This window comes from Enoplosus armatus, chromosome 17 (assembly GCF_043641665.1).
Source record: "Enoplosus armatus isolate fEnoArm2 chromosome 17, fEnoArm2.hap1, whole genome shotgun sequence".
Taxonomy (NCBI): domain Eukaryota; kingdom Metazoa; phylum Chordata; class Actinopteri; order Centrarchiformes; family Enoplosidae; genus Enoplosus; species Enoplosus armatus.
In genome coordinates, this window is record NC_092196.1 from 15,496,524 (window position 1) to 15,568,302 (window position 71,779).

A 71,779-nucleotide genomic window follows, 5' to 3' on the forward strand; every position below is an offset into this window, starting at 1 on the left:
ACTGTTTCAAGCCATCGTACATTATTGTTACACTGAATGTTTGTGTTTGCGGTCGTGTTACCTAAATATGACACACAAATTAGAACAATGAAAACGTCACTGCAATATGTGTATATTGGAAACCAGACATGAAATTCACTGTTTGCTTATTGTTGGAAGCCTGGAAATGTCGTTATTTACTTTGTCATTACGCATGCTGTGATAGAGAAGTTACATTTCTGGCCAGTTGCCCATTATGTGTTGAAGTAAAATAGCTCATAACTCCTAAACTCTACTATCATGGAGTTTCCCTGAGTTTACCACTGGTATTTATGTCTTTGTCAGCTGTTATAGTGAAACTTCCTGGTGGTAAAATTCATGACAAATGCCGCCTGAATGCACGACCTCACAGGAAAGGTAAAACGTGATAAGCTGATTTAACTGATCAAAGCACCTTCGGCCCTTGTAACCCACATAACATAATCAGTGAAGTCTTTGGTTGGAATGAAAACATGCAGACTGTCTGCCTCCCAAAGCGCATTGTTGTCCAACCTGCTCTATAAACACTATTTTCATTTGCAACACTCCAATGGCAAATATGCACCTTTTTATATGTCTCCGCAAACGAGGGGTAGAGCTATTGTTAACAATGTAAAGCCGCGATAGATAGGACCTTTTTTAAAGGGGCATTCAACTGATTTTACAAATGAAGTTCAGTTTACCCGTCGCAAGGAGTACTACTCAGTTAAACAGTTATACAATGAGCCAATCTCCTGTGGCTCTACAAGGAGCTTTCTAATGTCTGAAAAAATAACAGATATAATAACTGATATCATGGCCATCATCTCAGTTTGGGCATGGAGACTACAGATTTATAATGGAAAGCCTGGATTACACACTGAGGAATGGAAGGCACTATTGAGTTGCATTATGGGAAATGTAAGACCCAGCATTTTTGGAGTTTGACCTATACTAGGGATTAAAAATCAGGCCAACTCTGCCTCTGCCACATCAATGTTGTCCTCCAAGTCCATCGAGTATATAGAAATGCAATACTATCGCTGAATAACACCTTTATTGGTTTGTGGGCTGTAGATCTGACATGATCAGTAATATAATAAACATCTTTTATACACAGCATATAAATAATATACACACAATAATGCCTATACTTACTTACTAATGATTGATATGTTGATTGATTTCTTCCCCCATAGAGGTTATTGGTTTGAATTCAATATTGAAAGCCAATATGCCATATAATATGCCATTTTGTTTTGTGTTTGTAAAATATTTTTTGAATGTTGAGCCTTCTTTCAGTGGATTGTAAACCAAAAAGCAAGAGAGGGAATGCTACAACCTAATTTTCAAGATATGTCTTTTAATTCTTGAGAGAGAGGGAGACAGAAAAAAAAAATCAGTGTACCACATGTACCAAACTAAACACTAGTAATGTGTGTAGTGAACGGGCGAGGCGCTGTGCATCATCTGCTGTGTAGCCTCAGCTCCGCACAGACAGTGAGAGACAGCCATGGAGAGGTGGAGAGCGGACTGTTTTCTTTGTTATTTTTAAAGTCTTGCAATTCGCAACTATGACACTGTTGGCGGTGACTTGTGCAGGTCCAAACGCCCGATGCACTCGAAAGCAGCAAGAAGATTTCCACCGGTTAAGTATATGTCACTTTTTTCCTCTCCCAGCTCAGGGATTGGGATTGCGGTAGTCGGGAGATATGTGCCATCGCTTTGCTGGTTGTAAATCTATTCGGAAATTGATGTGGGGTTCCCTCTGTGTCCTCTGACGGCTGGGGAAATGTTTGCGGTCGTCATGTTGTTCGTTTAGTTTAGCAGCTGTTAGCGGGGACGGTGCAGATATTAATAGGTGAATAGTGTGACAAAGTTGTGCACTTGTCGGTCGGCTGCTGAAAGGCCTGGCTGTGTGTGTGTGTGTGTGTGTACGGAGTTTGTTTCTGGCTCCCCTCCCCCACTCGCCGCTGCTGTTCTGCTCATTCTGGAGAGGCCAAGACATGAATGTGATGAGAGGCTCACTTCAGAGGAACAAACGGATACAGTTTCAGAGAGAAACAGGGACATTTCCTGAACTCGGCTCCGGCCGGCTGAAATCACGCCCAAACCTTTGTAAAAATGCCCGTCAGGCCGCACACCTGTGACCGCAGAACCGTTCATTTAAATATCAATGCGCTAACCGAACACGTCTCGTGCCGATGCATCGTTGCACACAGGTAGCGAGATGCTAGTTTGACCCGGAGATTCATTCCTGAGCATTTTAACTTCAGCTCTGACAAACTAAGCGTGAAATGTGCTCGTATATCAACTGCCTATATTTTGTGGTTATCATTGTCACCCCAGCACAGCTGGCCTGGTGCACAGTGCACGTGCTGCTCACACTTAAGGATTGTACAGAGGAAATTCACTGTTGCCAATTGTGTCTTTACTGTCTTTGTTCAATGAGGAAGATGATTTGTATCTGCTTTGGACAGGACAGAGAGTGGGTGTGCCCTGAAGGGAATGTGATGGCAAACATGAAAAGATATTTCTTATGAAATCAAAGCTAGAGTAAACCCAGATGTCAGCCTTTTTCCAGATTTATTTCAACCATTAGAGTTAACAACTGCACAGAGTAAAAGTAATTTAGATAAAACTATTTGTGTTAAAATCTTTTAACCAACCATTTACTCCTTGTTTTGGTTTGGTCAGAGTCCTTACTGGCCACCATGATTTTGTCCTGGCCGCAGCTGTCCAGAAATACAGGCTGCTGCATGGATGTGTGAATCTAAACTGTCAGAGAAAACAGGCTCTTTTTTTATAAGCCGTGGGTACATTAGGAAATCAGAACGGAAAGGGTTACTGACACTGTATCTGGGAAGCTTAAACATAAACTGTATGTACAGTCCGTAGAGGTGGAGATATAGGCGCTGCTGTGTCAGGGACAATACATGAGGACCAGGATGTGTCCTTGAACAAGACATTCAATCCCTAAAATCATTAGGTATGCTATTCAGCAGCCGACCCTGCGCTCTGATAGCAGGGAAATGAAATAAGAAGAGAATATGACACGAGGATCAATAAAGTATCATTTGCTGTACTGTTCATATCAGCTAATAGTAGAGAGGCTGCTTCACTATTGAGTTCATACTGTAACCCTCCAGTGAATTCATCATTGTGATGATACGCTAATTCTAATTTGGATGAAACTGGAGTAGCTGTGTAAAGTAATGATATGCTTATGCATACACATCAGAGGATATTACTGCAAACTACGTTAACACTACGTCATATTCATACTGCTGCCTAGCAGGAAGCTGCCTTCAAGGCCAGACAGCACTGAAGCCACAACTCTTGGCCTGGATTGCCACAACACTGGCACATACCTCTGAATGTGACTCAGTATGACACAGTCATAGACTATCAAACCACATCACAGACTACCAAACCACATTATAAGCCTGATGACTCTTTCTGCTTAGGTTTGCAGATGTTATGCAGAATATGCAGTCACAGATCAAGTGCTTGAGTCTTTCAGTGTGTTCTTGAATTATCGCTTATTTCCACAATTATTCTATTGTAGTGATTCCCTAATTCCAATATAAATTAACAGCACTGTAGTTGCCAAAGACTGTAATAACATGTTCCTCATATCGGAGTGTAAACAGCCGACATCACCAGCCTACAGAACGGGCAGCATTTAAAGGTGAACAGAAGCTACTTTCTGGTTTCAGAGCTTTACAGTAGCTTGTCTCACATTTTACAATCCTCTGGATTTCTGCAGAATTTGAATTGATTTTAATGTTCAGCAGGAAACTGGCATCATGATGAATTTTTCATGAAAACAGTGCGTATGGCGTTTATGGCACATAATCGATCAACTTTTTGTCAACACTAGATCTGTTGATATGAATTCACTTGAACTTTGTATCAATAAATTGCTGCATAGAATTTTGTTTTGCTATTGATGTGAGAATTAGTATTAGAATATCTTCTTATAGTATTGCCCTGTCAAGGCGAGCACTACTCTACCTTTCAATGATGTGATGAAGCTGCGTCTCATTATATATTTTTCCTCCTTGCAGGAGTTTTTTTGCAGTGGCATAAGTAGAGGTCTGGAGCTAATAGTTGTGCAGTGCGGGCTCTACGAGGACGTGGTTTATGGATGCTGGGACTATGAGCATAAGCGACAAAAGGGGCTACTTAGCAGACCTGGGAGGCAGCTTCACTGAGGATGCTCCCAGACCTCCAGTCCCAGGGGAAGAAGGTGAGCTGGTGTGCAGCGATGGACGCCAGTACAGCAACCTCGGATTCTCCTCAAAGAATGAGAGCCTCAAAAGTGAGGCGTCTGTGGCTACACCCAGGCGACCTGACTTGGACCTGGGTTATGAGCCGGAGGGAAGTGCCTCCCCTACACCACCCTACTTAAAGTGGGCAGAATCTCTTCACTCTCTCCTGGATGACCAAGACGGCATCCACCTGTTTAGGACGTTCCTCAAGCAGGAGGAGTGTGCAGATATGTTGGACTTCTGGTTTGCATGCAGTGGCTTCCGCAAACTTGAAGCTAATGAGGGTAACGAGGAGAAGAAGGTAAAACTGGCAAAAGCTATCTATAAGAAATACATCCTGGACAACAATGGGATTGTTTCCAGACAGATAAAACCAGCTACCAAGTCCTTCATCAGAGACTGCGTCATGAAGCTTCATATAGATCCCGCAATGTTCGACCAGGCTCAGACTGAGATACAGACTATGATGGAGGAAAACACCTACCCTTTATTTCTTAAGTCTGACATATATTTGGAATATACACGGACAGGAGGAGAAAGCCCTAAGCTGTACAGCGATCAGAGCTGTGTTCCTGGGAATGGAAACGGGCTGTCAGGTTATTTACCCACTTTAAATGAAGATGAGGAATGGAAATGTGACCACGAGCCAGAGGAGCAGCCCGAGTGTGACCCCACACCGAGCAACCGGCTTACTCAGACGCTGCTAATGGAGACGGCACCACAGCGTGTTGTCAACAGCGCCAGATTCCAGGACAGTCTCGAGTACAGGTAAATCCTCCCAGCAATCTAGAAAGCTTCACTTCAGCTCTAACTTCACAGTTTTTCTCTGCAAACTGCTGAATTAGAAATAAACCTGAAACCCCACAATACCATGAACGCTGCTTGAAGTTTGAAATGAAAACAGAGTCTCGTTGTAGCACAAGAGACAGCTGAGATAAGAGGAAGATGGTGTATTTCCACCTATGGGGGCGAGGAAATGTCGGAGGCTGCAGAAGTTAACTTTTTGTAAGAAGGCTGAAGTAGTGTTCTTTGTTTTTCTTGTGCAGATACTGTGGGAATCATGTTTTCCCATTGGACAGGGTTTTGTAGTGAAGGAGTTCAACGTGCTTTTGGTTAAGGATGAGCTTTCTGAAATCTCTTATTCTAAAACTGTAGTCTTTGCCTCTTCCTCTTCTTCTTAATATTAAGTCTGCATTTAGAGATTTATAATCGACTAGTCACAGCCATGGATATTGATTTATCTGATTGCTGTTCCTCTGATACTGGATTCAAAGATGACAATCTGACATTTAAAACAATCTATTTACATTAATATGCACATCTGCTGTGAACTTCCTATCGTACTATTTAAAATCAAGACATTGTGCTCCTTAAAGGTGGAAACATGTTATATTTCATGCTCTTGTTTTGGAATCAATACAGATTTTTATTCTTCCTAAATTGAAGTTGAACACTCAACTCAATACCCAGGGTCAGTCGAGCAACAAGCTCAATCTATTAATACAAGTGGGTGAAGTTTGTGATTTCTTTGGACTTTTTTGCTGCAGTGAGACAGGTGACTGTTGGCCAGCTTTGTGTGCGTGCAACAGCAGCATTAAAATAATTGCCTCTCATGTTTGAAATGCTTTTCATTCTCAATGTAAGAGGTAAAAGTATATTCACCCAGATGCCAAATCTATCTTTATATATTTGTCTGAGTCGCAAACAAATTTCCCTAGATAAGTATATCTTATCTATCTTAAATCTGCTGATGGCCTGCTGATTGATGCTGAACAACATCAGCTTTTAGTCAGTTTGAAGCATGTAGACACTTAATGAGAGGGCGGGAGATTAAAATTCAATGTTCAGTTCAGTTTTTTTGATTCAGTGCCAAAGTGCCGAGGTTAACTTTGTTAATTACAGCTGCTCAATTACCAGTGTCTGTTTGACGCCGTCTGTTTGTTTCTTCTCCGTTGATGACTGACGTTTCTCCATTTTGTGGCTATTGGTGATTCTTGCAGATCCAGTTCGTCTTTTTTTTTTAACACAGTGTTGGTGCTTTGCATAATTTACACCTGTGCTGACTTTTGACAGACTATTTAAAGTGATAAATTGTTTGGTCTGAACATGCCCTTCTTTTTACTCTCAGGTATGCAGTGCATCATGCTGATTTGAATGTCTCCTAATTATATTCAAGCTAGCAGAAGCAAAAGACAGCATTGATGTTCTTGCTTTTTTTATTTGAAGTAAAATTTATGTAAACAGCAGCATTTGGTCATGTTGACCTTTTCATTTAATTCACCCTCTTGTGTTTTAGTTATTTTATGTCATACATTTTATGAAGTGGTGTTCGACAACACTTTGATACTGAGCAGTGATCTCTGTTCATCAGGGACAGGGTGTAGGGCTACACAATTATGCTTTTACATTTTTCAATACGTTTTTATATTTACACAAATAATTGTAATTTAATATTATTGACTACATTTGAATAATCACCTTTGAATGTGCAGCTTGCAACATACTGAGAAGCAAAGTGGAAAAGAAGGAAGGCTATTCATTGGCCTTTTTCGTTCCAAATATATTATTGTGAAAATGATCTATAGCTTGAGTTTTGTAAATAAGGTCCACAGTAAGAGTGAGATTGTACGTACATGTAGAATACTTGTTTAAGGGATAGTACTGGTGAGCTGTTTGGACTGTTAGGGGCGTTTGAGTTGTGATTTGTGCTTTGAATCTGTCTAAAGCTGGGTAGACACTCTGCATTTTCATTGATATTTTATGTTTTGTTAACTCATGGTCTACATTTTAATCAGCCTCTCTGCATGGCCAGAATCTGACTCTTATGCTCACGTTGTGCGGATCGATTGACCGGCCATGATGTGGCTCTTAACACTGAACGTAAACACAGAGCCCTCAGTTGCTTTTGTCCAGTGACAATTTCAATAAAGTTTATTCAAATAAGCGTATATATGGAGCCGCAGATGTCTGGGAGATGCGGTCTGTCTGTTCTGAAGTTCAGTTTTATATCACAGCAGCCATGTTGGAAATCAGACCATGGAACTGCTCAAAGCCGACCAAAATTTCTGACATGCCAGAAATCCATCTTATCGGGGAAATGAATGTTGTGACCCTCCTCAAACTGCACCTCCAATGACAACCGATCTGGCGGAAATGTGGCCCGATTCTAAAATTAGTTGGGGGCGACCAATTCAGGGCTAACATTGGGCTTAATCTGTACAGTGTCTGCCCGGCTTAATACACAGCAGCCAGTAGAATGACAGAGAAGAGATACTCAGTAATCAGGCTGCAGATGCTTGTTTACTCTACATGTTTGTGATTCTCCAGCATAACAAATTGTAATCATGTTAAACAAATGAAAAGTGGCTTAGCATTAGTTACGTGCTCATGATTTAAGTGTCCTTTCTCAAATGAAAGTGTAACAATGAAAGATGATGATTTCAACTTGTAAAGCTTATTATGTAATAAGATTACATCTTCAACAGAGGATTAAGGCCATTTGCAGTAAAAAACGTTCAATAACATGTTAGGTGTCATCATTGAATGGTCACAAGGGACAAAATGTACTGTCATCGTTGCAAACTAAACCCAACGGGGGGATTTTAGATACTAATACGATTGCAGCCGTTGTTTAGTTTGCAGTAATGTTGGTCCTCGACAGAATAATTGAAAATCACGTTGCTGTCACACTACAGAAACGTTCCCATATTTGACCTCTACTGCTGCAGCACCAGCGTTATGAAGAGGGACAGGAATTCATGTCAGCTGACAGATAGACAATACCTTCCAGATAAGACCCTCTGCGACTGAAACACTGGACACGGTGCAGCACAGGCAGTGGAGACGGAACAGATCCTGATGACAGTTTGACCAGTTAAAGTATCACAACTGAACTGAAGTCAGACCTGCCATAGACTGGACAGACTAGACTTCTGCTACCTTTTCTCTTCTTTCTATGTTCTGGTCTTATGCATGCAGCTATTCTTGGTTGATATCTGCAGAACACAAGATGAATCGAATGCTTTTTTGTGTTTGATTTTTATTTGGAAAACAAAACCGAACTCCAATTTCATTGGAGATCAATGTTTTGCCTGAAATCTCTTCTTGCTTGAGTTTTAATAAGTAAGTGAAACACAGTTTTGAGTTTATTTTCACATCATTATTTCAGCAATCAAGCATTTGGCTGGAATTGCAGAAAGACATGCTTCATTTTTAAATAGCCTTTTAGCAGCACCCGTTGGGTTTTTATGAAACTAAATTTTACATCAGTTGTGTCTGATCTCTTCAGAGACAGGCAACAAAAGACATTAAATAGTCTTTCAGATCAACTTTAAATAATCAAATTACTTGAAAGAGAATGACCTATACATTCATTAATGTTTGGTGAGATTTTTGAAATGAATAGCTGTGAACAGCTCAGTTTTGTTCTCATTCAGCTACTTCAAAGGCAAGTTTTCATCTCCTTTGTAATTTTAATGAAAGTTGTTGTTTCCTTTGAGTGATCTTTTGAGGGTCCTAACAATCTGCATTCTGGAATAAAGTTGAGAGGAAAATAATACCTTTTCTTTTTATGAGATTGTTTTGCTCTTTGTATGTATCTGACAGTCGACATGAGAGGGAGACGGGCAGGACAGAGGGAGAGACAAAGGAATGGCATGTGGAAGTTTTGATTACACATGGAGGGCGACTGAGGACACTATCTTTAACAAACTGCATGTGTAAAACACAGCTATTTCTTAAACACTTAAAATTATTTTCATCACAAGTTAATTAAATGAAATCCACATAGATGTGGTCAACAAATATAAAACGCAGTAAATAGAGAGTTTTTAAATGAGTAGCACTGTATGGCCTTCCAGCCTGTTCATGCTCAGGTGATGATAGGAATCCTGGTGTTTTATTGTGTATTTTATTGCTCTATTGTTTTTTTGTTTGTTTTTTTTCACTTGGAATCAAAAAATGTAAGCACTACATTTATTTTTTAAATGAATCACAAATAAGGATTAATAAAACAAGAAACAACCTGATACAGAGTCAGTTCAGAAGAAACTGCACTGAACCATTTTTCATCTGGATGTCCAGTGACTTTATATGTACTGCACTGGTGTGTTTCTAAAATGTCTCGGCAACTGTGAGCAGTGTTACAGAACAGTTTTGCTCAAGGAATCAACTCGTCTGTCTTTAATCAAATGCCAGATTTAATTAGATTAATGTTTTCTTCTAGTCATTTCCTTTCATTTCTCATCATTAGCAATGCGGCCACATATAATCACAACTTGAAACTCATTGTCTGTAGACCGCACGTTTTATTTGTCCCAACTCTTCACCAACCCAGCACTGTAATTATTCCCTGTGGTTGAATGTGGATGCTAATGAAAATCAGTCGGTCACAAAGGTTTCATTTTGAACTCTTGGGTGCTTCTGCATTCCGAACAGGGAGAAAGCTCGGGAAAAAGGCTTCAGGGAATTCCAATTTGAATAAAAAGAGGTGATGCCTAACATCTTTAATTCATGTTTACAAAGCCCTGTAAGAAGTGTGCTCAGCAAAGTCAATGACTGAGAATGTAAATGGTGTCAAATGAAGCTTCCCTGTATATCTGTAGACGCTCTTGAAGAATTTGCATCATAATAAGACCTGCAGTTATACTTCACTCTTCAATACTCTGATATCGAAGTGATCTCTAACCTAGTTTGGCATTTCTTGTTACTTATCCACCAATATATACACCGATACAATACATCCGCAGTAAGCTGATATCGGCCTAGCTGTACTGCCGACACACACTATGGTGACAGAAGCTAAATGCTAAGCTAAGCTAATTTTCGCCTGTTTCAATGTTCCAAGTTCAGCTTTGTTTGGAGTATACTGCCAGCCTAATTCTTAACATTGCCCCAGAGTGGTTTACAAGACAAGATATCATGTTTACTAAGCATACATAGTTACATACTTGGTACTGTAGTTTTCATGGCTTGAAAGTGTGTTTTGTAGAATTCATCTCTTCTGGAGCATCAACTCTCTCGTAGCCGTCTCATCAAACCAGAAGTGGAGGACATTTGGCTCTTCTTAAATCACAAAGTGAATAATATTATGGATTAGTGCTGTTAAATAATAACACAACACTCTATGTTCTTTATTACGAATTACACCAAAGAGCTGTGTTTGTTTTATAAATGCATTTTTATGAGCGTGTCTATCACATTATGGTCTATTTCAGTACATTTTTCTCAGCATTTCCTGTATTTCTTCGTTTTTCCAGGCATGCACCATGTCGGGAGCCCATCAACCCGTACTATGTCAACATTGGTTATGCTATGGCTCCTGCCACCAGCGCCAACGATAGTGAGCTGCAGAGTATGTCCAGCGACGCAGACACAATTTCCCTTACCGACAGCAGTGTGTATGTATTCTCTCATCTCTCACACATATAAACACACACATTTCATGCATGAAGTTGTTATACCAGGTCATGAAGTCTATGCCAGGCTACATTTTCGGCTGGAACACAAGAGTTTTATCATCAAAATTAAGGACAGAACCCAAAACTATACTAAGTATTCCCAGTTATTGTTTAAAAGGAAGGGATGTCATATAAGTTAGCATTGCTCAAAGGCAGAAATAAGTTTAATTGGCTTCAAAATCTTGCCTGTTTTTTACCTGTGCTCGACCTTAACAACAGGAACAGCAACTGAAGTCCCATCTGTTCATTAGCCAAACCAGCTAAAGCGGTTAGAATTGATCTCTAATGCTAATTAGGAATCCTGAAAAACTCACTCTCAGCAGACATAAAACAAAGTCTGGTAACCTACTGACCTCTTTTGCCAATGTGACGGAAAAAAACAGTTTGAAATGTTTCCAAAGTGATTCTTCGTAGTCACTGTTCTTAATTTGAGGTGAACAGAGCAGAATTTGTCTTCTGTCATACGTAACTTTGTTTGAGCTCAAGCATGACAATAAAAAGACAATGTTTTTTAATGTATATACTCGCATTTGAGTTGAGTGTGCAGACCAGGTACGTGCTGGTGAAAGAAAATTTGAAAAATAATGCTTCGTAGGTGCAGAGATGGAACTGGGGAATTATGCCGAAGAAACTTCAAAGCTTGCACAACTGGACAAAAATGTGTTTGAAGCTGAATGGATTAGAGGCTGTTATCAGCTAATTGGTCCAGAGCTTCCAGCACAGGAGAGTGTGAAACCCAGCATGACCAGTACCTCATGGAGTTACAGACTCATGGATGTGTTAACTTGTAACTGTAATCTGCCAGACCACTTGTGGTGCAGGAGGGACACAATAAGCCCGTGAGAATGCCTGTCCTGCCGTCCTGATTAATCAAGACTTACAAGGTGTTCGTTTTAGGCAAAAATGCAGCAGAAAGCTTTCAACTTCAAAGCTGCCTGTGTTGTTTATTCATGAGGATGTTTTATGAAAATGTCTTTGTTGTTAATTCCAGAGATGGGGTTCCACCCTACAGATACCGCAAACAGCATCGCCGGGAGATGCACGAAAGTGCCAAAGCAAATGGGCGAGTGCCACTACCTCATATTCCAGTGAGTTATTCATGGGTTCTTTCTCTTCCCTCTCACTTTCTGCCTCAACACCTCTCTTTAACTGTCTGTCTCTGCCTTATTTTTCTCCGCTCCACCATTGGAGATGTGCATATTTAAGCTCTGCTGTGTCGCAGGGCCTGTGATGGAGTATAAGAATAGCTGATGGTGAAAGAGAAGGCTGTCTAAATGCAGCTTGATGCTTTCCTAAGCTGTGTGCGCTGAAGCCTAGCAGACATGAATCCTCCCCTGTGACAGCCTGATGCCTCCCTCTGCAGCTTATGCTGTCTCTTGGTAGGAAAACCCCGGCCCTAATTAGGCCTCGGAGTAAAGAGTCAAATTAAAACTCCACACGTAGCATCTTATTAGGATGCATGAATTGACTGTATAGTAGAGCTCAAATCCCCAAAGCGTAACTCTCACGTTTCCCTGCCCCAACAAATTAATGATGACTTCACTTCATGGGCAATAAGAAGACTGACAGGGCTTGTAGGTCATTGCATTAATGTCACTTTGTTTATATACACTGCTTCCAAATCAGGCGTTAACAGCTTTGAATTGTCATAACTGCAGTGCAGTAACTTGTGCTGGCAGGAGAGGAAATAAATGTCACTCAGGTCCTCATTAAGGCAACTTTATTTGTGTCGTGCATTTCATACACAAAGGCAATTCAAAGTGCTTTACATAATGAAATATAAACATAAACAAATAAAGAGCATGAAAAAGAGATTATGTGCGTCATTTTAAATTACAGTACTCCCAGTTATCCTCCTAGTTTGAAATGTAAACTAAAACAAAAAGGTTAGTGTCAAATCTAGTATGAATTTATTCGAGTGTGAAAATGATGTATTTTTGATGGGAAGTTTAGCTCCAACCTCTATTTCAAAATCACACAGAAGGCATGGGAATGTCACTGAGGCGTGATAGGATTTACAACAATGGTTAAGCATACGTTCTCCATCATTACTATGTCAGAAAGGATCAGTTTCAGTAGTATTCAGTCTTGTTGCAGGTTATTCCAAATTTGAATGTATTTTCCCTTTGGACATTTAACACTTGACACTGTCTGCTTTAATGTTTCCTGCATGTGTTTTAGTCCCTTCATATGGCCACTGACAGGATGTAAGGGGTCAGGGTGGTAAAATTGCCCACATGGTGTTGACAGTAATGCAGCAGTGACAGAAATACAGTGCTTACAGTTTGACATTTCTTCCTGCAGCGCACGAACCGGATTCCAAAGGATATCCATGTGGAGCCGGGAAGGTTTGCTGCAGAGCTGATCAGCAGACTGGAGGGTGTGCTAAAGGAGAGAGAGGCTCAAGAGAAACTAGAGGAGCGACTGAAGAGAGTACGATTGGTATGTTCACTTTATTTTCTGAAACAGTGTCTACTGTTTAAAGCACAAGCAGAGTCACTGTTTAGTTAATTTGGTTTAACACGTGTGAATAAGCTGCAGAGCTTCACACTGGAGAGCACTGTCTGTAGACTTAATTACCTCTAACGTAATACAATTGAGGCAGGAAAGGAAAAGGAACACACATGTTTTGACTTTCAGTTTTTCTCAGCATGATTCTGAGCTGCTTTTATTCCGTAAAGTTACGCCTTCAAGTCATATGAGGCACTGTGAGTATCTGATTATTACTGCCACCACTTTAGCTTCTGGTGACACCAACTGAATAATATTAATGGCCAGGGGAAAAAAGAAAATTGAAGTATGGATCCCTAAAGTAGAGGCAGTTTAGGGCTGCTACTAAAGATAATTTGCGTCTGCCAATTAATTTTTAGATTAAATGATCATATAGTTATTAAGATGTCAGAACGTTGTGAACAATTCCTATTATACTTTCCCAGAGTTCATGGTAACATCTTCAAATTCCTTATATTATATGACCAAGAATTCAAAATCCTAAAGATATTCAGTTTACAATCATATATGACAAAGAATCAGAGAATGTTTGGTGTTTTACTTCAAAGCATTCATTGATTATCAAAATAGTTGCATTTGAGTAATAAACTTTGTATTATAGCAGTTTGCATTATATTGGAAATGTTTTTATTGAATATCAAATTTAAATACTGTTATATTTTTTGCATTCTCAGACTTTCAAAAGGCAAAATATGAGAAAAGCTTCTGGTTTAAGCTGTTCTCAGTGAACATGCTCTGGTTATGAGCATCTCATTTTTTGTACAAATCTTCATTTGAAATTACTCTTATTCTCACCTGAATAACTTTGATTTACTTTAATAAAAGAATGATTAAATAAAGGATGATCCTAGATAGCATATTGAAAAGCAGAGTGAATATTGAGCAGTATCAGTGATGTGTGCGAGCTACCACCAAAGCCCATTTCTGTGCCAGAAAGCGAGATGTGTGTCTGGCCGTTGGGCTTTAAGTTTTCAGTAACAAAGGAGACTTAAATCCGCCTGGCCTTAATGAAATTAATGAGGCTAGCAATTTGAATGGGGAATAAAAAAACATTATGAATCATTTGGAGAATTCCAGCCTTGGCCTGTCAGCGATCTGGCTTTGTCGATGAATCAGATGGAGCACCTGCACGCTCGGCCACTTGTAAGCCTGGAACAGTGTGCCGCCTGTTTGATGTCACTTGAACGGTGATGAAATGTTTGCTGCTACCACAAATGAAATCTCTCTCAGTACACAGAGCCAAGTATTAAGTCTCAAGGCAGACAATTTATGTGGTTTGGCCCTGAAAGGAGAGAAGCTGCCATCACACACCTCAAGGTTTGCTTTATTAAACCTGGAGGCAAGCATGAAATGACTGCCTTCATCAAGTGATACTCTGTGCATCTAAAAAAGGAAATGTGAACTTAGCTTTTAGCTTTTTGAACATAATATCAGAGGTATTAAAAACGATGTGGTTATAATGCATGAAGAACTTCTGTAGCATAAAATCAGATTCAAAAATCCACCATGTGGTTAAAAATTGATGTTCTAATTATATTGCTGTGAGGAAAAGGTCCACATGATGTCATGAGGATGTGAGCAACTTAACTTATTGCCACAGCTGTCACACAGTCTGCTAAGAATGAAATTATGCCTTCACTTAAAGTAATTGTTTGGAACAATGGACCTTGTGGCCCAGCTATGCACTGGATAATTCACGTAAACAAGAGCAGCAGCATGCTGTTCACAACAGTAAATCAATAGCAGAAAGACTCATGTGAGCAGGATGGTCAGAGCTTGTCTGAATTGGATTTTTATTTGGCCTTAACAAGATAGCAGAGCATACAACCATGTACACTATTAGTCCTTGCTAGGAGAGACACAACGTTGTATAAATGAGCTCCTGTAGACTGTTATCAGTAAATCCCCATCCACCACCTAATCTAACCTGTAGAATCTCAAATATCTGCTGTTGCCTGCCAAGGGTTTTCATTTTCAAACAAAGTGTGGGGAAATGTGCTCAAATGAAGATGTCAAGGTACCATGAATAACTTGAAGTGGGCTCAGCTAACACAGATATCTGGATCTGGTGCAGAGATACGAAGACGCATCAATTATTAAAAACATGCCAAAAAATATTTGGCTGCATTTGGTATCTTTTACAATATTGCTGAATTTAAGGAAGCAGTGGGAAGTTAAGTTTATGTAGGAGCAGGAGCAGAAACCCTTTCATGTTTTCTTTGATACGGTTATAGCAAATGGATGGTGAGCACAGGGCAGTAGCAAACTCAGTTGGTTTGGCATGTTCACAAGTGAAGGTTTTTTTAAATTATTAACATAACCGACATAAAACGTTTGGGCATGGACTGGCTAAAAGATAAAAGTGAAATCCCTACCTACTGTTGTCTTTCCACTGCGTTTCTTTGTTCTCTCCCCTCCCTTCTCTCTCTGCCCAAGAGTTACTAACTTTATACAGGAAGCACAACAGATAAAAGCTCTGCTGAATGGTGCTCACTGCCCCAGCAAAACATTTTCTGGTGTTTTTCTTTTATTCAGTAAGAAAATATTGGGTTCAGAATGTGAATTTCATTGGTAGTAATAGTGCTGTGATGTCCGTGTGGCATGCGGATTACAACAGTTTTACATGACTGAATTTTTCCATCCACTGCTGTGTTTCATTTCATCACTGCACATCCTCCACTCCCCACACTGCCTGCCTATCAAAAGCTATTATGAATGCCTGCAGCATCCCACCCCATGATTCCCCCGGGAGCAGATTCTGAAACTGTATCGGTTGCACTTGTCATTACATGAAACAACACAAATGTGCTGTGTGCATGCATTGTACCCCCCAATCTGACTGATACTGTTGTATTCTTGGTTTGTCTCCAAACCTCTGCAGTAACAATGAGAGGACACACGTTAGCGAATGGTAAATACCTGCCACCTGCAGGTTGAAACAAGTACAACATGTGCTCCGCTATGGAAAGAAATCCTCAGTTGTCTTAATAGGCTGTTAAAAGAATAAAACTAAGCCATATACAATATATCAAACTAGTTTTATCCTTATAACTTGCATTTCTTTTTCCACATTTTTATTCCAGATGAGATTTGTTTCCTCTAAATGATGTTTTTGTTGTTCTGTGTGTGTGTTTTTGTTCTAAAGGAAGAGGAAGGTGATGAAGTCATGCCCACAGCCGCAGTATTATCCAGTCACAGGTTCCCCCCTGGTGTTTATCCACAGAATTACAACTCACGTTATGCTGACACCACCTACAGTGGTCCTGTAATGAGAGACGCTCACGAGGAGAACCCTGAGAGCATCCTGGACGACCACGTCCAGCGGGTCATGAAGACTCCCGGCTGCCAGTCACCAGGTACAGGACGTCACTCTCCCAAGTCGCGCTCGCCAGATGGTTTCCCAGGGGGCAAAGGGATGGCGCTTGGAATGGCACCGTCTTCAGGCCAGGGTAAACATCCATCAAGGCACGGTCTCAAGGGAGACACCAGCCACCTGTACCACCACAAACACATGCACCACATCCACCACACAGGTGTTGGGAAGCCCAAAGAGCAGGTGGAGGCTGAGGCTGCCATGCGTGTGCACGGCAGCTTTCCCTGGAGCATGGAGACGAGTCATTATGGATCAAAGTCTCGCAGCTACGCAGAAGGCATGGGATCCAACCCTATGGAGCATCCAGGGTATAGGTGAGCACCAAACTTAAACATTAGCTTCCTTTGTGTCATCAATGCAGCCAAAATGTTTTTTGCTGTTCTATTTGCCAGTTATTTTCTTCCATTATACAGTAGCAAAGGTGGCATGCAGTGTAAAAGAGCGTTTAAGAAAGGTGAGGAAGTGCGGCCTTATGACATGCCAGGACCTGCAGAGGAGATGGAGAAAAACCAGAAGATCCTTTTGTGGCTGATGGAAGGACAGAAAGAAATGGTTCAACATAAGAGGAGCCCATACGGGTCAGTGATGGCAGTTAATTTATATGAGGGCAAGCATTTGTTTTTATCTTAACAGTTAAAAGTTATCTTGCACAGGCATGCACTCCAGCCAAATGTGCCATTATCATATGTATCCTTAAAGATAAGCTTTCCTTTTCCAGTACAGTACTTCTGTTTGTTTGTACCCCCCACAAATCAAAGCAAAAAGCTACCATGAGTGTGTTATTGTTCAGGTTTACCTGCACAGCTGCATGAGAGAATGATCTTGTTCTGTAAGACTAAGCACTGATGAACAAGGGACAAAGAGGGAAAATGTTTGTTTAGTTTGATTTTTGATATTTTGATATATTTTAGGAGTACCACTGGGTCCAAGAGGACCACAGGCCATGAAGGATCCCGTCTCAGCTCGGCGGAGCGATCAGGATCGGTGCACCCTTGCGTCAGCACACAACTGCGGAACAACGTGCAGCCGTCTCACCCTTTCATCCAGGATCCCACCATGCCCCCCAACCCAGCTCCCAGCCCCCTCATCCAGCTGGAGGAGGTGCGCCGGCGGCTTGAGGAGGAGAAGATTAAGTCTGGAACTTTACAACCCAAGCAGAGGTAAGTGGACGGACATGTCCCATTACCACGGTTGTCTGTCCAGTTAATCAGTGCAGCACCAGAATCTATTGATCCAATATCCTTGATCCAAAATGGGAAAGAGCCGGATCTGTCCTTTTTTCTTTAGTCAAAATGAAACCGTCACCCTTTTGTTCTCTAGCCTGTGTGCTCCTTAGGGCCAGTCTGTGTCTAACTACTGGGGTTGTTCGGTCCCTCAGGTATGTGATGGAGGTGATCCAGAGGGGTCGCACCGCAATCAGGCCTGCACTGTTCCCTCCGCTCAGCGTGGTGCCCGCCGTTTCTGACAGCGAGCTCTCCGAGCCCGAGTATGTCCACTGTGTCCTAACAGTAACTTTTCCCTCTATCTCCAAATTCCCCATAGGTCACTGCAACCCACTTCACTTCCCATTCTCATTACTGGTAGTTTAGTTACCCAGGACTGTGTTTTTTCGTAGAGCTACTAAAAGAGACATTTAGAAATGAGTAATGAGCAGTTTCTTTCCCTAATTCCCTCCTCTGTGTGCTGTATTCGTAATGTCATCATGTAGTGTCCTTGAGTTTAATGTGGTATCTTGTCTATCTTCCTGTATTCATTAATGTGGGGATTAGACTCAACCAGCATCCATACACTCCTTATCAGCTCAAGACGGCAGCTATTACATTGCATGTCAAGCCAGTGGAGGGTATTGAGTGAGCAATAATGTACGAGAAAAAGTCCATTCATTTCTAGATTGGGACACTTTAAGGTACTTTATCACACTTATACTATGGCCACTTATTAAATGAGAGGTTTTGTGACTAGTGTTGTCGGTTTAAAATATTTAGCGTTTTGATTTAGAACAGTGTTGACTGGAGCGTCTATGAGCCAGTGAGAGAAGACTATTTTCAGTGTCCATGGTATAAACAGTATTATTTCTCCAGCCTGTCATTAATCACTGGGATCACACTTGATGGTCGAAAACATATCAGATCCGTTGCTAGTTGTTTTTTACGAAGACCAGAAAGAGGATCATAGAGGAAGTAGAAGTGTATGTTTTCTGTGATCCTGCAGAGGCTCATGTATTGAGGAGAGGGTTGGCTTTTTGATGTTTTGTCAGAAATATGTTTCTGTTTGATGTTTGATTGCCCTCTCAGATGGCTACTTAACAGATGGAGGGGAATAGGGGAACTGTGTAGAGGCAGATGAAAGGCAGATTACGTGGCACCTCCAGTGGGTGAAGCCTCCGGTCAGACCTGTGAGGACTGGGGTTCAGGACTTGGTGTGTTCCTGGATCACGACTAACTGAACCTTTCAGTACCTCCGATGTCCAAGCTCGAACATATCAGAGATAGCTGAGAGATTGGAATTTGGAAATAATGAAGGGTGTTTGTTTTGAAAGAACACAGTGGTGGTGTTTTGAGTTGTTGTTCAGTGTCACAATATGTCATGAAACTGTCATTCCCGTTTGGGCCAATGTAAAACGGACAGATTGATGTAATTTTGTGTAAATGTACACCCACAGTAATGTGTTAACTATTGAAGCATTCATTGACATCGCTCAGCATTTTTTGTACTGAATAATGGCCTTTAAACTCTGAATATTGGTCTTTAAACTCTGAATAATGGTCTTTAAACATTAATGTTAACATTAACCACATCACTGCTGGCTACAATTGGGGAAAAATACATTTATATCAGAAACTTTTAGTAACTTGATCACTCGCAGACTAGCCTGTTGACAAAAACAGATGCAGTTATGTGGTTGTTAAAGTTGGTACAAAAGACGTCAACATCTGAGATCACTGAAGATAACATTATCTCATTGTGCATCATGGCACACCCAACGGCTGCCGGTAAGGTCGTCATTTCAGGGCCTTTCCCACTCAGAGGAAGTCATGAATAGTAGAGTACGCACCCATTTACTTAAACGGCTTTCTGGCTGACTGATAACTGCCCTTCATCAACAGGCCAGTTGCAAGCATCTTAAAGGTTAAGTTAACTCAGAATACTTTTAAAATATTTTCCAGTTCCCCTCAGTGGTATGGAGCCCTGCAGATATTTATGAGTTTACATGTATTTGCTGAGCTTTTGAGATATCTATCGATAAAAGACCTCGCTGTCAACAACTTGTATCTGAGTCTATTTTCTCCCAAAGTACAAAATGGCAAAAATTGACTACTGCAATATCTGTGATTTCTTCTGTTTTCTCCAGTACAATTTGTGTCCTGTTGAAACAGTGCTTGTCATTTTCCTTGTTTACCATAATATTTTTGTTTTCTATCTATATAAACTATCCTTGGATAGCCTCAGTGTTGTTTTCTCCAGAACTGATTATTGAAAGACATTTTTTGTTCACTGGTCTGTTCTAATCCAAAACTCAGAAATGTCCAACCTGTTCAAAACATAGCAGTCAGTCAGCATGTGAATCAGAGGACATTGGCTCATATTCTTTCTCTCTACCTGTAATTACACACATTAATTAGAAAGTTCAGCCTTGGAATGACCTCAGCCCTCAGTTGAAGTTCCTGTTCATTTCTTGTATTTGACTTGACTATTCAGTTGTTTCATCTTTTGGTTGTTTTGTTTTGTAAAATACTGTGTAATTTGAAGGTGGACATTCTTGTCATTGTTTCCCTGGTTATACAGTTGCAGTTGGTTTGTAATTGTCATTCCCCTTATCACACTCTAGTCCATATGAACATGGCAATAATGGTAAAGTTTCAAGTTTTCTAAATAGTTTTCTCTCTCTTTTCCGTTTGCAGACATAAAGCCACTAAAAAGCCGCCATGTGAAAACATTACTGTGGCGTATTACTTCTGTGAGGAGCTGATACCGTACAGGACGTCTGTCAAAGGGAGGGTCGTCACACTGGGCCAGTTCAAAGAACTGCTAACAAAGAAAGGAAATTACAGGTGAAATTTATAGTGCTATTTGATGTGGCCTGCTGGGCACAATGTAAGAAAAGGTCACAGCTTTTAACATGGAGAAGTTAACTTTGTTCCTTCCCTTTTTCAGGTATTATTTCAAGAAGGTAAGCGACGAGTTTGACTGTGGGGTGGTATTTGAAGAGGTACGTGAAGATGATGCCATCTTGCCCATCTTTGAGGAGAAGATTATCGGGAAAGTTGAAAAAATTGATTGAAGTGTGCATGTTGAGGAGGAAGGAGTCAAAAAGCCAGCGTATGATGGACTAAGGAGCGATTGGATGGCGAAGAGGAAGTGTTTTAGGATTAGGGCCGGAGGACCGGAGAAGAAAGTGATACAGTAGAAGTGGAGAGGTGAAGAGCAAAGCAGTGGTCACAGCGGATGACTTGTGACTTTTGAGACTCGGTAGCACCACTGCAGTGACTTTGGACTAGAAGAAAAAAGACCTCATTCACTTCTTCCGAGTGTAATGTAGCATTGTAAAATTTACTAGATAAATGAAGAGCAAAAGTGCTACTAAAGCTACATATTTTTGATATGATGTATCAGAGGGTGTCCTTTCTAAAGTAACCACACTTTTTATATGTATTGTTACCAGATGTGTACAGTTTGTGTTAAAAGATAACAAAATTTTATATCTATTTAAGTATTTAAAATGCTCATTTTCAATCCTATTGAAGCAGGAGTGTCGCCCCTGTTGAAGACGATCCTTTATAGGGCTGATTTTTGTTTTCTCATTCATTGGAAGAGCCCTCTGGACTCTAATGTTTGTGCTCTTCTTAGTGCTTTTAATACTTTACTTACCAGTAATTTTATTTTGTGGCATTCAGTCAGCCTGCACTTTCTTTGTATTCTATACCACTGACTATGTCTCAATGTAGGCTGCTACATGAATCATGAAGCACTAATGCCACATGAGTGACCAGAAAAATCAAACCCCCTGAATCCAGTACAACGGCCAATTGTCTTAAAATAGTACTTTTAAGAAGATCATGTTCATTTATGGTCATTTTTGAGCCTCAAACTTTGTGGCTGTTTCAAAATACAACATATAAGAAACACATCACCACAAACTCAGCCTCAAAAAATGACCATGGAGTCGGTTCCTCTCTGTCTCACAAAGTTGTTATTTATTGTAGGGCTGTTTTATTGGGTTGCATTACTGCATATTGCACTGGTTGTTTTATTTTGCTGGTCATTTGCTGTATACTGCATGTAAATGTAGCCGATGGCTGTGTGTATGTACAGCCTTTTACTGCATTCACCCAACCCAGTTGAAGTTTTAAGAATATTGCCTTGGAATAACACAGTAGATGCAATAATACTGTAGAAAAGATATGATTGGAAATCACATGGTGAATATCTATGCAAGTTGGTTCATAATTTTGTTGCCCTAATTGAAAAAATAAATGTATTAACTCAGTAAATGAGTAACATTATAAAAATAATTAGAGGTTACACATAAGAACAGTCAGTCTATTAAAAGCCTGTTCAAATAAATGTCTCTTAATTTAGGTGTTTAGATGGTAGTTCAAATGGCTGAAATTTCAGTTGGGTTGAGGCCAGCAGGGCTTCTCTAAAGGTTTTACAATTCTGATGATTAATGCTGATTGTTGATGAGTAATTTGACCTTTTATAAAATAGTCTGTGCCAATGAAATTACTCTTAGGAGGCAGGTTTGCCAATTTTCTTTTTAATTATTTCCAGTTTATCACTGAGTGACACCGTTTGGGGTTCATATTCATTCCCACTTTAAAGTCAAGTACTGCTGTCAGCATTAGAGGTTAGTGCTGTTAATGATACAGAAGAGCAGCTCTTCCACCTGCAGACTCTTGCAGTGCTGAGAGGCCCCTCAAGCTGTTCTTTAGAGGTCATATCACAGCATTTGAATGAGAAGGCCGGTGAATGTCATCAGAATACTTTCAACAGTTTATATGTTTGTGCTATGAAGATCACCTAAAGGCATATTTAAGCATAGTGTAAGTGCTTGACCATTTAACAGTCAGTGTAGAGGAGCGTTCAGCATATTCAGATTTCCCTGCAGTTCTACAATCACATAGATTTTATCCTCGGGAGCTGATGAAGGCTAACAGACACTGAAATGTTGAAATGATGCTGACACCAAGTTATTTTTTTTTTGCAGCTTCGAGGTCCCTACCTGTTAATTTCTGTGATCTTCAAGACTTACCATCTTAAACTTTGAATCACTGCTTAGTTGATGGATCAGTTAAGAAGGGGCTGCGCCAAGAGCTGATCTGTAATCTGTAGCCTTCTCTAGTTTATCACAGCTACATCTTGTGCCTGGCCGGTTGTTCAGTGCAAATGATCTCTTGATAGATCACGTTACACCAAAGAGAAACAAGTAGATGGTAGGTACTGTAGGCACGTCGTTGTATTTCCCTTTTTCATCAATACTCCTCTTCATTTTGTGGCAGCACTTATTTGTTATCCTTTTTCTAATTTATTTATGTTAAAACTTTGAATCTCTCGCATGAAAGGCCAGAATGTTTTTTGCTATGGACAAGGTGCTTGTGACTGCAGTTTTCTGATGCATCTTGTTAGCAAACATCACAGACATTCGAATGGGACACTTCATGAAGCTTGCAGGACATTTAGATCTTGTTATTATTGCAACATTGAAAACATGTCCCAGCCAATATATAATTCCTGTCTCTGTTTGGCAATGTAAATTACTCTTTTGTACTGGAATAGCACATGTCATGGCACAGAGTCAGCTGGGCTACATGACGATAAGATTCAAGGCCACCATGCTTTTTTTCCTATTCTGTACCTTTTCATTGTGCCTAGTCCATACTGACGAGCATTTGTTATGGAATAATAGGCAGAAAGAAAGAGGACCTTGGAGCCGGAGTGTTGTATCATTTGTGTCGCTGCATAGAAAACCAGTGTAAGGAATATCTCCTTTTTTGATGCTGCCTTTTTTTTTTTTGATTGAACTTAAGTCAGTTTAACTTTAATATATTTACTGGATTTTGCGTCCAGTGGTCCTTTGTCTGTTAAATTATACATGATCAAGCGAAATATGTTATCTTGATTTTCGTGTTTATTTCTTTTGAAATATAGAGTATCAAATCTGTTATGATTCTTACTGTGAAAGCCCCAAAAGTAAACTTCCCTTATTTAAGATCAATCAAATGTATATATTAAACATCAGAGTGCCTTTATTTCTATGCTAATGATGTCTGCAGTGTGACTTTCAGGCAGATGTGGGGACGTAATTACCAGGGACTAGCTTTTTTTTTTGTTTAGATCTTTTTTTATTTTGCAAAGTCTTTCTTGTTTAATGTTTGTTACTATTCCACCTTTTCTATGTAAATATGTACAACTTAAATTGTCATCAACCAGCAGTCGAGTCAGCACATTCAGTACCCTGGACCTGTTTCTGTTCACTAACTAGCATGGTTACCATTTAAAGGTACCTGGACAATAAATACATGCAATAAACCAGCGCTTGAGTTCTGAGTGTAATTGTCCCAACCTTCATCGTCGTCATTTGCTGCAGACAAACGCAGGTTGAAGGACCTGCAGTGGTTGTGGTGTTGTGTATTGTCAGCACACCAAAGAGCTTTTAAGATGAGGCATATGACTATTTGTGGAGATCATCATTTAAAGGGCGCCCTGACAATATACTGTATGTGCAGCATCAGTTTTGTATTGAATTTGAGCAGAACTGCAGCGTTACGTCTCAGACTGAAGAGGGCACTATAGTTTACTGCTAATATTCAACATACTCTGTTCATCTCGCCTCATCTCATCTTCCACCAAAACTGTTAGGACAAGCATGTCGGATGATATACAGAGAATGAATTGTGGATCAATGTGTATGTGGAATGTAAAAAACAGAACAGGTTTTCACTATGAAATCCTGCTGAATAACCTGCACTGACCTCATATCTGAGCGGATTAGAGGCATGGAGCCCTACAAACACTGCTCTGTCTTTCTCTGGCTGTCAACTTATTGATTTAGAATAAATAGTGATAATCAATTTCCTGCAGAGATTACCAGGAACTGTGCTGCTTTTACCTTGACTCATACAAGCTAATCAACGCTTCATACTCGGGAGAGCTGTTAAAAGGAGCAGGATGTTTGGAGCAATTAAGGCTACACTGCTGCTGCTGCTGGCATGTTGCATTGTGCTCTCAACCCACAGACTCATATTGGAATAATAATTTATTAAACAGCTCAGATTAATTTAAAAAAAAACTCTTTGGAAGACATCAACATGCTGGTTAGTCAATACCTGAAAGCACCTTGTGGAAAAATAAGCTTTTAGACTAAATTAAAATCTTTATGTATTCAGGTCTTTACAGTGTGGAGTACTACCTGTTGCTTCTTAATGTTACTATTGATGAGATCTCTGCAACATGCTGACCTGTCTGTAAACACCATTCGTTTCACCTCTTCCTTTGAGTCATAGGAGCATGAGTTTGTGACCTCAGTCTAGTGAGGCAACAGGTTGGACTTTGCATATTTTATACACATTACACTGCACAAAATGTCAAGATGAACTCACCATTAAAGCGACTCATAATTATGATGGAGATAATCATAGTGATCTTAGCTCTAAGTCTTCTAACAACATTGACAAATTGCATATACAGTAAACATCCAATGGCAAAACTGAAGTGAAGTTTGATTGATTTTGAAATGTGTGTTGTGTCATCAAACGATTGTGAAGAAAACAGAAAATGTCACGTATTGATTCTCACTAAGCATGCTACAGTACTTGGTAATAGGTTCTTAACTCACACAGGCAGTTATTACCTCAGATATTATATCATTCATTTGGAGAGAACCATATGTGCGAGTCTGATCAATCAGCACACCCAGCGACACACATTGATGTTGCAGATCTGAGATTTATGTATCTTTGGGAATATAACTATTTGATTCAGTCAAACCTAACTAGAGTAATTGATGCTCTTCTCATTGCAGCATGATCCTACAAATAATTTGGTCAACAGTTTCATATCATGATGAAAGGAACTGCTGATAGCACACAGAGATCACCTTTAAGATATGAAGAAAACTCCTTATTCTCATGTTATCTAGAAAACACACTTAGACTTACATTTTTTCCTAAACTTAGAGAACATCAATGCACCAGTTGCACCTCCACTACTGGCTACTGCCTTATAAACCAATCCATCTACAGCTCCAATTACATCTCAGAGAGAGGTGATTATTCCTTGAATTGCTTCCTCCAAGGTTTTTTTTTTAGCTTTTCCTTTGGGCTGCTGGAGGTTCACTCTGTTTCATCAAATCTCTTCACCACTGCTAAATGCAATGTACTTGCAGCCTATTTCAGTAACAGAGGATTCACATTGGGTTGAATAATCATCCAAATGTAAACAGAAATCTAATTTCCTGTTGGCCCCCGTGGAGGTAGAATTGTTTTTCAAATCGTAAAACCTGAAGAGCTTGATTAATTATTTGTTTGTTTGTTTGTTTTTATGGCATCAATGTAATTGCAGACTGTAAAGCAGCATCTGAAAAACTCCTACTTAAACAAGTGCTTTTATAGGCTGATTTCAAACCGTCAGCAAAACTGGTGAAAAACTGCAGCTGCAAAACTGTCCACCAGCGGCAACACCCTCTGAGAGGAATTGCAGCGTGGTTTCCAGAGCAACCATAGTACCGACACGAACCCTGTCAAGGTTGTCAGTGACGTAAGTATGAATTTCCTACAATCACTTGCAACAGGCTTAATGTCTGCAGCTACATCACATAAGGCATTACCAAAAGACATAATTGACAAAAACACCCACTCTAACCCCACTTTGTAGATACACATTAAGTTATATAAGTGGAAGATGTGCGTTTTGGTAAAAGCTTTGTTCCCTGAGAGGTAGTACTAGTACTGAGCGGTATCAGTGTGTCTCTTTGTCATCTGCTGTCAGAACTACAGAAGGCAGAAGAAGACATAATCACAGAATAATTGAGATCATGAATCATCGTCAGTCAAATTTTGATCCTGAATGAACCTTTACAACGATAACAAGAAGTTTTATGTTCATAGCTGAGCATCAGACATTCTGTCCCTGACTTGTTTCAATCTTAGATCAAGAAAAGAAAGGCATAAAATAGAGACACAAAATAGAGAAGATGAATAAAATTAAAAACAGGTGAGGTATGAGCTGCTTTTTAAAGGTGTCTACAATGTTGGCAGATCTTAAATCCAACATGAGAGAGTTCCAAAGTTTAGGAGTCCCGACTTCAAGATGCTTTAGCAAAAAAATGTTTTTTACATGCATTACAGGTGATTTTTTCTCAGTAGCCTTGGCACAATTTGTTCAATGAAAATCATGACTGAGAAAACAGCGTGCAATTCTCAAATCCACAATTAACAACAGTATACGTATCTCTTTATGCTTTCACTTTAAAAAAAGTGCTAGTACAAAAGTACAAATATCTTCAACTGACCCAGTGATGCTTTGAGTTTGAGTCTTGGTTTTTAAAACGCATCACACTGCTTCTCCATAGAGAGCAGTGTCTCTTACAGACATCAGAGTGGGATAACAAGCTGCTCATAAAGAGGGAAAATGTGAAAGTATAAAATTAAATGACGTGTGATTGCTCTTAATGTTTTGAGAACTGTGACTGTTTCAGAAAATGTGCTTGAGCAATTGAAAAACACTATAACTGACTGATTCATTAACCACTAAAAGTGTATAATTATTCCAGTGGTACAGTCCAGACTCCACAGGCCTGTGGACACATTGATGGCAATGTGTGAGAAACATGAACACATCCTTTATCTTACCACCCTAATGAGTAACACTTTCTGCTGGATCTCTGGATGATTGCAGTGTCCCTTTCTCTGGTCTTCCTTTAAGGGCTGTACAGCTTTATCTTATATGCGTCTTTATTGTTGTGGCCCACCTTACACCTCTGATGTACTTATCACATATGGGCCCTGTCAGGTCTCTCAGGACAAAGCTTGTGTGTGTGCTGTATGTAGCATGGTTATTGTCCATTTATACAACTTCACATGTTATTGATCTTTTTTTTTGCCCTGGTGTGCGGACAGAAATCCAATGTAAAAGAACAACTTGAAAAGTTTGAACATCATTACGTTATGTCAGTGTCTTCTTTTATGACAACAGGAACTTAATTTATTCATTAGTGTCTTCTTTTAAGTGCAGCATGACCTGTAATGCCTCCGGCTCTGCTCTCACCTCCCAGAGAAGCAGCGATCTCTCGGGGATCTGCTCTGTTGTGCTTTGCTTGTTAATATCATCTGTCACTCCTGCAGCAGAAAACAGCAGCTAATCGCCTAAGGCAGCAAGTGAATACACAGTAAGAAGCAAATTGATGTTTCCTGATATTTACTGTCTTTCTGGAATAAATGTAGATCCTAAATTTCTGACTCTACCCAAATAGTAGGAGAATTTTATAGTAAGTATATATAGAAATTTATAGTTTTTAATATTTGTTGTTTCTTGCCAGAAACAAATACATTGTTTGTCCATGCCCTCTAGAACAGCACACAGAGACATCTTTTGATCTGACGCCCCTATCGGCAGGACTAAATCAAATGATTTAGTTCTGTGCCTTCTGAAACCATTACAAATCACTGTTGCACAAATAAATCTGATGTATGATCTGACAACGCACTGGTTAAGGTTTGGTTAGGTTGAAAGTAAGTACTCTGTTATGGTTAGTAAAGCTTTATTGTCTAGCTACAGTAGCAAACATGTGGTTAAGGGTCAGGAACGATTGTGGTCATGCTTAAAATGTTGATTGTCTTTAGGAAAGAGAAAACAAACAGAGGTCTCTTGTGTTAAAGTCAGATGTTTTGTTGACCCACCCACCCCAACCTCGCCTGGGGCCAGGACAGTGACTTTAGAAAGTTAGATTTGGCATTGAAAACAAAACCTGAACTGAAAAACAACAACAACTTGCGGTTTGGGAGTTCCAGGTGAATCAGAATCAGAGTGACAGGTGAATTACTTCACCTGTCATACACTACCTCACTCTTTATTCTGAATGTTTAAGTGCAATACATGTATAGTGCAATACATATATAGTCATACACTACAGTGCAACACATCCATACATATATACATTGTTATTGTATATATATATTTTTTACCTCACTTCACTTAAATACTGTATATTACTCAGTATAGTAATACTGTAAATATATTTTTTATTTTCTATTTCTTATTTTTATATTTTGTACATACCTTTAGTTCTAAATTATGCTATTTTTCTACTCTGGAATGGGAGCACCGGTACTGTACAATTTCCCCCCGGAGATCAATAAAGTATTTCTGATTCTGATTCTGATTCTGATTCTGATTTCAGATAGATAGATAGATAGATAGACAGACAGACAGACAGACAGACAGACAGACAGACAGACAGACAGATAGATAGATAGATAGATAGATAGATAGATAGATAGATAGATAGATAGATAGATAGATAGATGTACAGAAACACAAATGATTTCTTCTTATTTCTACAGCCTTTGTACTCTGTAAATATTCTAGCTAATTGGTTTTTATGTTTGCTGAAATAAGCTTGACAGCACAAGTAATATTACTTTAGATAATGGCCATCTCAATTTGTGGTGCTGTGACACTCAAGCACAGAAAACAATCAGTGAAACACTACAGAGAGTGGAGCTTTTATTACAAGTGAATGTTTTTTTTCAAAAATCTGGCAAAACTAACCAATCCAGTGTACTTCAGTGTTGAAGCGTGAAGTAGTACGAAAAAGACTTCCTCTCAGATGCAGGAGCTTGTGTTTGATAAAACATAATTTGGTATAATTTCATTTATTTTATGTCTATTCACTCAGTTCACATTTATGAACATTTGAATAGAATAAAACCACTACAATCTCACAGCAGAAAATATTTTATTTGTTCATTTAATCGTGTAGTACATTGTGTTCTAAAACATTTTGATGAATATCTTTTTAAATATATATATTCCTAAAATCTACATGCTGTTATGTTTGAAAACTCTACGTGATGAAACAGAACAAACAGAGAGACACTTAAGTATACACCGTAGATGCAAACGGCAAAATCACAGTAGACACACTGGACAAAAATTGGTCAGTGCAAAGGAAAATGTTCTGTGTGGAAATTAATCTTTCAAGGAGAAAATTGCATCTTACACAATCTGAACAGAATACAGCTAAGAGGCAAGAAGATTCTTCTTTTTACAGCTCTGAGGTAGGACACAAGCTTACAGCAAAACAGAGAGATACTGAGGATCATCTGGAGAAAGAAACTCAACAAAGCATGTAAATGATGATTATCATTTCACAGCTTTTAAAAATGTAAATACACAAAATACACAACTCTTAAAAGCTTAAGTGCACTCGTTGATAAACATATTCATTTAAATATATAATACTTTACACCAAAGAGAAACATGCCAGGAGTACAATCATTGCAAAATACAAGTAAAGCAAGAAAATGTTTTACTGGAGTCTTTTATCAAGAACTGTTTGTTTTTCATATTTATCAAATACTAATAAACTTGTCTTTTTATGTATACCTTTTGACGTCTGATTCTTGAGCTTCTTACACCAGAATGTATTTTATTACAAATTTTGAGATTTTAAATGCTAGTATGAAATTGAAATATAACTGAATATTATGTTTGCACACAATTTTTTATGTCATAACATATATAATTCAAATATACCAGTAACAACAGTAATATCTTGACGAGAAGAACTGCATGCAAGATACAAAAGAGACCAAATAATATCCTGCTCCAGTTAGAAAAAACTGCAACCTTAATAATAGCCTAGCACTTTCAAAACTAGTCAAAAAGTTTTAATCAGACTTTGAAGATTATAGTTGCTGTTGAGCTAATGTCAACATGGCGTTGGAAATATTGTGGTGTGGTGACAACTGGCCCGTCGGTGACACAGGAAGGACTCCACATCGGCGGAGGAGAAATACCACTTTGCAGAGGAATGCCATTCCTTTATGAGCAGGACAGTGGCCCTAAACCTGCATCAAACCCTGTTTGAAGTCAAACGGGTACAGGAATTTCCCCGATAGTCGCCAACCTTTGAACGTCTTTGGAACCATTTGAAAAGGGAAAAGGTTAAACAAACTAACGTTATGAGATGCATGTGCTGCTCTTAAAAAGTGCAGGAATAATGTGAAATCTTAAACTTAAATAAATGCCAAAGTGCAAGCCGTGGTTAAGGCAAATGGTGGAAACAGGACATTTTTCACTTTTAGTAAATACAAACCCTTCTGACTATCTGTTAGTGGAATATTATGCAGTATTGTGTAGTTGGCCTATTTGTCAAAAAATTATGAATCAAACACATTTTTGGTTGTGGACTAACTGTATACACCTTAATACTCTGTGTTTATCTGTGTAAATGCATCAATCCTTTTATCTCCTCTTATGTTTGTCACCAAAAATGTTAATATCTTGATGAGAAGTTCACACATTTTGAAAAAATATTAGCTGCAATGTCTTTCACATAAGGCAACCTGTACTGAGCCTGTCAGCAAAGCTGAGTCACTTGTCAAGTCTGCCGCTGAAAGGGCAAATTCAGTGTCACTGTGGCTTCTCTTGGCTCTGCGATCGGCCTGTTAATCATTTCACATTCATTCTGTCGTATGTGCTCCTCGTTCATCTGGGACACCTCTGTGGAGCCTGCTTCAAACCCAGGCACAGTGTTGGCTACATGAACCACGTGAACCTTATTTCTCCCATTTTTGCTGAGGATGCAGCTGAAGACTTTCTTGAAGCCTTTGCGAAAGTGCTTGGACACCAGAGCGTACACGATGGGGTTGACACAAGAGTTGGCGTAGGCCATGCAGTGAGAGAGAAGCCTGAAGGCATATGTGGTCTGATTGAAGGGGAAGTCTCCATACAGGTAGCACAAGATCACCACATGGTACGGAAGCCAGCATATGCAGAAAAGCACAGTGACAATGATGATCATTTTGGTGACTTTGCGTTTGGCCCTCTTGGATTCCGACATGCCGTCCAGAGGGTCGACGGCCGTCCACAGGTACTTGATGGTTCGAGTGTACGAGAGACTCACAATCAGCACGGGGATGACGTAGCCGAACAGGAAGGTGCACGTGTCCAGCACCTTGCGGTTCTGCTCCTCCCAGCCGGGGATACACACAGTACTGTTGGCGTAATCAATCAGGTCGTAGTAGCTGAGGTAAGGACCCGCAAAGACCAGGGAAAGACCCCAGATGATCACCATGGCAACTACTGCGTTACACGGGGTTCTTAGCTCTCGGGAGCGCAGCGGGTAACGAATGGCCAGATATCTACAAAGATAAAAAAATAAAAAAATAATACATTGACATGATCCAAACCACATGAACGTGATAATTAGTGGACATGCTGAGCTAGTGTGCTACAGTAAGATAATTACAGGCTAAAAGAGTGTAAGTCACTGGTGAACATTTATGATGTCCTTCAATCAAAAATGAATCATTTCGGTTCACCTTGCACATTATGGACTTCACCAATAGTTTGATTATATCATGGGAATATCCACCAAGGATGCTGCCACCTCCACACTCACTGTTATAAGCATACTGAGGGGTTCTGTGTTGAATGATTCTGTTCACACCACAGCCATTTGTGGGTTTTATTGAATAAAACCACCGTGGAGTAATATGTCAAACTGGCTGCAAATATCCACAGAGAGGTTTTGTAGGATTTTCAATAGGATCGGCTCTTGCATACATCGCTTGGTAAAACCGTGACAATAGCACAGAAGATGACTGTGCATTGTGCTGTGCTTTTGATGTTACTGAGCAGGGAGGCGATAAAGGCTCAAATACCCCCACACATCACATGCTATCAAGGAAAAAACAGCCTGTTGTTTTTATGGCACTTTCAATGCCACCACACTGCTTTTCACCTGTTACTGCCTCATCGTCTCCTGGTTCGTTCATCTTTGAACATTTGAAACTGTAGTCGCCATATTCAACATACTGCTTTATGAGCTAATGTTCTCTGAGGGATAGGGGGTACTCGAGGTACTGCAGATCCTTTTGCCCAGGGCAGGGATTCTGGGTAAAGCTGCAAATCCATGTCCTCCTCCTCGCCATCCACATTTAAAGGACATTTCAACCAGCTCTCCAGAATCAGAGGAGGCAGCCTCTCTGGTCTTTGAAACATCACTGAAATGGGGTCAAAGACACTTAAGTTCAACATGAAAGGAGAAAAGCAGATGCCTTGAACCTACTTGTCATATATGGAGGCTCAATGGCTTGGACAATGTACTGAGACATCCTTCTAGGCTGAAATTGTCAGAGTTGTAAAAAAAAAAAAAAAAAAAAAGGCATGAGCTAACGGTCTGTTCATTTCTGACAAGATGCTTTGCTTTTTGTTTTTCTTCTAAATGATGTTTTGCAGAATCATGAACTAATTAAAATGTAGAAAAGCAGTCTGGGAAACATCTGTTGAATGAAATACATTTTCTATGAAATTGAGGCCTTGACTACATTTCTAAGTATCTTCACTTCACAGTGTAGTGGCTCAGCACAGGTGCTGTTTCAGTATTTTCATTCCAAATGTCTGTAGAGATGCAACATTGATCATATTGGATATGTTTAGTTATTGGAAACTGCATGAATAGTTATACATTATATTATCTTGGGCTTTCTTTGTACTGTTACCTCAGTTACATGTTAGCAGATCTCAAGTATTTGTTTTGAAACTGCAAATTAACTCCTGGGCTGGGATCGCTGTCAAACTCCTGATTTCTCCTGATGAGAAATAATAATAACAAATAATAATAATGCCAAATTGTTTTGTTTTATACAGAATCATTTTCACATCGGATAATTTGCTGGCATAAAATCACAGTAAATGTATGATCTGCCTGTGGGTAGCACACTGCAGCAGAAAATACTTTCAACTAAAAGACTGTGTGTGTGTGTGTGTGTGTGTGTGTGTGTGTGTGTTGTTTATTGAGGCTGAGCTGTGATTTAATTCCTGCTGGGGATTCCTGGTCTAAAGTGTAACTGTGAGCTCCTGCTTTTCTTAACTTGCTACACAGGAACTGTGGAGGAAAACATCAGAAACTCATTAACCTCCCAACTCGGATGTTCCTGCTCTTTTCCAGACTGAGGAGGAAACGTCTGGCTGAAAAATCTATTGAATCCTCTTAAGTGTAAACACAGCAATGTGATCAGATGGTGTCTGCTGCAGAGGGCAGCTGCACACTGACTCTGTCTATATTGACTGAGCTGACAATGCTGCTCAACAACTATAATGATGGCTTAGAGCCTCACCTGCAGGGGATATAATTTTAAGCCAGGGATGATGCATGATTCTCTCATAAAATATTCAATTACAGATTCAGCGTCTCTGTAAGATCTAATGAGTCTTTGACTGATTCCATTAATGTGTACCTCTGGCATCTTGCCGTTCTTGATGGTCCCAGAGTTGTTTTTTTATCTTCAGATAAGAAAAATACATTCGTGATTAATTGAATGCACGTTACCGTGAAACTGATAGAATAATAAATCAATCAATGAATAAAATAATTCCTAGCAGGAACAGACAAAGTGTGGACTTCCTCACAGCCTTCCTTCATGAGTTTTTGAGGCTTGATATATCTTGCTATATCATAAAACCTGTTTATAGTAATGAAGAGACGTCAATATGATTTCCATTTAAAACACTAAGACGGAAAAAACTTAAGGGTAACACGGGTACATGACATATGTTAATCCTGATGCATGATTCACTGATTGTTTGACTCATGTGATATGTTAGCACATAATATATCATCAGTTTATGAATGTTAATTCACAGTCACTTCATATATCAATTGATATGCCACCAAATAAGCTGGATTCCAGTTATATAGAAAACTGCAAATGCCTCTGTAATGCTCTTTTCCTACATAACTGACATCCAGCTAATTTGGTGGCATATCAATTACAGTAATGTAAGTAACTGTGATTCAGTGACACTGTGACATTCATGATACATCCTGCATTAATTAATTAATTAATTCATCACGATGTTTGTACCCTTATTATACAGTGTTACCCTTTATTCAATGTTGTGTGTCCACTAGCAATTCTGCTGGATTCCTTTATTATTCTGTTCCCTCATTTGTTTACAATAATTATTTCAATGTCATTTGATAATTGCATGTTGATGTTTCAAATGACACATGATGGCCTGGTAGGTAGGAGGAAATTAGTAATTGCTGTGTTGTATAATGTGTTGTGGTGTGTTTATGTGCACAGTTAAATATGTCCGCACCGGTCAACAGAGACGGCAGCGAGCGTGAAGCTGCTGGCGTACATGGTGAGGTTGATGAAGAAGTGGACCACTTTGCACATGAAGGAGCCGAACACCCAGCCCTCCAGAGAGTAGATGGTGGCTTGGAAAGGAACGCAGAAGATGATGAAGAAGAAGTCGGCCACGCTCAGGTTGAGTATGAACAGATTGGTGGTGTTGTATCCAACCTGCCCGCTCCTCAGGAGCACAGCGAGCACCAGGCTGTTGCCGATAGTGCCCAGCAGGAAGATGAGCGAGAAAACCACTGACACAATCACACTGGTGGGGTTAAGCTGGTAGCTCTCAGATACATTCACCTGCCCTCCTGGCTTGCTGAAATCCTCGAAGTCAGACATTTTGTAAGTCTGAAATAGGAGAAGAGAGAAGATGCATGTGTCAAGCAAATGTATAGTCACTATCCTAGACATTTTGACTGGTTTACCATATCTTCTGGGTGGAAATCTTAAATCACATCAATGAGAATACTATCGTACACTTACATTTCCCAATCCAGTATTATTCATCTCTCTTAAAGACAGGGCTCATGCACTGGTGGTCAGTATTGATGCGATGACAAAAGGAGCTCACTCAGAGGGGCTTTAATGACAAGTTAGTCTTTGCAACATTTGAAATGATATTAAAAAAGTTGACAAGCCTCCATGCACCAGAAGATTTCTTTGTCCAATTAATCCCCAGTCGAGTCCTGTCACACATATTAATAAGACAGGAATGAGAGGCTGTTTTTAATTGGCTGGTTACGTTTTGTCAGATGTGTCCAGGGAATATTTTCACTGTTTATTAATCACAATTAATTATAATTAAGTAAGATTTATAGACTAAATGGAAATGTTACTAGATTCAATGGAATGGTAATGCTAAATTCACATTATATACTACACCATTTTCTTTTGAAAGGCTTGCTGTCACAGTCACACAGCGGGAAAGTGGGCCACCTTTAAAGTGAGGACTTTTCTGTCATTCATTCATTCAGCTTCTGACGGGTTGCAGTTTCGTAAAGTGTCTAAATGATGTCAGCGTGCACTCTCTGGCTTTTTTTTGTCAAATTGTCAATTGGTGCAAAATTGGGGCTTGAAAGTAAAGAGGCTCTCTTGATGGTGAAGTTTATGAGTCAGTGAAGGGAGTGTGACGTCTCTAAACACATTAAGACTAATAATAAAAACATTGCATTGTTACTCCATGTGCCCACCCTTTGACCGACTATTCTTAAGATTTGAACCAGTAATTTATTGAGGTTGTAAAAAGCACGCTCCTGCAGATCTGAAATCACAATGCCAACTGCCATCCAGAAGCTCTGGAGTATCAAAGGTAATGATGGGCAGCTGGAAGCAGATGCACCGGATCTGGTTCAAGTGTATTTTAATCAGCTCTTCATGCTGATTTCTGAAAAGAATGAGGAAATTCTCATTTTTCTTCCATGCAGACTTCAAAGCAACACCTGTTCATTGACCACTGATGCCTCCTAAATGGACAGTCTCCTGTGGCGAAAGAAATCCATTTTATATCACCATGAAACGGTGGCCTGCATTTAGAAATGGCACTTTTGTCATAGCCTTTTCGTGTGGAAACAAAACAAAAAACACGGCTCAAAACCACATTTTCATCAAAAAAGGAAATAACCCACATGTTTGATAGCGCCACCCATATGCCAATTGGCTACAACCATCACAGGCTAAAAAAAAGAAGCAAAAAAATGCAGCAAAGCAAGAAAGTAGCTTTGATGAAGAAGTCCACCACAGAACTGTTGTCTTTTTAAGACAGTAAAGCAAAATCACAGGATTTAAAATTCTGTGAATTTAGACCATTAAACCGACATCCTGTGACATTATCCGTAGGCTTCTTTGCTTCCCCAAATCTCAGCAATAACCATAATCAATTATTAAACATTATTAAACTTTCAACATCCTTTGAGTATGAACTCTGCTGCCAGTCTGTCTGCATAATCAGAATCGTGACTGAGAGCAAAATGAAGAGGATATGCTGATCACAGTCAATGGCAAATAAATGACACTCCAAAGTGGAATGAACGTTTTCTTATTAACCTTATAAAGAGGCAATGTTATAGCATCGGGTAGTTGACGCTGCAGAGGAATTTTCTTCCCAGCACTGTGTCCATGCCTGACTTTAGCAGCCTCTTTCATGTGGCTGCATCCCCTTTCTTCCCACTAGGGAAGAGAATACAGACTGATATTCAATTCTCGACTGCAGTGGGATATCAGGGCCAAGACTCCAGCCATGTGCAAGAGTCTCAGGGGAGCTCAGAGAAAACAGGGACACACATCCAGGAGCTTTATCCAGGAGCTGGTAATAGAGCGTGATGGATCTCACAGGTTGTGGAATTTGCAGACTTCGGCTGAGCTCAACATGACGGATGTGAGGGTACAATTTAGAATTTTTGGAGACAAAACAATGAGTAATGAACACAGCGGAGCCAGAGAGGAGGAGGAGGAGAAGGAGGAGGATGAGGATGGGGAGGTAGTGCAGCCTAAACCAGACTCTGTGGGAATACATCTTCATTTTGACAGGAGAGTCTTCGGGATTAAAAAATGATGAGCAGGCACAGATAAGGCAACAGATTCCATCACCATATTTTTGCATCTTTCTTAATAAGCAACAGAGCCAGAATAAAACACATGGTATTAAATCTTCCTCTGGCACGGTAAGATTAACAACTTTAGATTAGCATTTCTGTAGATCCTTTCTAACACTTCAATTCCACACAAACAGCAGAATCAGCATGCAGATCAGGCAGATGCAGTATGATAAACCTACCAGGCTGATGACGAGTGGACAGTATCCAAAGCTTCAGCGCTCTGCTCGGATTAACGACACTCCCAGCAGACCTGCTCTATGAAGATGCTCATACTCTTTACACTAAAGCCTCTGTTCTCCCAGTGTTCATCGCTATCTGCCTGTGTTGCTGGTATCTTACTCTTTCTCCGCCTGGCCCCCCTCCTCCCTCCTCCACTCACACCCCCACCCCTCTCCTCCTAGTGAGGACTCCTCCTCCACATTCACTTTAATGTTCACACTTCACTGCAGAAAAGGATTGCACAGCGAAGGTATGGAGAGAGGCTGCAGCGCCCGGCAATCTATTCACAATCAGTGCATAATCAGGAGGTTCCCTGACAAATAATCTTTAAGCAACATTGAGAGTCTGCACATGCACCCAAAGCAGCCTGTCTTCAAATGTAACCTTTGCATTTGCATTCATCTTTAACATGGCTTGTTGTTTAGTAAGTGAAACCATTGTCAAGAGGGAGCATGTTTCAATTTAGACAATCCATTCGGGAGGGACACAGGAAATTAATATTGTCTATGCAGACATTGTTAGAGCTTTAATTTGTGGGCAATGTTAGTTCAGTCTCAAGTTTTCAAAATTAAAGCAGGTCGGTGACGTCACTATTGATGCCTGGGACATCCAATAAGATTGCCTCTATAGAAGCCTTTGTGTCCCAAAAGTCACAGGACATCATTACTTCTCCATTTAGCCCAACAATTACTATTTACTCAACAACCTACACGATGATATAACGTTTTCTTATTTTATTATGTAATAATCCCCTAACTAACTGAATGAATCCCTTCAGGAATTTGATGATGATGATCTTGTGCTTTACACTGTGTTTAAGGAGCATCTTTATTTATGACGATAGTGTCAATAACACATCTTCAGGCTAAACGTTAATAAATACATGACTTTTGGCCCAGGGGTCTCAGTGGTTAACAGCTTTGGAGGGTTTAGATTCACTAATAATAATTGAGCTGTCTTAGCCTACAGTCTCTTCAAGTCTCGCCTAGCTTCATGTCTTATAAAGAGTACGGTCTAGACCTGCTGTATTTGTAAAGTGTCATGAGATGACTTTTGTTGTGATTTGGCGCTATATAAATGAAATTGAAAAACTGAATTGAAAAAAATTGAATTGAACTGAACTTCATGGCAGATTACTGTATTCACTTGTTTTATCAGTAATATCATAATGACAAAGACCCCATATATCTTGTACAAAAATTTTACTAGACAAGAAGGCAGTGTATATTGTATTAATTCAGTCCAACATGCTGACTTACATTGAACAATGCATGAAAAGAATTTGCTCCTTTGACAGATTACTCAAGAAAATAGTGTGTCCAGTTTTAAACTATTATTGAAAAAGCATCCTCTGAAAAGAGTAAAATGTTTGATTTGATTAAAACATTAATATTTCTTTTTTTTCCCCCCCCACAGCTTGTCTTTGTCTGTCCTCTCATGTCACTATGAATATTCTTATATGGACCCCAAGAAGAATAACTGGCATGACAAAGCAGCTAATGGGGATCCAAATAAACAAAGGAACAAATAACAATGACAAAAAACATAGAATAAAACCACAGCATGTCAGAGGTAAATGAAAAGGTTACAAGAATCAGTAAATGGTCAAGCTGACTTTTTGTCAATTCAAGAGTGATGACTCATGCAACAGAGAATAGGCAGGCGGGACCGAAGTCATCGATTGACAATTTTGTGCTATGATTCATGTAGTCATGACCAATGTGATCTGCTAAATAAAAAGCCCCTTATGGCAAATTGTGTTAGTCTGTGATACAAATGTGTTATTCTGAACATGTATAATGTATTTCATTGTTTATTTACTCCTGACACATTTGCAGATTTAGCTTTATATTTTAATAATAGCATTGAGAATGTAATGTCCACATGTGGATGTGTGCTCTTCATGCTTCCTCATTGTAGTTCATGTATCTCCAGCCACCCACCCATCCATCAAACTGTCACCCGGTGGTTCCTATCACCTCTAATGAAGGATCCATGTGCAGGAGAGAAGAGGCCCAGCTCCTGTTATGGTGAACCCCAACAACTTGGTGCTGAGCACCAGTTGTTGAATGAAGCATCGACTTTCACCTCATTTATTTACTGACTGGTTCAATTGTAAACCAACATGAGTCATTCAAGCTCCAGTGTGAGTAGGAAATGTTTTTTCCAAATCAACAGGGTGTGGCGTGGGCTGCTCTCCCTGCGGCGGCTGAGTTGGCTCCTGAATCCTGAATCAAGTAACATTCAGATGCGACTTCACAACCTTCAGCCTGACACGTTTCTGCCTCCTCCTGTTCCAAACACAAGCTCTGACATGCCGTCTGCGCTGCTGTCAGCTGTTATCCATCAACGAGCCACATGACACCAGGTCAGACAAAACGGCCGGATGGAGCATGATGTCGACACACAGCAGCCACCTATGGAAAACTAAAACATGTTTTTTCATTCGTTACTTTACATTACATGATTATACTGATGTCATTTATTATTGCCCTCACAGGTTTTTCAATACAGGTTCAATAGGTCCTACTTCTACAATAAATAAAGGCCTTTAACTACTGACTTTAAAGTCACATTAAAGTTACCAGGTTGATTCCACCGGTTCCTTATGTAACAGGACCACCCTTACTTAACATGGAGGGTGAGAAATTCAGCCGATGCAAACAGCTTAGTTTGGACTATAATAGATTCTGGCCCCGGTGTAAGGCAAATTAACATTCAGAAATACCTCTGGGTGTTGTTTCATGCGAACGTTTCCATGGCAACCACAGATGGATCACTTTGAAAGGATGGTGAAAACACGGGATTGATTTCCACCCAGAACACAAGGAGTAGCATGACATTTTACAGAGTAGTTTACATAGAAATTCAGTGAATTTGTAAATTATTAAAAAGCAGCTTCAGGCTAACAGAATGGAAAATATTTCTTCTGCTTACTTAAACCTCAAACATTTCTATGTAGAATTCAACATAACGATGGTATAGATGAGCCATTCTTTTACTGTTTGCCAGCAACAAGTTAATCAAACAAAAATGATCAATCCAGACTCCCCTCATGAGTCCAGCGTTAAGGCAACACTCATCAGTTGTTTGTCTCCACTTAACACCATTTTACCATTAAGAAACAGCATGACAAGACAGCACCCCTCTATGCTTCTGTTTTAGAAATCGTATTCATTATTTCTAAAATGGATTCATTGTCTTCGGAGATGCTGAATATTCTGCAGTGTACCAGTGACATGCAGTGAAGCTGTTTCTGGGCTGATAAAAGCAGAATGGAGTGAACCATTGTGCACTTTGCCTGTGTGAATAACAGCATCAGTGTCGACAAGCAATCAAATAGCTCCTGTAATAAAAATGTGACAAAAATACTGATAGAATCGTTAACTTCAAGATTTAAGATCTCTGAAAGAATGGCATGTTCTCAACTCAATTACTTTGAACAGACTGCCTTATTAATTAGTCTTCTGGTGAGGTGTAAAAACAATCATTCAATATTGATGTTTTACAGTAGCATTCAATTACATTGTGAGTGAATGGTTTATATGCTGCATGTGATCTTGCTTTATTGGTCCCCCCTCAATGCCGAGGATTAATCACAGCAATAGCCTCTGAGGAAATGTGTGGTGTGTCTGAGATGAAGTGTTAAGCTCACATGCACACCTTGGCTCATGATCACTGGAGCATTTACATCAGCTGGAACCTGCTGTGCACAGACTGGAGCGAAATAAAAGAGAAGTGCCTACACTGTGCTGATGGATCCATTCCAGACAAAAAAAAAGATATTTTTTTCCATTACATTATCATTATCATTATCAATATATAAGTATCATTTCACTGTTGTAGCTGGTCGAGGTTGAACTATATTTAAATACTTGATAGTCTGGTAGTTCCCAGCCTATGGGTCACAAGATAAATCTGAGGTGATGAAAGATGATTAATGGGAAAGAAGAAAAAAAGTTCAGCTACACAAATTTGTATTAATGTCTTTGGACTTTCTTGTCTAATCTTTTGTGAAGTGAAATATTGGATTATTTTACCTCAAACACAACTGTCTACAACTCATAGGCATCCGAAACGTGACAGGACACTGCTTTTTTTAAAGGTGTCAAGTCCAAAAGTTTAGGAACCGATGGTTTCATTTTTAACCATCCATTATATTTAATAGGCTGACAATATACAATATTTCTCTCTGAAATATAGATTAGAGGTATACAGTTGTAGAAAATAAAAAAGTGCCTCAAAATGGACAGTACTTGAGTAAATGTACTTTCCACCACTGGCTAAGTAACATGTTATGTCACAGTCTCGGTTTGTGTGTCTTTACATTGATCAGTTTCTCTCTGAGCAGCCTGTATGGCTGAAACAGCACAGATCTGAGGAGTTTACATAAGTATAATTTTCAACAGCACCACTCTGACTCAGACTGAATATGATGTTGATATTTAACCTCTCCATATTATATGCCTTTCTGCCGCGGTCAATAAAATCCAACTGCTGCATGATTCATAACTTGGTGGCATGGTGGTGCAGTGGTTAGCACTGTCGCACGGGAGGTAGAGCAGGGTAGAGCGGGTTGGGGGTTTGATCCCCAGCTCCCCCCGTCATGTCAAAGTGTCCTTGAGCAAGACACTGAACTTTGCATGACAGCTCAGTCGCCATTGGTGTGTGAATGAGACCGTGAAGGTTGAAAAAAGGTTATTTATGAAAATGCGCCACAGAAATGAATAAAAGAAGAGGAGCACACACCTCCATTCAAACTGTGTGGGGAGCCGTCAAGGCTGTGTGCAGAGGTTGAATCATTACTCACTCATCCTATAAGAATTAAGTTATAAAGAAGATGAATTGCTAAATTTCAAGATTTTGACATTGTACAAACGGCAAGTTAAGAGCTGATGCTGAAGCACTTCTACATAATAAGACATGATTGTGGGAGAAATATGAAAATGGAAAGTAAACAGGTAGGGGGCTTGCATATCAACTGGAGTGATGTGAAAGTAAGTATTCAGCATTCAGTGACTGGCGGTTGCTACAGATATACACATCATTAATAGTATCCTTTATAGTATAATGATATAATACAGAAACAGTGCCAGTGTTTACCATCACAACATTACTGTCTAAACTTGGGAACGATCATATCATTAAAAAAGTTTAAACTAAGAAATATTGTTTCAGATGTAGAAGGTCTATTTTTATAGCACAGTTTCATACAGATGCAATTCACAGAGCTCTAGACTGAAAAAAATACCAAAAACTAAAATGAAGACAAAATGAACGAATTGGAACAACATTTGTTTTTCATTAAAGGGCAATCTGATGGCAGGTCGGTTCACCAGTTGAAGAGAAGAAGAACTTTTGGATGGATTGTCATGAAATTTGACATCAACGCTCCCTCAAGATGATTTGTAAGAACTTTAGTGATCCCCTGAATTTCCATCAGGTCAAAAGTTTAATTTGTCCATTACTTGGTTTATGACCAGCACCACAGAACTGCTAGCCTGGCTGTACTCTTTTAGTCTTGTTATGATGGGCAAAGCTTATTGATTAAATTACCTTTTTATGTGAAAGCTAAACCAAAAAGGAGGATTTTTAGTACATTTTTAAGTGAACATGGTGTTGGAGCAAATCTTTCATCTGTAGGCAGTCTGTTTCATGTCTTAGGTGTTTTACCAGCCTTGCAGTGAGCTCTGGGACTGTGAGTCAGAGGAGTGTCTGGTGAGAACTGAAACCCAAAGCAAAACACTGATTTAGCCTCATCAGAAAACTCACACAGTAGCTTTAGGTTTGATTGCAGAATGAAAATACTACAGTATTGCATTGCAAAATGCCACCATGGGTCAGTCCAGGCCTCAGCGACCTACTGTGTATCATTATCCCCTGGTTGTCATAGAAACCAATGCAGATGATGCGGTGTCTGCACTTAATGTTGACTACGACAAATTTGTCTTGGGGTGTGCTTCCACTGCGGATGGTTTTTCAGTGTGCCAGTGGCTTTTTTTAGGCACAAAAAAGAAGCATGTGAGGCTGTGCAGAGCCTCTGTAAGCAGGCATCTCATTCAAAGTGCTTTTCGCCTTTCTGTGCTGCTTCTGATATACAATATCTCAACTTTTCAGAACTGTGGCAGCGCTACTTCATTGAAAACTGACACTTTAGAGGTATGAGATGATTTTAACCCACATTGTGCTCACTCCATGGCAGTTAGACCGGCCATTAGGATTATAGGTTTATTGGTCAGTGCATTTTGTCCTCTCACTACAATAAAACACTCATTATCAACACTTTACACTTCTCTCTATTAGTATTTTTCTTCATACTGTGAACACAATAATTGTTATTTGTTCAAGCATCCACCTCCACATTCAAGCCCAGCTCAGTGTGATCCAGACTTAGTTTGATGTAATGATACTGAAGCCATGATTTTATGGATTTGGCAGTGCCTTTCAAAAAGCATTTATTAGAAACAGAGTTTAGTTTATTCAAGCTTGCTGTCAATGCAATTTGTTTTGACCCCAATCTATAATGTCACACTGATGCTGAATGAAGGAAGCTCGTCTCCATCGGGAGTCCTTCAGCAAACCCCACCGGCTGACATAATTGAATGGCAGGAAGCATTCATTACCCTAAGAAACAACCAGAGCTCACAATGTACAAATTGCCTCTGCATAACAGACTGGAAGAAACAAGAACAAACTAAGGACTTGTACTCGGACTTGTCTGTGTTTGTCCTGCCGACGAGAACCACGGCATTTCTTTAACCCTCTGTTTGATTGTGTCCCACAAGCACAGCTGTGTACACGTTTGACGACACCTGAAGTTGCTCGACATCCTCCTCAATCCATTCTTCATTCTTCTTCGTTACAATCTATTTATAATTTAGTCATCATGATTGGCCATACTGTCATTTCATTATGTTGGTCTATTCTGTACACATGACACCTGTTGCATGCCTGTCCATTCCTGGAAGAAGGTTCCCTCCTCTGTTGCTTTCTTCCATTTTTTTGTTCCATTAAAAGGGCTTTTTGGGGAGTTTTTCCTCATCTGAATCGAGGACAGCGGGTATCATATGTTGTACCGATTGTAAAGCCCCTTGTGGCAAATTTGTGAGTTGTGATATTGGGCTATATACAAAAACTGACTCGACATGACTTGAAGGGAAGTTGAAGGGAATTGTACGCTGGGTTCAGCAGGAGAATCACAATTGGTTTGGTTTGGATTCAAAGCTGACAACCACCGTTGTGATGTAAAATACTGTTCATATCAATCATATTATGTATATTACTTAATGAAACATTTGACTTATATATACTATACTATATACTTTATTGTATGAATCATAACTTCTCAGCCTCGTAGCTGCTTTCCCTGGAAGCTTTTTCTGCAGCTGCTGACAACACCGTGAACCCACAGACGGCTCTGAAACCACTGAAGTCTGCTCTCATATTCAGACAGAAGAACACAGAGTAACTGATTCATAATACTGTATATTTACATGGGAAATGTTCCAGCCCAGCACACCACAGCCTCACATGAAAAACCAGAGAAACCTGATGGAAGAAATGCTCATTACATTATTGTTCAAATTAAATGTATTTATGTAGGTTGTACAATATAACGTACAGTGTGAAGGACTGACAGAGCAGGAAGGAAATTAGAGACTTTCATCAATAGCTGTCTGACAAACAACCGCCATTTACATAGAGGCACTAATTAGATCAGTTCTCTGCCCACACAGACGTCAGATGAGTTGGTATTTGTGTTTTGTTGTGTGTTCATAACAATATGATATCATAACAGAATAGGTCATCTGATTGTGGGTGTTGAGAATGTGTGCTATAATATTTATTCATTCAAAACACGGAATCACAGTAGATACTCGTTTAGTTAGTTACACTATTACACACAGTCCACTTTTCCATGACGTGGGCTTATTGTGTAACAAGCTAATTATTCCAGATGATATCATCAATCAAATATACATTATATTACATTGGCCTAGTTGGCTGAAAAGATGTGTTTCAATTTGTGTTGATAAATCAGATTCCAGACCAACAAAGTAAAAATCATCTGGTTTGGTGATTGTTTGTGAAAAATGCAATTAATGTTAATTATTTAATGACCTGCATCATCATACTGATAAACACGGAGCAAGCCTGTCGTGTCTTGTTATCCAACATGGTGGATGTGGTGTCAGGTCTCATGACCTAATGTGGACGTGTGATCTCAACTTCTAGAAATGTAAAGTAAGCTGTGTGAACCCATCCGGACCGTAATTTTTTACTATTCAATGTAGCCAGCACTAGAAAACGGAAGTTAAAAGACAAAACCAGAAATGGAACTCATGAAAAAAAAAACGGGTGGGCTGCATCAGGTCAATAGCTAAATTCCCGTCAACTTTAAGAGAGGAGAGGAGGCCTGGGTTACAAAAGAGCAACATGTGTGTCTCTGCATAGTCCAGATACATTTTAGTTGTAGAATATTTCCCTCATACGAAGATATTAGTACTATTAGTATCTTGTCATCGGTTGTGATGGTTTGCTGAGTTTTTGTTCTTTAACACCTTTGAGTTGAAATGGTTTCTGTAGCTGCACCTTTTGTGTCTGAAAGAGAGAAGCAGAGATAATTACAAGCATGAGCACAGAGCCACACTACAAAAGAATGGCAAATGAATTAATTGCTGAAGTGGAAAAATAGGTAGCACTCAGAAATGCCTCCTGAGTCTCCTGATGTTTGATATCCTCAGACTTATATGACACAACTGGAAAGAAGAAATGAAAATGACCTCAAATCAGCTCAACTTTGAACACTGACCCTTAAAAAACTAATTACAACTGTAAATCTTAGTGTCCATTTTTGACATTCTTTGATCCCCCATACAATATTTTGTGTTGTGTCTTTTTGTGATATCTTGTATCATGTTTGGTATTCTGGCATATTTACTGTATGCTACTTAAATACAAATCTTTTTTTCTTTTAAGCTAAAGAAACCTTTTGACTTCTTCATTTCAAAATGTCAGGACTTAGTAAATATTGGTATGTTTTCCAGGAAAAAAAGAGGTTCACAATTTCACCACAATAGTAAGCTATTATGAAACATTAACATTTTAGCAACTTTTAACGTGTTAAGGCTCAAATTTACAACTTTTCCAACCTCAGCACTACGCAGCAGTATTAAAAGAACTGCGGAGACTTAGTGAATAAATCGTCATGTACATGAAGCATGTAGTGGATCGAAACGCACCTTGGTTCGCATTTTCTTTTGCAGATTTTGGTTAAAATTTGTGCTACATTTGGATGGAAACTTAAGCCTAAATCTGTCATTGTCAAATCATTGTAACCTGCATATAGACACATTATAGGCAATTTGGAGTGGGAGATGTTGCTTGTTGACTCAAATGTGCTACCTGTTCTGTTCAATGCTTACATAGTTATTTCCACCAGCATCAGTTTGGGGATGATAAATAATAACTTTTATATTCAGTGCAACATACATCACAACTGGAATTATTCAGTTTGTAGTCTGCGGAGTAAAGCAGAGCTCACTTTATCAAAAAGAATATTAAATCATTCAGTTCAGTCTCATTGAAGTCAAGGCCCATTTACTTGAGCACTATTTTACACAAGAGCTTACAATCAGCTTCTACTGCGTGCCATAGTCTGACCTGCTTTATGCTCATACACCACTCATCTGTTCAATGACTGAACATTTTGCATCGGGAAAAAAAGAATTACACTCAGCCAGAGATTTTCCTGTCCAGCCTGTCTTACTTTCATACCCCAATGAGTCAAGTATACTTACTACTTAGAAGGAAATCATACCTACTGAGCTGTCGAGCTCTTACTGAGCCTCGAGCTTCCAGTGTTTAAATGGCTGTAATTAATGTCCTCTTATCAGGTTTTCATTCATAATAATTGTAGTGGAAAAATACAATACATCCCTTCTACACCCTGAAGAGTTTATTTTAGGTCACAGGTATTTGCTGTGGTGCCCTTTGACCCTAGCAAGGGACCATAGACTTCTCTATGTGTTCTCAGTGGTGCATTTTCAGCTGTCAATAATTATCATTTATTGGGGCCTTGATCCTTACAAGGTGATGACTGTCAAAGAGAGTGACGTATGTCTTACAAGTGTTCACATTCTTTGCTGTACATGCTGTATAAAAGCAGACCACTCTGAGATGCAGTACGGTCAGCCGGGCAGGAGCAATTGAGTTGCTGTCGGGGCCGTCCGTCTGCAGACGTGAATAAAACCACAAGAACTACTCCCTTGTTGCCAGTCTTCTGTTTTTCCTGAAATTCCCACAACAATAATATCCAAATACAAATGACAATATTGTTCTTAGAATAAGAGCTGTAAATATTTACTTATTATTTATTATATTTTATTCACTATATACACAGTACAGCACGTGGTATGGCAGAGATATGCACAATAAAATCATTGTTTTCGGTTCTGCAGTTCAATAGTGCCAAGTCAGCTTGCAATAAGTATGTAGGTGCCAATGGTGTCAGCTGTGTGGGGTTTATGGTCTATTTGTGCCAAACCAGTAGCTGAGGTACCGGAGCTGCTGGTGCACCAGTTGGACATCTCAAGTAAAGATGATACATGTTTGAGCTGATGAGTTACTCCATATTCACTCACCATCTGGTCCGCTAATGTGAAATCCTCACATGAGCACTCTGCATAAGTGAATCTGTTTCACACACACACACACACACACACACACACACACACACACACACACACACACACACACACACACACACACACACACACACACACACACATTGTTGTGTTACCATAGCAATCGATTCTGTGAGAATCCCTCAAAAGCCACTTATGAAAATGTGAACTTTGGAAACAAAATGTATTTTGATCTAAATAAACAGTTTCCAGGTTTCTGCCGGCTTCTCCAACTTTTCCATTTGCACACAACATGGGCACATTCTGGTCCACTCTCCTGTTTTCCTGCTGTGCTGTGAAATGACACTTGTGATACCAGAAATTGGTGCCGTGTTAGAGCTCTGTGTTTTCCTCCTCAGCACCCAGGTCATAAATCTCCAGCTGGGAAGCCTCTCTCCACTTGTAACACCGGCACCTGTTGCATGCATGAGATCAGTCATTTTGCAGTTTTTATGGAAACGTGTGGAAAGTCAATTAAATATGAAACATTTTGGACCTTCACACTCACACAAAAAAATATTATAATTACAAACCTTGACTTTTATTGTTCCATAAATCCACTTATTTGTTGACAGATTGAAAGAATTTCATCACTAACAACACACTGCCAGTCCAAGGCCATATGTTGAATCATTGTGGTTTATTCAGGAAAAGTAAAAGAAAGCCTTAAAGTACGTTGAAACAAATTCAAACAACACAAAGAAGATCATGTCTCCTTTCATTACTGAGTTTAACGAGACACTTGTTTCACTAGCTGAGTGGATGTTGTGTCACAGGCATCAGGTGCATCAGGATTATGCCTCTGCAGGCTTTGTCACGACCTGGACTTAAATCCTCAGAGACAAGAAGCAACAGAGGAGAAAAACTGCCTCGGTCTTAAACGTGTCAGAGGCTGAATGCTTTCTGCTTCCAATGACCTTTTCAGAAATCACAGTGAGAATTTCTATTTTAAATGTAATTTTCTGTTTTGATCTTCTGTCTCTTTTCACCTCAGCCTGATTTTGAGCTGTTTTCTCTGCATTTCTAACAGTATTTGTAATACTGAAGGTGGCAGATATCTCCCTTTTCATAACTGTGAAACCTGTGTTTTCACTAAGACAACATAAGACTGACTCAAAGATGTTTGACAGTGTGTGAACATCCAATTTCTACATTTAACTTCAAGTAACAGGCGCTCTTCTCCTTAGTGACTGCAGACACTTAAAAACAGTATCTAGTTTGACTCAGGAGAGACACACTGTGTCTTTAGATGTCTGCATCGCTGTGCAGTATGGCGCAGCAGAATCTCACGTTTCTCCTCTAATTACTGGTGATAAACAGGAGCAGATTCACATATAAACATGTCTTCACGCTGTACATAAAAAAGTATAATTAGGAGCTCCAAATGTTATGTAAAGCTTTCAGTACTGGAAGTAGTTTGAAGAAAATTACTTTCCTCATGAATATGCAGATTTATGCAGCAAGATGCTACAACTGATCTAACAGTATACAGAAAACTAAATATCCAAATGACTCTTCACAACATCAGCGATGAATACTTTTGATTTTGTGACACATGCTGACTGGAGCAGGTCAGTTTAGATCACAGCAGTCTGGTTTCCAAGACATTGTTGGTCACATCAAACAGCTCAGTGGACCTCGACAATGTCTCTCCTCATCATGAAAATTGCTGCAAAGGCAAAAATATTGGAACAAAAGCAGAATTCACCAGAATTTGCATGACAATGGAATCTCTGTCAGAATAATATGCAGAAAAATAGCGGAGGTCTTTTCTAACAAACAGCTTTGAGGTAAACATCAAAGCCTGCTATGAAGGATTAGGTATCTATGAGGTGTTTCTGCCCTCTGCTGTACAAACACTGAATGACTCATTCTGCAACAAGTATATTTTCAATTAATCAATTTTTTAATTTGTTATTTTTAACTGTAGCCCCAAATGTTCCCATAATCACATTCCCGCGGCATCGTCTTCAATTGGCAATCTACGGTCTAAAACTCAATAAAAGAAAATGGATTACCAGCTATTTTGATAATTGATTAATCATTTCAGCCATTTTTCAAGCCAAAATGTCAAACATTCGCTAGTTCCAGCTTCTTAAAGTAAGATGTGCTTTGGGTTTCTTTGGGTTTTGGACAAAAGAAGCCGTATGAAGACGTCACTTTGGGCTCTGGAAAATTGTGAAGAGCATTTTTTACAATGTTTTGACTTCATAATTAATCGTGACAATAATCTGCAGATTAATCAATAATGAAAAGAATTGTTGGATGCAGCCCTATATAAAACACAGAAAAAGAAGCAGATCCTCAAATTTGAGAAAACCCATCCAACAAATGTTTGGCATTTTTTCCTTATAAATGCCTTAAGTGATTGATCGATTACCAAAGCTGTTGCAGATAAATTTTCTTGTGATATATAATAATATAATATAATAAATTAATAGATTGTTTCAGCGCTAGTAGCAAGAAAGTGCAGCAAGTGAAGATGTGTAAAAATACATATAATAAACTGTAAATCTGTAGTAAACTACAGAAAACTACATCTAGCTGCCTAAAACTGTCAAACGTGTTCCCTCTCACACATCTTCTTATGTGAAATAAACAGAAATACTTTTCAAATCTGTCAAGGTTAGTGTGTCAAGTGCGGACACAGATCTGAATGAATTGAGGGATCAGAGTGCATCTTTGAAATAATTTATTCAGTATTCATATATGGTAATATAATGGTTTCATCATGATCGGCATATAAAATATGTACAGAGCAAATCATTAGTAAAAATGACTGATCCTGCTGGGAAAACATGTGCTTATATTGTAGAAGGCGGCAATGTCTCAACAAACTTCCAAGAGCATTTCTTCATTTAACAATCATTGATCCTGGATATTGATATCCCAGATGTGCGGTTTCTAGTAGATAATTAGCACAGCTTGAAGTCTAAAATGGTGGTCGGAGATTAAGAAAGGCTGCAGTTGGACTGTTTGGACTCTCTCCCCTAAACAAAGAGAAAATACAGTTAGAAAAAAAGACTCATTAATCTCCATACATTTCATATAACAATTAAAAACGTATCAAAGGCAAATTAGTATTTCATCTTCTGCCAATAAAAGTTCAGAGAGGATGGGTTGCCATGACAACAGTGTACCTACATGAGTTCCTGTTAGCATGCTACTGACGGCTAAGCATTCCAGGTACCTGTTGTCTCTGCTGCTGACGTCTGTATTCTTCTTCACTGGCAGCGAGAGCCTGAGCAAGAGCCAGATCCTCCTGCTCCTGAGGGCTGAGACACACACACAAAGTTAAACCTGGATTTACTTATAGTGCTTCATAAAGCAGAATGAACTGATGATATGTGTGTGTGTGTATATTACCATTATATTACCATATATGAAGTCATATATATATATCCAACTACTTCCCACAACTTCACATTTACTTTTGAAAGTTGCAGAACAGCGAATGAGTGGACCTTGTGGTGAGTCAATAAAATCTGTCCTGTTTACATGTTTTGCTGTCTGAATAAATATTGATAACCTGGATCTCGATAGCCTTGTTGCATCAGAACACTGTTGCTTGTTTATTACATCAGATTCATTCAACGTCGATTACACTGATTTAAGCTGAAGGTAAATGAGAAAAACACAGTTCCTCTCTGATGCTTAAAAGTGATGTTGAGCTGATAATAGAATATTTCTGGGATGGATTTTGATGATATTTACTTACCTGAGGGTCGGCTGAACTGCTGGCCTCGAATCAGCCAAAGACATCTCCAGAGCCCTTTGTAAAGCCTGCTCCTCTGTCTGCAATGACAGCACCAGAGCCGCACACTCATGTTTACATTCACCTCTCACTGGGGAATTTTTAATCACGTGATGTCATGTAAGTAGTGTGCATACCATGCCGGCTTGAAATGATGCTGATGGCGGAATTACATTCTGTGCTGAAACGGAAGTAGGGATCCGTTGAGTAGAGCTAGAAAAAAAAAAAACAGGAAAACAAAAGGCGTGAATTAGTATTTCAGGTGTCTATATAAAAAGTGATTAGAATGACCATTTTTTATTAAACTTCATTAATCAATACTGAGTGGAGGTGCTTACCCACTGTTGTGGCTTCTGATATTAGAACTCACACCATTAGAAACAGGTCTAGAGTGTCCTGAAGCAGATGAACTAGAACCAGAGGCAGAGGTGGAGGAAGCACCATGGGCCCTCATTGCAGCAGCATGTCTAAGACAAAACATGAACTCATTCTTACTGTGACATTTCAGATAGAAGAACAGTATCTGAAGGTGTAGGGTGACTGTACTCACCCTGCTTTGGACAGAGGTTGCCCATCAGTCTTACAATCATGGTCTAGTGGGTGTCGGTGTTTAAGACAGTAATTTAAATGACACTGGTCACAGGTCACTCGCATCATTTCCTTGTGCTTACAGCCTCCTTTAGAACACTTATTTGTGAAAATCTGAAAGAAACAAAAAAGTTTGTTATTGTTGCTCAGATTCTAACTGATTGTAAGGTGAAACACGTCCATTTTATATTAACCTTTCTCTTTCTCTGTGCAGGGTCTGATTTGCAATCTCGATCAATGTGTTCACCAACTTTAATGTCAGGCATCTCTCCCCTCTTGATGGGAATGGGGATATTGCACAAAGGACATACTGGGACCTGGACATCCTACAGGAAAAATACAGTCAAAGACATTAAACAAAGACAGGATTACAGATCCCCAAGAGTTTTTTTTAGAGGATATATATTTTTAATAATTATTTTATTCTATTATAATTATTTTACTATGTCTTACATCATCATCTTCACTGCTGTCAATTCCTTAACAGTGCATAAAAACAGTATATAAAAACAAAAACAAGATATGGTGAACATCTCCCTTTAATACCACTTATTTATTGTTGAAACAGAATCAAACTGAAAAAACAACTGAAATTAACATCTTTCTTTTCACTTTCCATGCAAGTTAAATGAATACATGTTATAAAGGTTGTACTACAAACAGTCATCGATTACCTTTTTGTAGGATGAGGTGCATTTGTGATTTGCATAGGTGATGTGGTCCTTGCAGAAAATGTCTTGACAGGCGTCGCATCTCATAGGAAGAAAGTCTGTTATGTCACATAAGGTTTGTCAGGCTCACATCAGACTTAGCGGGATAAACAAGCAGGACATGGTCATCTTTCCCAAACAGCACTCACCTAAACGTTTGCAGGTCTTCTCAGTGCAGTGCTCTCCCAAATCTGGAAACTCCATCGCAGAAACACTTCTACAGCTGACAGTGGTGAAATCTCAACAACCTGAAAGAGGAAGACGAGACCAAACTATGATTAATGAAGTTGACTGTGTCAACACTGAAATGGGTGGACCCACTGCATGCTAGCTTACGCTTCCTTTGGCATAATAAGTCAAGTCATCATGAGTTTGAAGAATTGTTATGGCATCGCGTCGATAGCTTATAACTATACAATTTTACCTAAACCGCTGCTGGCTTTGGCTTTCCGAAGTTGTCTTGGTCCCGAAAACAGTGGAAAACTATGTTGCGTTGTTATGTTATGAGACCTTACAAAGAGACTGCTAAACTGCTAGCAAACGTTAGCTGGGCCAGGCTAACTTAACGTTATACGATTAGGTTGGTTACATAACTAACTTACAGCTCACGTTGGTTACGATCGTATAGCAGAGATATAACTTAACAACAAACGGAAGTTTCTGTAACTTTAATGTGATTAAATCAGAAAAATAACATGTTTTACAAATCGCCATGAGTAATACTTGTTTATTAACCACACAAGTGCTAGCAGCTAGCTTGTGTGTCGCCAAGCAATAAGCCAACGTTAAGTTAAAGCTACCTTGTTTGTAAAACGTTATTTAAATGGATGAAGACAAACATATATGCTGCACGTTCTCCCTCTCTAGACTAAACCCCATGAATAAACACCGTTAACATACAGTTGGTTTTGCTGTCAAACGTTAATCAAACTAGCTTACTAAGCTAGGTTGGCTAACTGTTAGTTGAATCTGACAGCTAGCGTTAACCTTAGCTTTTTACTCACCAAATCCCGTTGTGTTGTCGGTCTGTTGTGTTATAGCAGGAGGCACCAATGTTATCTTCAATGATTCAAGTCTGATGTTAACGTGCCTTTTCAACAGTAGTCGAACCACAGATCCCTGAGCACCACTGTCTCTTTGCCGCTGAGCTGTATGTTTTGATCAAGTTTTGATGTGTCACGCACGCTCCTCCCACGACATTAACGTAACCTGACGTCAGGAAAACACACGTCAACGCAGGTGTGGTTTTATAGACGGTCACTGGAAATGACAAGTAAAGTCTGGAAAGATCCAGACTGTTTCTCTACATGTTCATGTAATTTGGTGGACAGTCAGCCTTTGCTCCTGTGAGTTTATGATGGGCACAAACTACAATGACTGTTTATTTCTTCTCCATTAGATTTTGTAGGTTACGTTTACATTATAAACAGATTGAAAATACAGCTGTTTATTTTTATTATTTGAAAGCTCATACCGGAAGTGTGGGTATTGGATCGTGTCTATCTTCACATGAAGATAGACCTTCTTAAACAAGTTTTTGAAGATCCCCACTTGGCTTTTTTTTATTTATTTATTTTTATTTTGTGTACAAGCAACCTGTTTATTTAGAATATTGAGTGTTTGCTGGTTTCTAGTGGTCAAAGTGGGGAACGGAACACAATAAACAAGTCATACAGCATCAATGCACACATGATAGGATACTTAAACGTCCAGTGAGTACTTTCAATATTATTATTATATTAATATGAATCGTTTCTGCTTTAACGAAATACACTTTATCAAACAATACAAAAGCCTGTCCCATGTTATTAATTCAAATAAACTTCCCTGGAATACATACTACCTCTGTGAATGTTTGTTGCTTCAAGAAATCAGAGACTGCTGTCGCCTTGATCGTTTTATTTTGAAAGGGTTTACCGGATATGGCGGTATAGTATTGTTTCTATCGTGACGCTATATGTTTATGATGTTGACGACCTGCTTGCCCTCCAGTGGTCACATGGAGGAACTGCAACACTAAACTCGTAGCTAACAAAGTGTTAATGTTGGTATAAAGTTATTGAATTCAATATTTTGTACAGCTCATTAGTGTGATTAATAAAACTAACATCAGTAGCGTCAGTGTTGGCAATAACTCTTAATAGCTGTTTTAATAACCATTTTGTGGTGTGAAGAGCAGTCTACGCCAGGTTCCGAATTAAATCAAAGATGGCAGCCCGCCGACTACCTGAACAGGAAACAGAGTTGCAACTTGGGCATCATAAAATCTTATACATCATTCAGCGGACGGAATATGATTTTCAGCCAGAGGGTTAGAAAGGTCTTTGAGGATTCTGGAAATACCCCCAGAACAAAGGTAAGTGTTTGTAAACGACTTTATGGGTTTTTCAAACATTGCAGGTTAATTAGAGTCACTTATGGTTAGCTCTGTGGCCCGGATGTAAGTTAACACGAGTGGCACAGAACTACCACGACGCCATTAACAATAAGTTACTTAACACAATACAATACAGTAACAACGTTTAAAACTCAGTTGGGTTGGGTTGTTTATACGCTGCGACGTTTGCTAACTGGGCTAGCTTTCTGAATGTTTGTAGGTAAGCTTAACTTTCGTTCAATTGTCCCACATTCGTGTTATTGTGTATGTATCCCTCTAGTGGTGAAAGCGTGGGACTACAACACATTTAATTCGTCATGCTACGTCAATATGACGTAATGCACTTTCGGTGAGTACTTAAAAATATAGTGATCCAAAACAAGCGAAAATTATTATGTGTATTCTCTACTGGTATAATATTATTATAAAAGATTATATTATTATTATTGTAACATTTATTATAGTTATTTAGATATGTCAATAAGGGTGTTCTTAGTAATATTAGTACTAATGATAATAGTACGTGTGTTGATAATGTATAATAGTTTGTTATCAAACAATATGAACCCCTGCACCATGTGTTCCAGTTCCAATAATCTAAAATAAATCTATCTGCATAATCATCACATCTGTCTGTGGGAACGCTTATTCACAAATATAGGCTTGAATGTAGAGCAACAAAATGACACTTCACATCTCACAGCATTTTCATTTGAAATGTAGATTACCTTTTTTCTGACTGCAGATAGAATCAAGACTCCTCCATGATTTTTGTTTCCGGCTTTGTCCCTTTTACCCCGTCTGTCAGCTGATTGCCTTCTGAAAGGTGCTTGTATTTTAATTCATTTTTCACTATTGCTCATCCTGTCTTGTTGTCCCTCCTCAGTCACAGCAACGTATAAGATGCGTTTCAATACATTTGACAAAACAATCCCAACTCAAGGTTCACTTTCCTGCTTTTTCGAGAGCTCTCAATCATATTAACTTTCTTCATCGTCGGATGGAGTTTGGACAGTTGTCATTGACATGGAAGAGTCTGTTTAGCTAGTGGACCTTTGAGTTATGATTGTTTTTTTCAAGGTCAAGAATGAAATGTTAACTATTGTTATATCCCTCCTCTGTTTTAGAGTTTAATACCTTGTAAGGCTTTAAAGACAGAATATTGACTAATATTCAATTACATAATAATCCATTTCATAGCGGCAGCACTTCACCTCTTCTGTCCACATCTGGGGCAGGCGGGGGTGGAGGTGGGAGCCAGGAGGAAACCTACGAGATTCACCAAATCTTCTGAATTTCAACTTTCATCCTGTACTTTCCAAAGAGCCTTAGTATTGTAAAAGCATTACTGGACTTCTGGGATCAGACTCATGTTAACCTTTAATGGATCACTGAGCACACGGACCCTTTCATGGTGTCAATAATTGGTGTGTTTTACCTGGGAGGCAGAGTTACTCATTGAGTGGGACAGTAGTTCACCTGCTGAGCTGGCTGCTTAATAGAAGGCCAGTTGGCAGCTGCAGGTTCTTGTTGGCTCCTGCTGGTTTATTCACAGTGTGTTTTAGGAGGTAAATCTGCTCACTGAATTTTTGAAAATTGAATATTCTTTTTCTCATTATCATTAGCTGGACAGCGTGTGACTGTTGCATTGTGGGAGACACTTTATGCTAGCAGTTAACATCTTGTACCTACAGTATTACTAGGGAGAGGCAATAAGGGAGTTAGGGAATGTCATATAAAAGTTCCTTTAACCACAGGGAAAACTTGAATTTGACTTCACTGCGTTTTATTGCTGTTTTTCATTTGTTTGATATGAGCTCTCCTCCATCCGCTACAGTAAAGGTAATAGATTTTGACTTGAATCAATCCTGGGTGAGATTTCATTCCAAAAAATGTCCCCCTAAGCCATAATGCCCCGATCCCGGGTTAGATAACAGATGTCCGGAGTACTCCACATTAAATTGTTTGCTGCAGTGGGAACTCTTTGGTATCAGTTTAAATAGATTTTAAGATCATGAACTTTGAGATCTTCTTGTAATTTTACACTCCCGTTCCTGCGTCCTGCCTCCTCGTAAAGTCTCTCCCATGATGCATACATCTCAACATTAGGTAGTGCAGCTGGGAAATTCATGCAGTAAATCTAAACCATGAAACAACATCACAAAACTACTATATATTTTATAGTTTGCAGTATATGCAATATTCTACATATTCTACTACATTAGTATATGTATGTTTGTATATATACTACTGTATATTTCATATTAATCAACTTTAACAATAACTGTTTTTGTATTCAGTATGATACCTACAGTACCTCAGTATGAGTCAGAAGTCTACCCTAATGAGGTCTGCAGAGTTGCACTATTAGACTCTTTACTTCTGCACATATACATGCACATGGCCTAAGTATTCGAATGTATATAACGTCTATATCTTTTGAATTTGTAGCATTAATTTGCTTATCATCATTTTAAATAACTATCTGTTTACTTCTTCACACTGTTTCTGATGTAACAAGTGATTTTCACCTCAGGGGATCAATAAAGTCTTTTGTTATCTTAAAGTTTAGCTTAAATATGTGCACAAGTATCTTTATTTTTCGGATTAGCCAAGTTGAACATTGATTTAGACTTAATAGGAGTCATAATAAATCCAATCTTGTAAGCCTGGAAATATCAAGTTCTTTCTAGTTGGTTGACAGCAGCTCTGATAAACTGATCATTGAAGATTTGGCACGCCAGCCAGAAATATAGTTATGTGCTTTCTATCTTTTGAAATATTTAACCCCAAAAGAGTCTTTGAAAAAGCCTAAAGTAATATTCAGCATTCATGAAAGTCTGTGTAACTCAGTTTTATTAAAAAGTGAGACAGAGCCATATAATCACAATTTGACATCAATTATTCAAACTCAAGTCCAATCATCCAATCTTTTGACAATTTACAGAGAATGGTTCTTAAATTATGTTCTTCAATTTGAGTTTGGACTGTTCTCTCAGATGAGTGAGTATAATGGAGTGAAATTGAACCCAACATTGTTTTAGATGGCACGCAGGCTAAATCTCTTGCAAACTGATGGCTTAAAATGTTAATTTATCAGAGCAGAGAACTTCTTGGTTTAAAGCCACCAGGCTGAGTGGTGTCTCTGCAGGTTTTACCAGTTGATGGCAGCAGGATTCTTCTACAAGCCACCAAGCTGAGGAGGAACCATGAGTAGAGATCCCAAAGGATTTAGGGACTACAGTATTACAAATACAACATGTGTATTTGTCTGTATATCATCTGAAATGGAAATTCTCTTGATTATTATTATAACTTGAAAGCCACAACACTGCTTACAATTATGATTTTTTTTGCATGAAAACATCCGTCTATATTTACTGTAGTTAAAGGTTCTTCAATGCAAAATAATTGATCAAAAGTATTAATAGAATAATGTAATATATAGAATATTTAAGGAGGATGGTCATGGTGTGTTTCCATTACTCTCCTGCACATTTCATGACAATGACTACGAAGGGATCAATATAGTAACTGATTTAAATGGCAGTACTTGAACATATTCTTCCTTGGAGATGTTAAATATAACGTAAGAGTGCATCATCAGTAACAGACAGAGGCCGTTTACAGAGAGCATAAATTTCTCTCCTGTTCTGCAACACCTGCCTCATAAGCTGCTAACGCTGCGGCCAGATGGCACGACTCTGAAAACACCTGGCCCTCCACACACATCCCCACAGCCTCCTCCCACGCAGTAGACCCAGGCCTCTTCTTCACTTGTTTAAGGATGCAATTTCAGATCATCAGTCATAATGGAGGATTACAGAGTCTCTCAGTTGTGCAGTTGAATGACGTCTGATGTTTTAAATCCATCCACTTGTGTTCTGATGCCGACAAAAAACACGTTGTTTTTTTCTCGATGGACGATAAACTGAAGAGTCGTCTTCACCTGAAAACAAAGATGGAAATATTTTAAGATGATTAACCTCCAATGCTAGTAAAAAACTTTTGTGCCTGTGTCTGTGCTTTTTGCACTTTGCATGATGCATGAGGCCAAGTACTGGGTAAAATGTACATTTTTGTAATTATTATTATTATTTTCAACCAGCTTTGACTGCAGATCTGTGGGGTTTACTACACAGGGCAACTCAGTGAGTATTAAACAACTGTATGACAATATTTGAATGTCTGAATGTTGTTCTTTTACTATAAAATCTATATGATAGTAATAATACAACCCTTTTATTGATTGCTGATGGGAAATCTAAAGGTCAGAGGTCAGCTCTTGCGAAAGAACACTTTGGCACACTGGATGTTTCGTACACAAACACATGAACATGTGTTGATTGTCTATGTGTCTGTCAACACCCCTGCTTGTGGCAAACTAAATAGATTAAACAGTGGAAAGCAAACAGCCACTAGAGGGCACAACAGGTCTTTTTATCCACACACAAGCAGGTCTTTTGAGATTTTGGTTTGAGGAAGCCCTGATGTGAGGTCACGGAGGCCTAAAGGTCTGTAGGTATACTACTTGTGCGGTCATGTTTATAAGGTGTGAGTGATTTATAGCAAGATGCAGGATGTTGTGTTGTGGTGGTGGTTGTGTTCCTGCAGAGTGTGACAGTAAACTCAACTTGTGAACCACACAATCACCACAACACGATACGTCTTACATAGTTTTCTTTGTGTGGAAAAGAACAGTAAGACAAAAGCCTTCAAGTTTGTTGAGCATGCATCTCAAGAGTTCACATTTAGCTTCAATCTGTCTTTTAGTGTTCGAACATGCTGCCTTGTTGTGTTGCAGAGTAGTTCTAGTAAATATCTCTGGGGTTTTTGGTATTTTTTTGTACAGCAGCAGATGGCCGGTCTGCAGAGTACAGTCACCGCTCTCTACCAGATCTTTGTAATGTGAGGAAACAGCCAGGGACTGCTAGATATCCTGCCATCACTTCCAATTTGGCTACAGCCAAAATAAACTACACAAGCCTAGAGACTAGTAAGTATCTGATGATAATAAATAGCTACTTTTCTCAGGCCTTGTCTCAACTTTATCCCTGGTTTTTGTACTTGGAGCAGTCTCCAAAGTTCAGGGATGAAGTTGCAGACGCATGACAGTTGAATAAACCTGCGTCATGTGTAGGTAGAAGGTGACCTGTAGAGCAGTTTATTTATCACACGTCTCTCTCAGGAAACCGGGATGTTGTTGCAGAGAGTTTTGGGGTGTTTGACGCTGTCCAAGGTGCTTAAAATCACGCAAAGCCGTAATTTGCAAGTCTTTCTTCTAAACACATACATGGAGTCATGCACAGGGAGCTATGTGAGCCATAATAACAGACACGCACACTGACAGGCAGACTATATGCACCTATTCATATTTTCACCCATCCAAAACCATTTGGGATTATATGGAGGATGGTTTAAAACGTGGATAGGCTACACTTTTTTTTATAGTCCTGTAGAGTCGAATTATTAGATTGAAGTTGAATAATAAGCACTGAGTCAAACAGCACACCCTTCATCTGCGGAGCTGTAATTAACGGGGGCAAAATGCAGGCGGTGGCGAAGGAAAAAAAATGCAAATTATTCTGCACAAAGGCTCCTCACAAATTGGCGTCACCATTTCTCAAATTATATCATTACTATATTTTGAAAATGTTAATCTGTTGAGCGGATTTCCCGGGGGAGTTGAGTAAATTAGTTCTATTTCCGAGACTGCCTCTCTGCAAAGGCACGGCAGCGACAAGCACCTCTGATTTGCTGATTACAATTAGACTCCCCAGTTTGGGCTCCTTCAAGCATTGATAATTTTCGGCATATTAAGCACGTTTTAGCAAAGGTGATAAGTCAGTTTTAATTGAAATGAAATTATTATTCTAATGGAAGTTTGGTTATTATTATTAGGAGGCACTAGTCATTCTAGCTTCATTTTTAATATATAAATGCTGGGGAGTAAAAAAAGATTTTGAAGGGCATTAGGGTGTCAGGATTGAATGAGGTAATTTGAAGGGAATTACTTTCTCTTCTATCAGAAATGAACTGAATTAAAAGTCCAAATCAATCGCTTTCACTTCTCCATTCTACTTTGACAGCGGCACAATTACAGATAATTAGATGGGAGGAAACTTTTAATTGTGGGATTAGAGGGAGAGAGAATTTGTAGGATCAGAGGAAAATTTCGAGGCAGAGTTTCTTGCTTAAAATCGAATCAAAGGATTTGCGAGCTTAAAATGGCAACCAGCTTTTTTTCCCCTACTGTTTAATTGGAATTGCATCTAGTTCATCCAAATCATCCAAAACAATTAATTTAGATTTAATTCTATAATTATCATCAAATCGAATAATGTGCAACCTAATTTAGATAGTTAAAAATTAACGTGCGTGAAGTTAATTGAGTAATTAAACTCCTAAACTGCTGCCTATTAATTTGCCTGCCTAATTAAAAATGAATTTGATTCTGTGCTGCTAAAGTAAGCATCAGTGTTGGATGGGCGTCTTGATAAGGCCTGTGTCTTATTTGGGGTTGGGGGGTGTATCATTTGAACACCTTTATTAAGTTGGCACGCCTATGAATTTCACTTATCTGGTTATCTGGAGGCAGGTGAGTGTGCTGCTCCAAAACATCCTCTCATACTCAGCAAACACACAAACAACACAACAAGTTGGAATTGGAGAGACTTATTTCGGGAGGGAAAAGATAAAGTGCAAGTAGAGGTGGTTGACTTGTATTTGTTTAGCCCCAGAAAGAAACTTTGATGGCTACAAATGGTCCAGAAAAACACGAGTGTGAATTGCTGGGCTGCATGCTTGGACTTGTGAACTCTTGATTAGAGTGTCAGTAAGTGAATGAGTGAGTGTAGAGAGTTTGTGTATGTATGTGTGTTAGGTGTGTTTTTCTTAAGAGCACTCCTAACTGATCAAATAAACATTTAGCATGAAGCAACAATAACAGAAAACAAGCTCGAAGTATAAAGTGGCCGTAAGTCAGAAGCATGATCTCATCAGAGATACAAACCAGGCTTCAGTGTGTGTTACTGCTCATTATGTCGTTCAGTCACTCTTAAGAGTGAGTTTAAATGCATCTCTAATGGGGGGGGGGGGGGGGGGGGGGGCTTGAGGTGAAGGGTCACAACTGACTTAAGCCCTGAGGTGAAAAACAGCCATACGCAGTGAAATATTAAATGCCATGAAGTATTAATAGTAGGACAAGTTTTCCTTGTAAAGTAATATAACATATTGTTTTGTACACCTATTCATAAAACACATAAAGAGGAAAACCCTGAACCAGATCTGTCATGATCTCTCCTCCACTTATTTGTCCTAAAATATATCTCCTTGGATGGAAAGTTAATCAATTAGTCTACAGGCCCTGTGTGCTCTTATTGATCCAGGTCAACAATACATAAATGCAATAAAGACGATGTGTCCAGCTGCAACAAACGACTCAGAACTCAATGAAAAATTATTTGTATTATTGTTTTCTTTCCCTGTGAACAGCTGCCAAAAGGGACAGACATAAAAAAGGTAACAAGGCAGGGCAACAGCGCACTGCATGCTGGCCTTGTTCGCCTTATTATCGGGTTAATTAAAGCTAGAATCTGACAATGTCACCCGGTTGTAGAAAAACGGATTTAAATGCAATGTCTCTGGAGACTGTGTCAAGGGCTGCCTTTCATTGAGCTCCTGTGTGCCTCCGAGTTGGGGACAGCCTCTGTATATGCTTGGAAATGACGGAAAGCAATTATTGAATTTTAGATGTTCAAAAAGAAATGAATGGGGAGGAATTATTCATAAGATCTTGTCCGCGTGCGTTAAAATTAAAGTTAAAATACAAAGAGGGAGAGGCTCCAAAGACAAGCCCACTGCTGCTAAAAAGGAAGATGGATAAATAGGCGAGATCATTTCTGAGGAGTTCATTAAAATGTAGGGCTGCACATTGAAATACAGAGGGTTGTTATTTGGGCTTGGGGGTCAAGTGACGAGCGGATTATATACTTCCTCATAATAATATTAATTAAACAATTTGCATGCTAATAGGGTAACAATTATCGCAGCTTCTGTTGAGAGATTCAGGTTATTACAACATGCCAATCCGGGTGCCAAGGGTCAGGGAATGAGTGGGGTGCGAAATTTCAACTCTGATTAACATTATGACAGCGCCAGACTTGGGATAAATAAAGTCGAATTAATTATTTGAAAACCTAATGAGCAGATAGGATTTAGGCTGTTCACATATTGAGTGCAGGGGCTGCACAAGTGGAGGAGCTTTCAAATGTTGTGTCCTGACAGGAAACAAAAGTTGGGAGCGCCTGTAATGTGCACATGAGTGTGCTATTTTGTGGGTATTTTATTCTGTTATATGACTTCTATTGTCTTTGTTCTTTTAGTAGCTGAAGCCTCCCTTTATTTGGTCATATATTTTCTTCATAACACAGCTTTGGTCGTAACTGAAGCTTTCGCGTTGTAACAGTAAAATGTTATAGTTTCACCTTCGCTTTGTGCCTCCTGCAATATCTCAGCTCCCCTTATTAAATACGCCCATATTTCAACCGTCACCCTGTTTGTTTAACGTCCTGCATTGTGATTGTAAAGGTTTAATGTGTTTTAAACGATGATCCATAATGGGGGGTTATCTTAACTCAGTGGTTCCCAAAGTGGGGCTCAGGGACAAGAAAGGGTCACACAGTGTAATGAAGGTTGCATGCATCCCTGGAAAAAGGATTCGTTTTATTCAACAATATGTTGTAAGTTGTTGTTATTGTTTTACAATTTGTGCTCAGCTTTCATTCTGCTGCCTCCCCAAGATATGTGGCCGTATCTACAAATACAAACAAATACACTAAAAATAGGCTATTAAAATAAATAAACAGCTATATGATCATTGTTGTCTGGTCTGGTCTAATATTCATCTGTGCAGGTCCTCCACTGAACAAAAAGTCCGGGAGCCTCTGGCCGAAGCAGTCCGCCTGTAGCCTTTTCTTCCCGGGATTCAGTGAGCCCTTCCTCCCGGTGGGTCCCCCGTGTAGTTGCGATGTAGTTCTTATCAAAGCCCTCCTGTCTTGTTGTGACAGCTCTGATATTGTTTATTGAGGTGGATGTCAGCTTTAATTAGCAATCGATACGGGGAGCGTTTGCAGAGCGCGTCTCTGACGTCAGAGTCCATTACCGCTTCTCATTGGGTCTCATATTCCCAGAGCCTGGGCTAATTATTGGGAGGTTCATGTGGATAAAGTACAGCTCATCCCTCCCTTCACATCATGTCCCCTACTCGTTGGCCACACTCACTGCATGCTTTTTAAATTCCCATCACCGGCCTCCAGACGTCGTTTCCTTTTGCCTGCGGGATGATGGACAGCAGGATACTGGATCCACCTCACGCCCAGTTCGGAGGCTCTCTCGGCGGGATGGTGGGCTTCCCGTACCATCTGAGCCACCATCATGTTTACGAATTAGCCGGGCATCAACTTCAATCTGCGTCCGCGGTTCCTTTCTCAATAGACGGATTACTTAATGGCTCCTGCACGGCTTCAGTGGGCAATTCCAACCCCCTCTTGTCTTCGGGCTGCGGGATGAATGGAGATAATCAGCACTACAAACTGACAGGTACGCCACATTACATACTACACAATAACCTCTCCTCTAGGTTGGCTGGTTGCACAAAGACAAAAACAGAAAGAAACAAAGACAGGATATTGCGATCCAAGTTATCCTCCTGGTGGTGTTTAAAGGGCAAGCCAAACCACACGCGAAGGCAGAGGAGTATTCTTCGCCCCCTCTTCGTTTCCATCACCGAAAGCTGAAGATGCACCCAAGCAAAAACAATGTTCCTGTCAGTCAGTAAATACCAGAGCAAGGAAATGCCTGTGTTAACATGTGACGGTTTCCTCTTACTCCAGAAAAGGCGTCAGATTTGATAGAAGCTGCAGGCTGCATGTGTGTAGACTGCAGCATTTCAAATGCAATCACCCTCTTCAGCTCTAAAGTTTGCAGAATTCTTTGCATAATGCATGAAACCACTCTTGTTAGAATTGTGTTAAAATGTGGTAATTTAAAAAATATATATATATATATATATTTATGCTTTTGTTTACATTTATTCTCCTCCTGCTGTCAGACTCGGGGGACCCAGACAAAGATAGCCCTGGTTGCAAGAGACGGAGAACTCGCACAAATTTCACTGGTTGGCAGCTGGAGGAATTAGAAAAGGCTTTTAATGAGAGCCACTATCCCGACGTTTTCATGAGGGAGGCACTGGCTCTCCGATTGGACCTGATAGAATCAAGGGTTCAGGTAAATATTAATTTTGTTCCTCTAGATTTATTTTTGTCTGTGTTATTGAGCTTGTGTGTGTATCTTCATCCCTTTGTTTATTATGAATTCATGGCAAAGGCTCAGTGTTTCAAGTGTATGGTCCAAACTGCTGAAAACTCATCTTCAGGTAGCATAGGTTCATTTTGGGGTCATAATATATACCTCGTAATTTTTATTAAATGAATAAAAGGACCCACTGCATGGATGTGTGTTGTTTGACCTTTCCTGGCTTATGTTAGTCAAATAAATCAATTGTAATTACACCTATATTTTGAAAAACAATGGAGCCTTTAATGCCGGCTGGTATTTTTTCTTTTTTCCTTGTTTTAACTAAATTATTTTGTTGGAACTCTTATATTTGTCAAATATATTGACAATCTTGGATAAACAAAGACCAGAAATATTCAGTGTGTACTTGCTCCCAACCTCATTTACTTTAATTGCATGACTGAATATACCAAACTATTTTATGTTATTATAATAATATTTTTGTTGATGAAAACTAACTAAGTGTAATTGCAGAGTTTGCATAGGAAAAAAATAAAATACCTGTCAACCTGACCTTTACTCTAACTATCCTGTAAATGTAAAGCTTCTTTTGTTAGGCGTCATCCCAGCGTCTTGTCTTTGCACAGATTGGTTTTTAATCAAAGGCCTAATTAAAGGCCTGCATAGAAAACAGCGAGAACACCATGTAACCTCACTATTTGCTTAATTAGCCCACCATATTGTTAAAACACCGACCAGTTCTGCTCTAATTAATTCCCCCCTTGCAGTGACAGAAGTGCACTTTACACATGTTTGCACTGTTTTCTCTCTGCAGGTATGGTTTCAGAATCGCAGAGCCAAATGGAGGAAAAAGGAGAACACAAAGAAAGGTCCTGGTCGACCTGCTCACAACGCCCACCCCACCACCTGCAGCGGGGAGCCCATGGACCCCGAGGAGATCGCCCGGAGAGAGCTGGACAGGATGGAGAAGAAGAAACGAAAGCAGGAGCGACGGCTGCTCAAGTCCCAGAACAGGCTCCTTTCTGGGGATTTATTTCACACCCCGGGATCAGACAGCGACAGCGGGGTGTCGCATGTGACCGACAGTGACCACACCACAGGCCCGCTTTTTGACTCTGTGGGGGGAAACCAAACGCAATCGAGCTGCGACCAAACACCTCACCCTCTCCAGTCCCAAAACCAGAACCAAAGACACTTGGACCGGGATGCTGGCGGATCCGAGCTGGACTCGCCCGACGGCAGCCAACGGTCAAGCCTGTGCTCCAACAACAACAGAGCCTCCGGGGTGCAGAAACTCAACCCTTTTAGCGTCGAAAGCCTCCTTTCGGACTCCAGACCGAGACGCAACCCCGCGGCCTTACCCTCCTCACGGCCTTTGATAGGGAAAGGACACTTCCTACTCTATCCCATCACTCAGCCGCTTGGATTCATTGTTCCTCAAACTGCTCTGAAGACAACAACAGCAGTGAACTCTGACAGTGACACCCCAGCGGAGAGAAACCACTCCAGTGTCCGCTGCAGCGTCTCTGCGAGCTCTGCGGGATGTAGGAGCAGCTCGCCGGACTCTGCAGACGCCTCACAAAGGGGACAGGTGGGATCAGAGGAAAAGACACGTTCACCGCACACCAGCCCGTCCAGGGCCGCCTTTCCCACTGGCAAAAGTACTCAGACCTCTGTTATTTGCAGCGATTCGACTTTCGCCCACGAACACAGTCCACAACTCATTAAGTCTGTCGATGCAGACAGAAAAGAGCATTTAGAGAACAAGGACCACCCTGACGACCCCGAGTCTGTCCTCAGTGACAGTCCAGCAGAAACAAAGACAGACTCTAAAGAAGATGTCGACTTGGAATAAATCGTTGGGGGTAAAAAAAAACAAACAAGCAGAAACATACTGATATAGCCTCTAAACGACACCTTTCATTAGGCCAAAGCTTAACTACATCTTTGCATCTAATCTCTAGGTTTCCCCACTCTGCTGATATTTTGACAATGGTGTGCTCTCTCTCTCTCTCTCTCTCTCTCTCTCTCTCTCTCTCTCTCTCTCTCTCTCTCTCTCTGCGAGTGTGTATGTGTGTGTGAGTCAGGAGTCTCTAGATATCCTTTAATGTGTGATAACTTGTCAAAAAAACAAACACAAGACCACGAGACCAACAAAAATCCTCAAGAGCTGTAAAAAAGGTATTATACTATTTATATATGTAAGGTTTTTCTTAAATAAATCTATTGTATACAAGCACCTCAAACCGTGTGAGACCTTAAATAGCAGCACATACAGAGCAGGACTACAGTACAGTAGGAAGGGCTTTCTTAAGAAATCTCATGTTGTACTTTGTATATTGCCTTAACAAATTTATTCATCTATAAGCCCCCACTGAAATGAGGTTACGAGCCTGAGGCGAAAAGGACCCGCTCGACTCCTGCAGAGTTTTGATATGAAAGTAATTATTTTCCCGGTGGCTACTGCAGGGGGATTCAGTTTATTTTAGCTCAAAGGGGGTTATAATACATTACCGATTTCTAGTGATATGAAATCACATAAACTTCCAAGAATAATAGAATTAGCATGAAAAGGCCTGGGTGTCAAATTGAAATAGGAAAATAATAGCCCCGGCAGCTGGGAGTGTGTGTGTTTGTGCATATTGGATAGGAGATGGGGATTCGTGGGGAGGCATTTTCATGAGCTTTTTTTTTTTCTCCTTCTTCTTCTTCCTCTCTCTCCACTTTGTCAGGGCCCCTTGTAGCAGGGCTATATTAAGATAGATGTTCGATGATATCCCTCATTGTTCTGTCGCTTTACATTGATGTTTCTGTGTTATCAGCCTATTGATCACGCGTCGGCTGTAATAGGACGGGCTGAGGCAAACGTGCCTATTTACAATAGCAGAACACATTTGTTCTAATAGGGTTGGTGGTCCCCAGGGAAGCCATGCGGGATCTGGGACATCTGCTCCCTTCTGCAATATTAGCAGTGTTGACCACAATATCACGTCGACCCAAGGAAGAAATGTCGAGGCTGCTGTGTGGCGTGTAATAGCATAAAAAAATCTTAAGACAAAACAAAAAACAAAACAAATATCCAGTCCAGCTATAGCTGCTCATACTCCTGTTAAAATCCACAAGCCCTTTAGTGTTCTCTTTGGGTCTTGATTTGCAAATAAATTGAAAATAATCAGAGGGGTGAGCTTTACGTCTGAGCCGGCGCAAATGAATTTCTGAGCCAGTGTCCCTTTCAAAATATTTACATAAATTTCAACCCATGCAGCTGTTTGCTCTAGGAAGCAATGTCTTATTAGGTTGGGAGGGGGGGTGCAGACACAGCCAACATGGCACACACAGTGAACATGCAGAAGATTAGGCCTGTATAGGCTGTGGTTCAGAGGTGTATCCTCTGTTTCTACATGGATCTTATAGCCAACTGCTGAGATTATAGAGACCTTATTGTACTTCATGGGTTTTTTAATTTTCATTTATGTATTTATTTTATCCTCCATGATATCACTATAACTTTTCCCACAATATTCAAGTCAGTTTACATGAATGTAATGTTTTTTTTTTAACCTCCTATTAATTGTCGTTTTGAAGGGACTTCTCTTTTTGTTTGTTTTGTTGTGCATTTTATTTTAAGGCTACAGTAGCCTAAATGTTTTTTTTTTTTATCGTTAAATCAGGAATATTCTGACTCAATTCAAGACGGAGATTGATAACTTCATAGGTTGTCATTTCTTTAAAAACCTGGAGATACAAGGTTTATTTTCTAAATTGTGGGATAACCGCGGCCAATTTGACATAACCTCTAAGATTCTTCGGTGTGTATTTTTCCATGCTACTCTTAGGCTATTTGGGACGTATGCCCAGTTCATCCATAATTCATTAGCACACTGAATAGGAGTATCGCTGGCTGCACATTGGTGGCCTTAAGGTGAAATTAGCGATTTGCTTAAGTAGTTAAGCTTTTCTTGCCTGAGAGCTGCACGCTGCATGATTCAAGACAAACTATCAATCGATATGCCCAGGCAGCCTCCAGGAGATGTGTCGTCCATGAATCATACTTTATGAATTCAATTTATACCCGGAGAAATTTTCAATTTGAACGCCGGATCATTATGGGAGAGTGTAAATTGTTTTTGCTCTATTATGCATCGGACGCCATCATTTTTCTTTCTAATTACGGAGGTGTCAGGTCGGGCTGTCATGCAGACGCTGATTTTCAATTTAACTGATCATCATGCATTCATTTTCCCATTTGATAAATCTGCTATCTCGAAGCTTCTCCATGCCCGGAATGCTAAAAGAGAGGCACAGATTGGCAAAGTAATAGGGGCCTGTATGCGGCAATAAGTGCAGATCAGGCAGCTAATTTAGCACCTCCTGGTATTTCCATTTCCATTTCTCATTCCCAACTCTCAAAGGAGGAAAAGCAGCCCAAAGGCAGAGAGCTGCAGGCTTTTCACTATCGGAGAAAGACAGAGAAAAAAATCTACCAAAACGGCTTGTTTTCAACCACACATTTCCTAAATTAGGATATCAAGCTTAATTAAGGCTAATAGAGTTTTCTCAGTATGTGTTAGTTTTATTTAATAGAAACAAATTTGCACAATTAATTATGGCTATGATATTAAGGGTCTCATTTGCAGCATTCGAGCTGCAGCCGAAACCAGCGACTTCAGAAATAAGCCTCTCATTTCCAAACCAAATGACTAACCAAATGTTTTTATACGAGCTTCTATCATCATAGCGGTTTATTCCCCACATTATATCCAAGTAAACCAAGTCAGATTAGACATGAATTGATCTCTTTTACTGCTCCGGATGACTGAAAGAAATGTACATTTGTGCTATTTACTGAATTGTCAAATATTTTGCGTTTTAAATTTTAGATTTTCCTAAAAATGTGTTTAAGCCTAACTTCATATGACAGCTTACAAAAGTATGTTTTCGCTTTGATTGTCACGTGAAGTATCAGTTTAAGTTATTGCGTTATTGCTCTACCCACACACCTTATTTGACACAAATGAATGAATTTCCAAATAACTGTGACAGGGAAGGATTTTACAAGTTTCATGCTCAAATCAACTCCAATGGACATCCTGTGTTCTCGCCACGCAATCCGTCTGTCTGTACAGGCTACTCTTGTGCGCTTTGTGTTGCTGTATGAGATCTTAGAGGCTTGGATAAGAAAGAACCGTGTCACTTTAAAAAGGATCCTCCATAAAATAAAATGGCACTTGACATTTGGCTTCTCCTGCAGCAACTCTGCCATGCCTTTTAGGATTATTTTACATCTACATACTCATTAATGCGCCGGTGGATTTAATCATTCTTATCTTCCCTGTGCATACCTGGGATAAGCCTGAAATTACCATCTGCATTGATTTCTGGACGATCCTTAAAATAATTTTAATTATCTCGGAGTATTTCGCGAAAAATCCCTCTAATCAAAGTTTAGTTGATAACACTTGAACACTCGCAGCTCAGGTTTGTGTGTGCTGTTAACGCGAAAAGACTGAACTCAAATTTAGGCGAATTTAAAGATCATAATTGTACATAGTCTTTG

At 39.6% G+C, this 71,779-nt stretch overlaps 4 protein-coding genes across 7 annotated transcripts; 2 read left to right on the top strand and 2 right to left on the bottom strand.

Moving 5' to 3' along the window:
* Positions 1-4,158: 4,158 nt before the first annotated feature.
* On the top strand, positions 4,159-20,895 carry axin1 (axin 1). 2 transcript variants are annotated; one of them, XM_070923250.1, is made up of 10 exons: positions 4,159-5,039; positions 10,529-10,669; positions 11,721-11,817; positions 13,034-13,171; positions 16,386-16,921; positions 17,030-17,191; positions 17,528-17,773; positions 17,992-18,099; positions 20,516-20,665; positions 20,769-20,895. In XM_070923250.1, the coding sequence occupies exons 1-10, from the start codon at positions 4,159-4,161 to the stop codon at positions 20,893-20,895; spliced, it is 2,586 nt and encodes an 861-aa protein (XP_070779351.1). The 2 variants fall into 2 exon arrangements, with proteins under 2 accessions (XP_070779351.1, XP_070779352.1); XM_070923251.1 differs by lacking the exon at positions 17,992-18,099.
* Positions 20,896-31,215: 10,320 nt separating this feature from the next.
* Positions 31,216-35,317, bottom strand: galr2b (galanin receptor 2b). The gene is made up of 2 exons (XM_070923637.1): positions 34,944-35,317; positions 31,216-31,978 (listed from the first exon to the last, which is right to left on the bottom strand). Exons 1-2 carry the CDS (start codon positions 35,315-35,317, stop codon positions 31,216-31,218), a joined length of 1,137 nt encoding a protein of 378 aa, XP_070779738.1.
* Positions 35,318-51,151: 15,834 nt separating this feature from the next.
* Positions 51,152-54,681, bottom strand: zfand2a (zinc finger, AN1-type domain 2A). Of its 3 annotated transcripts, none has more exons than XM_070922982.1 (10): positions 54,533-54,681; positions 53,678-53,776; positions 53,493-53,587; positions 53,013-53,144; positions 52,781-52,932; positions 52,569-52,697; positions 52,368-52,443; positions 52,195-52,271; positions 51,667-51,751; positions 51,152-51,466 (listed from the first exon to the last, which is right to left on the bottom strand). In XM_070922982.1, exons 2-10 carry the CDS (start codon positions 53,730-53,732, stop codon positions 51,428-51,430), a joined length of 840 nt encoding a protein of 279 aa, XP_070779083.1. In that variant the 5' UTR covers positions 53,733-53,776; positions 54,533-54,681; the 3' UTR covers positions 51,152-51,427. The 3 variants fall into 3 exon arrangements, with proteins under 3 accessions (XP_070779083.1, XP_070779084.1, XP_070779085.1); XM_070922983.1 differs by having other exon boundaries at positions 51,621-51,751; XM_070922984.1 differs by lacking the exons at positions 51,152-51,466; positions 51,667-51,751; positions 52,195-52,271; positions 52,368-52,443; positions 52,569-52,697 and having other exon boundaries at positions 52,777-52,932.
* A 10,565-nt stretch (positions 54,682-65,246) lies between these two features.
* uncx (UNC homeobox) lies at positions 65,247-68,077 on the top strand. The gene is made up of 3 exons (XM_070923793.1): positions 65,247-65,505; positions 66,017-66,192; positions 67,037-68,077. Exons 1-3 carry the CDS (start codon positions 65,247-65,249, stop codon positions 68,075-68,077), a joined length of 1,476 nt encoding a protein of 491 aa, XP_070779894.1.
* The last annotated feature ends 3,702 nt before the right edge of the window (positions 68,078-71,779 follow it).

What these genes read in the sequence shown, in the direction of transcription:
- axin1 (XM_070923250.1), top strand. Translation starts at nt 4,159, where the DNA reads ATGAGCATAAGCGACAAAAGGGGCTACTTAGCAGACCTGGGAGGCAGC. An exon ending in AACCCTATGGAGCATCCAGG is followed by an intron (nt 16,922 to 17,029) that starts GTATAGGTGAGC and finishes ATTATACAGTAG; the next exon opens with CAAAGGTGGCATGCAGTGTA. An exon ending in ACAAAGAAAGGAAATTACAG is followed by an intron (nt 20,666 to 20,768) that starts GTGAAATTTATA and finishes TCCCTTTTTCAG; the next exon opens with GTATTATTTCAAGAAGGTAA.
- galr2b (XM_070923637.1), bottom strand. Translation starts at nt 35,317, where the DNA reads ATGTCTGACTTCGAGGATTTCAGCAAGCCAGGAGGGCAGGTGAATGTA. An exon ending in GCTGCCGTCTCTGTTGACCG is followed by an intron (nt 31,979 to 34,943) that starts GTGCGGACATAT and finishes TTATCTTTGTAG; the next exon opens with ATATCTGGCCATTCGTTACC.
- zfand2a (XM_070922982.1), bottom strand. Translation starts at nt 53,732, where the DNA reads ATGGAGTTTCCAGATTTGGGAGAGCACTGCACTGAGAAGACCTGCAAA. An exon ending in CAACCTCTGTCCAAAGCAGG is followed by an intron (nt 52,698 to 52,780) that starts GTGAGTACAGTC and finishes GTTTTGTCTTAG; the next exon opens with ACATGCTGCTGCAATGAGGG. An exon ending in GTCAGCAGCAGAGACAACAG is followed by an intron (nt 51,467 to 51,666) that starts GTACCTGGAATG and finishes CTCTTTGTTTAG; the next exon opens with GGGAGAGAGTCCAAACAGTC.
- uncx (XM_070923793.1), top strand. Translation starts at nt 65,247, where the DNA reads ATGATGGACAGCAGGATACTGGATCCACCTCACGCCCAGTTCGGAGGC. An exon ending in TCAGCACTACAAACTGACAG is followed by an intron (nt 65,506 to 66,016) that starts GTACGCCACATT and finishes TCCTGCTGTCAG; the next exon opens with ACTCGGGGGACCCAGACAAA. An exon ending in TGATAGAATCAAGGGTTCAG is followed by an intron (nt 66,193 to 67,036) that starts GTAAATATTAAT and finishes TTCTCTCTGCAG; the next exon opens with GTATGGTTTCAGAATCGCAG.